General features: G+C 40.8%; 3 protein-coding genes, 1 non-coding gene and 1 pseudogene across 4 annotated transcripts; 3 read left to right on the top strand and 2 right to left on the bottom strand.

Annotated features, from left to right (window-relative positions):
- The first annotated feature begins 10492 nt into the window (after positions 1–10492).
- Positions 10493–10599, top strand: LOC130734877 (small nucleolar RNA R71). The gene has a single exon (XR_009018214.1). It is a non-coding gene; the product is annotated as a small nucleolar RNA R71 (small nucleolar RNA).
- Positions 10600–19137: 8538 nt separating this feature from the next.
- Positions 19138–20938, bottom strand: LOC130744592 (putative DUF21 domain-containing protein At3g13070, chloroplastic). The gene is made up of 2 exons (XM_057596764.1): positions 20784–20938; positions 19138–19851 (listed from the first exon to the last, which is right to left on the bottom strand). Exons 1-2 carry the CDS (start codon positions 20936–20938, stop codon positions 19425–19427), a joined length of 582 nt encoding a protein of 193 aa, XP_057452747.1. The 3' UTR covers positions 19138–19424.
- A 2856-nt stretch (positions 20939–23794) lies between these two features.
- LOC130744584 (9-cis-epoxycarotenoid dioxygenase NCED1, chloroplastic-like) lies at positions 23795–30907 on the bottom strand (annotated as a pseudogene).
- LOC130732002 (protein PELPK1-like) lies at positions 28716–29716 on the top strand. The gene is made up of 2 exons (XM_057584145.1): positions 28716–28864; positions 29111–29716. Exons 1-2 carry the CDS (start codon positions 28759–28761, stop codon positions 29647–29649), a joined length of 645 nt encoding a protein of 214 aa, XP_057440128.1. The 5' UTR covers positions 28716–28758; the 3' UTR covers positions 29650–29716.
- A 22678-nt stretch (positions 30908–53585) lies between the features above and the next one.
- On the top strand, positions 53586–54179 carry LOC130744576 (uncharacterized). Its single transcript, XM_057596752.1, has one exon. The coding sequence runs from the start codon at positions 53586–53588 to the stop codon at positions 54177–54179; it is 594 nt and encodes a 197-aa protein (XP_057452735.1).
- Positions 54180–61967: the final 7788 nt, after the last annotated feature.

Raw genomic sequence — 61967 nt, 5'->3', positions numbered from 1 at the left:
CTAAGATTTTTGATGAACAATTCTTAAACATTAAACTGAATTCACTCAGAGTTTAGAGATATAGAATAAGACTTATCCTGATGTGAATAGTTTATCTTGCTCATTCTGAATTCAAGTCACTGCTTGATTCTGAGCTTAGCTCCCCCTGAATCTAATACTTGATGAAAACGTTAGTAAAGTCTAGATTCTGAGCTAAAAAATATAAGAGTTCAGAGTGAAAAGCTTATGACATAGATGAAAAACGAATAATCAGAGCGCATAAGTGATCAGAGTCATGGACAAGGTATCAGAGTCTTGGGTATCAGAGTCAACTTAGAATCACTTCAGAAGAAGTGAAATGTATTCCTTGTATTTGCCCAGTGACACATCTATGGTCATGAAGGTGGAACTCTTAAAATCTCCAAAAGAAAAATAAGTCACACTAACACATCTTACAAATCAAAAACTGGGTTTACTCCCCCTTTTTGTCATAAGCAAAAAGCTTGGGGTGTGAAAAACTTAGCTTGAAGTACAAGGTACTCCCCCTTAGAGAAGGTCTAAGTTTAAAAGAAAATGAAAACGATGTAAGAATCAGAGTTAGGCGAAAATAAATAGAAGAGTTAATGCAAGGGATGAACGTTTACCACCGGTCAAGTGAGTAAATAGAAGGGTCAGTTACCAAGAACTTAACCTCGAGAAACTGTAAGAGCATTAACTTTCAGAGAGAAAGTGAAGCCTATAAAAAGCGTTGGAGAGAAAGGTAAGCTTCACACGCGAATAATTTTCAGTAAAAAAAAAATGGCATCATACAACGTAGCACTAGAAAAGCTGAGGAAGAAGGCCTTTGAAGAGGACTTGTTCCTGAACATCAGGCATCCAGAGGGTGCAACTACCATCGCGGAGCTGACACGGACACTGCTGGAAGAGGACCTGCGTCCAGAGTTGGAGAGAGACCTGAAGGAATTTCTTGCCTTCGTGGAGGAGGTGCAAGAACTCAGCCGGCTTGAACTCAAGCTGCTGGAAGAGAAAGAGAGTTTGGAAGAGAAGCTCAAACTTCAGAAGAGATTCTGGAGAGGGATGAGCTAAAGATCAGGCTCAGCAACATCCAGCATGTACTGGCGTCTGGAGAAGGATAGGTCAGAGCAGCGCCAGGAGTGCAGAAGAATGAGGAGAGATCCTCCATTCTAGATTATATGATGGAAAGAAATATGATGTAAACACAAAACAATTATGAATAAAACGAGTTTAGCAAACATATGTGACATAAGTATATAGTTATGCATATATAATCACAAACGAACAAAGAGAATAAATAAATAAAAAGAAACAGAGTTTAACAAAGAAAAACAAAGGTAACGAAAAAGAAGAAAAAGAAGAGATCCTAAAACTAAGGTTTGTCAGTGCGTCGCAGAAGTTCCATCATCATGTGCTTCATCTCAATCAGCATGGATTCATGAGTGTCAAGACGTTGTTCCATGATGTCGAGTCTGGATGAGCTTGTCTGAGTAGAACTGGAAGGAACATTCTGAGCAGCTTGAGGATCTGGAATGGAAGCAGAAGCAGCAGGAGTAAACACAACTGGTGCAAGTGCTTGGCATCTAAGAGCTTCAGCCTCAGCTTCAAGTCGCTCTGCCTCAAGTCTGGCTTGTTCAGCTTGAGCTGCTGCTTGACGTGCAGCTTCTTCTGCTTGTTCTTTCTTTCTCTTGGCTTCTTCAATAGCTTCAAGAAGCTTATTTCTCTGTTCTAGTTCATGAAGAGCCACCCTTCTAGCAAACCTTTGCTTTGCAGCCTCAATGCTCTGACTGCCCTCTGCATGCAGGAGCTGCATCATAATCGGAACTTGAGCCACTAGCCAAGTGCTCAGATTGTTCCACTCATCAGCCACATTTTCAGCATTCTCACTGAGATCAGTCTGACCGTGCACATTGCGGAGCCTCAAGGAGGCTTCATGATAGAAGATATTGATGCACTCAGAGAGAGATGTGGGTTGAAGGTGAGTATAGGGAATTATGGAGAGGTTGGGTGCAGGAAAGGCTGGGTGATTGCTGCTATGAGCTTCAGAGGCACCTTGTGGAGAACCAATGTTAATCATGGGAGCATTGGGTTCAGAGGTTCCAAGGTGAGGGGTCTGAAGTTTCAACCAGAGGGTGAGGTGATCTAACCGAGGATTGGTTAGACACTGATTGTTCGGGTTCAGGGTCTGGTTGAATAGGCTCTTGTTGGTCAGGGACAGGGTGAGCTTGTTGAACTAAGGGGTCTGCCTCTTGGATAGGATTGGCCAAGATAGGTTCATCTGGGTCAACTAGACGTTCAGGTCTAGGGCCAGGATATCTCCTAGGGCTTGGACAGGTAAGGTAATACTCTTCCAAGGCAGACACCTTCTCTTTTCTAACCTCCATGAATTTTCTAATTGATTCAGAGTTATTGGAGGGAGAAGAATCAACAACATTGATTGGGAAGGATACAGGTGTAAAGGCTGTTGAAGAGTCTGTATCCGTGGTTCTGGCAGCAGGACGTGCTGATGCTCTGGGAGCAGAGTGATCAGACGTTTTGGGTTGTGGTTCTGTTTGGTTGGGCTCTGGTTGGTCATGGATGATGGGTTCAGAAGATAATGGGTCGTACGGAATGGTAAGGAGAGAGGTTGGATCTTCTGACCTAGAGGTTGGGTTCTGAAGCAAATTCCAGAGAGGTGCTTCGGTAGGAGAAGGTTGAAAGAAGGAGGATCGTGGGGAATGTGGTGGAGAGTGGTTTGTGCGGCTGGTTGGGATTCAGGAATAGGAGTGAGGGGATTTGAGGAGTGTTGAAGCAAGCAGAAATAGGAAGTGCATCAAAATAAATTCAAATCATCATCAGAAGCAAGTGCAGGCTTACTTGAATGTGCTGATGATCGAGTCCACTCTGGCAGGAGGTTCAGTCCTTCTGGACCACTGCAGCAGCTGGTTCCACCCGAGTAGGCTTCACCACGATTCTGACCTTCTTCTGCTTCTTCTTTGGAGGACCATCCTCACTATCACTATCATCACCATCATCAGGCTTTCTCTTTGTCTTCTTGACCAGAGGACATCAGATTCTTCAGAGGATTCTTCCAGAACCATCTTCCTCTGAGCTTTCTTCTTGGGAGGAGAAGGAAACTCTGGAGCTGGCGGCAGTCTGCTGAAGAAATCATCAAGATCAATCTCGAATCCTTGAGCCCTGAGGTCTTCAACATAGCATCTGATGGCTTCAGGATTGTCTGCTTGAGTCCACAGTGGGTAGTCATTCAGAGGCATCCTTCTTCCTCTGATCTCAGAAGATGTGTCTTCATGAGCAGGAGCAATCTTCTTCTGGACCAAACCCATCTTCTTCAGAGAGTTGGCAGTGAAGACATCGCTGACAATTGTGCTCAAGTCCTCTGTGCAACCAGCATTGATCAGGTCTTGAATGAGGCCACTCTCAATGAAGAGATCAGACAGCAGTCTCCCAAAGGGGATATACTTGATTGCTGACTTGATTGAGGCAGTAGTCCTAGACTTCCGGATACACTCCTTCAAGTAGGAGAACAGGAAGTAGGGAAGGCAGATCTTCCTCTTGTCTTGAATGAAAAACAGCATCGCCTTCTGGTTGAAGTTGATGTAATCTGGGGAACTGCCCTTCGGTCTCTGATTGATGCAGTTAAGCAGGATCTTGTGCCAGATCCTGAGTTTGGGGTGAAGGTCCATCACCTTGTAACTTGTCTTGCCCGGTTTGAAAGTGGTGTACAGGGCCTGGTTGGTTTTGTCTTTGGTGCTGGGTTTCAGCTTCGACTCAGTGAATTGGAATCGAAACCCATAAGCAGTGTCTGCACCTAGCAGATTCACGAATGACTTCTCCGTGATGATGATCTTCCTGCCAAGAATATGAGATACCACTTGAGTATCATCGCAGTCGGCGTGCTTCCAGAATTCCTTGACCAACTTCTCATACACCGGTCCTCGAAGTCGGTTGAAGTAGTTTCCCCAACCTTGAGCTTGGACTTCAGGACGAAGATCAAACCCATTTGCAGCCAGGTTGTCGATGTCGAATCTCCATTCTGCCAGGACTTGGAGTTCCTCAGGAGCAAATACGCAGTGAACGGCACAGCCCCGTTCTGCAATTGGAACAATCTGCTCTTGAGCTTGAACTTGTTCTTGTGCCGGGTTCTCAGAACCCCTTTGACCCGTTGCCAAACCAACTACCATGTGAGGGGAACTGAGGTGCATCTGCAGTAGATCTTCTGGTTTGTCTCACCATTTTGAAGAGGTTGAAGGTTTGAGGTAGAAGATGAAGTTTGAAGGATGAAGAGAATCGAGAGAGAAATCAAGAAAAAGTGGTTTTGAAAAGCAGAGAGAGCGAGAGTGAAAACCGGAAGTGAAGAGAACGTGTGTGTAAGTGGGTTTATCAAATAACCGTTGTTGATTCAAAAGCACTTTAAGATCAACGGTTGAAAATTAAAGATAGATAGTAACAGTAAAATACACAATCACACACAGGAGATAAGCATATCTACACGCAATCATAACAGACTGTCACACGGGCACAAGGAATTATGCATCAGAAATTCTGATACACGTGTTGTTGTCTCAGCTTCAGAGTCAGTACCAGTGGGCACACACACTCTGATTGAGTTACCTTCTGGACTAGACATCTTCTGATCAAGAAGTATCATAGTCAGAGGTTCTGATCCATCTTCACTCTGGACAAAAGTCCATGTTTAGATTTTTCAGAATAAAATTAAATCTATCCTCTGCTAAGGGCTTTGTAAAGATATCTGCCCATTGATGGTCAGTATCAACAAACTTCAGAAGAAGTACGCCCTTCTGTACATAATCTCTAATAAAGTGATACTTTACCTCAATGTGCTTTGCCCTTGAATGCAAGATAGGATTCTTACTCCACATGAGATTGCAGCAGTGTTATCACAATAGATTGGGATATTGCTCTCAAGGATCTGATAATCCTCCAGCTGATGTTTCATCCAGAGCATCTGAGTGCTGCATATTGCTGCTGAGATATATTCTGCCTTTGCAGTTGATAGTGCAATGGTTGATTGCCTCTTGCTTGCCCATGAGACTAGATTGCTTCCCAGAAATTGACAATTTCCAGAAGTACTTTTTCTCTCTGTTCTATCTCCAGCATAATCAGCATCACAATAACCTGAAAGCTTATACTCTGATGTTTTCTTATACATCAAGCCAAGGTTAGTGGTGCCTTTCAGATACCTTAGGATCCTCTTAACAGCAGTTAAGTGGGTTTCCCTTGGATCTGATTGGAAACGAGCACATAAGTGAACACTAAATAATATGTCTGGCCTAGATGCAGTTAAGTATAGAAGTGAACCTATCATTCTACGATAGAGCTTCTGACATACTTTACCACTTTTATCTTCTTTCTCCAAAATGCATGTAGGATGCATTGGAGTCTTGGCCACTGTAGATTCCAGCATATTGAACTTCTTCAGAAGTTCTTTAGTGTACTTGCTCTGATGGATATATGTTCCTTCTGGTGTTTGATCAACTTGTATTCCCAGAAAGTACTTTAATTCTCCCATCATACTCATCTCAAATTCAGCCTGCATCATCTCAGAAAATTCTTTGCATAGAGATTGATTAGCAGAACCAAATATAATATCATCAACATAATTTGCACAATTAAGATATCATCTTTATAAGTCTTGCAAAAAAGAGTTGTATCTACTTTACCCTTACAAACTCATTCTCCAGAAGAAATGAGCTAAGTCTCTCATACCATGCTCTGGGAGCTTGCTTCAGACCGTAGAGTGATTTCTTCAATTTGAACACATGGTCTGGATTCTTTTCATCTTCAAAACCTGGGGGTTGATGAACATAGACTTCCTCTGAGATATAACCATTTAGGAAGGCACTCTTTACGTCCATCTGATGTAGAACTATGTTGTGATTTACTGAGAAGGAGATCAACAGTCTGATTGCCTCCAGTCTTGCTACCGGAGCAAATGTTTCAGTGTAGTCTATTCCTTCCTGCTGGCTGTAGCCTTGAGCACTAGCCTTGCCTTGTTTCTGACTACATCTCCTTTCTCATTTAGCTTGTTTCTGAATACCCATTTCGTTCCAATAACATGGACACTCTCAGGCTTCTTCACTAAGCTCCAGAACTTGCGCTCTGATACCAATTGAAGGTATGAAAACGGTAGAAAGGGGGGGGTTTGAATAACGTTTTCAGAACAAAACTTCCACCTTAAAGATTTTGACAAATCTTTCGAGAACTTAAGTGCTAAAGATAAGAGATAGAAAAGCACACAAGGATTTTATCCTGGTTCACTTGATAAATCACTCAAGCTACTCCAGTCCACCCGTTAAGGTGATTTCTTCCTTCTTAGAATGAAGGCAATCCACTAATCAGGTAAGAGTTACAACTGCACTTGAAACCTACAAGTGACTAACAATTACACTGACTTAGCTCACACTAAGATTCACTCTCTTAGTCTTCTCTAGGATCCGATCAACCTTGATCTCCTAAAGGAACTAAACAAACTGTTTATCAAAGAATTGTTTACAAGAGATTTGCTTCTAAAAAGCTAATAGTAAACACAATGAATTTCAGATGAAAGAAAGCTTAGAATATTTTGAATATGTCTTGCGCGTATAAGTGTTTCTTTCTCTAACCGCTTCTTTCAATCTTCAGCCTCTATATATACTCCAAGGATTAGGGTTGAGCGTTGCATGGGAAATGCTACCGTTGGAGGGCAGTTCTGGAAAATCCAGCTTCTGCTGTGGCTGAGAACGTTAGGTAGGTCGTCTGGAAGGTACACTTGCTTTTGTACTTGGATAGCGACTTGACCTTTTAACCTAGGAGACTTCTGATCAGGGGAATACTTCATATTGGAACTTGTGAAGCCGGTTGATCAGAGTCAGAGGGAAAGCACAGATCCTCTGACCATTGTATCTTCTGATTCTGAACTCAGAGGGAAGAACATGGCCTTCAGAGTTTCTTGCTTCTGGACTTCAGAGTTTCCACTATTCAGCTTCTGGATCTTCAGAGTCTTCTACACCATCAGAACATCTGAACCTTCAGTGTTTCTTGGTTATCAGAACTTCTGGATCTTCAGAGCTTCTAGCGACTGAGTCCACATCAGAGTTTGTATAGCTTCAGAACTTCTGAAGCTTTTCCACTGTTCATACTGAACATGGTGAATGCGAAAGCGTTGCTTGGGTTACCCTTTATACACAGTGCTTCTGATTTGTGTGAGATTGAGTTGAGGTCAGAGCCTGTAAATAGCACACTCAGAAAAACACGTTAGAGTACCACAATTGTTCATATCAAAAGGTTAACTTGTAATCATCAAAACATAGAGTTGTACTACTAGATCAAAACTTGATCTTACACAACCTTGGCTTGGAGTCCTGTTTAGCAAACAAATGCCTCAAAGCAGCATGGTCAGTATGAACAATTACTTTAAAACCCAAGATGTAAGGCCTAAACTTTTCACAAGCAAAGACTACACCCAACAACTCTTTTTCAGTTGTAGTGTAGTTCCTTTGGGCCTCATTCAACACTCTACTTGCAAATATATCACATACAACACTCTTTCTTTCTTTTGACACAAGACAGCCCCTAAAGCTAGATCACTAGCATCACACATGATTTCAAATGGTAGAGACCAATCCAGCGCAACAATTACCGGGGCTGTCACCAAACTCTCTTTAATAGACTCAAAAGCTTTCAAACAATTCTCATCAAAAGTAAAAGGTGCTTCCTTCTCAAGCAAGTTGGTCATAGGCTTAGCTAATTTGGAAAAGTCTTTAATAAACCGCCTATAAAATCCAGCATGCCCGAGGAAACTCCTAATACCCTTGATGTTAGTCGGGGGAGGGAGCTTTTCAATGACTTCAATCTTAGCTCTATCAACCTCAATCCCTTTTCGGACACTTTGTGTCCGAGAACTATGCCATCCCTAACCATGAAATGGTATTTCTCCCAATTCAAGACCAAGTTGGTCTCTTGACATCTTTTCAGAACCAAGGCTAAATTCCCTAGACAAGCATCAAAATTTGGACCAAAAACAGAGAAGTCGTCCATAAAAATCTCGATGCAAGTCTCTATCAAGTCAGAGAAAATAGCAAACATACACCTTTGGAAAGTAGCTGGGGCATTACAAAGCCCAAATGGCATTCTCTTATAGGCAAACACGTCGTAAGGGCAAGTGAATGCCGTCTTCTCTTGGTCTTCCGGTGCAACACAAATTTGGTTGTATCCGGAATAACCATCAAGAAAACAGTAGTATTGGTACCCAGCCAACTTATCAAGCATTTGATCTATGAAAGGCAAAGGAAAGTGATCCTTTCTAGTTACCGAATTCAGCCTTCGATAGTCAATACAAACCCTCCACTTCGTCACTTGACGAGTGGGAATCAACTCATTGTTCTCATTGGCAACCACAGTGATGCCTCCTTTCTTGGGAACCACTTGAACGGGACTTACCCATTCACTATCCGAAATTGGATAAATCACACCTGCATCAAGCAATTTAATTATCTCTTTCCTCACCACATCCTTCATGGAAGGGTTAAGTCTTCTTTGAGGTTGGACTATAGGTTTGTAATTTTCTTCCAACAAAATTTTATGCATGCATATCGCAGGGCTAATGCCTTTGATATCATCAATAGTCCAACCCAAAGCCGACTTATGCTCCCTCAAAACTCTGAGGAGTTTCTCCTCTTCCAAGGGGGTGAGAGCACTACTCAAAATAACAGGTTTATTCTCACCTTCCTCAAGATAAGCATATTTGAGAGAGGAAGGGAGTGGCTTGAGCTCACTCTTCTCCTCAATTGGAATATCCTCATCCCTAATTAATTCTTCTTTCCAAATGCTTTTGGTGGCAAGAGATGAGACAGATTCTAATTGAGATAGAGTAGCATTCACCTCATGGTACAAGGAGTCAAGTTCACTCTCAAGATTTTGGTCCTCCATTTCTAGCCCCTCCATGATTGTTGTTTCCAAGGGGTCCTTAATAGATATTCTAACAAACTCTTCACACACGAGCTCATCCACTACTTCACACCGGAAAACTTCCTCATCTGCTCGGTGTTTCAAAGAGTCAAAGATATTGAAGAGGACCTCCTCTTCACCCACTTTCAATGTTAGAGTTCCCTTAGCCACTTTAATCTCGGCCTCACCAGTGGCTAAGAATGGTCTCCCCAATATGAGAGGGACTTTAGAATCCTCTTCCATGTCTAAAATGACAAAATCCACTGGGAAGACAAACTTATCCACCTTAACCACAACATCTTCAATGATCCCGTAAGGGATTTTTAAGGACCTATCCGCCATTTGCAAAGAAATCATAGTTGGGGTAACCTCTCCTAAGTTCAACCTTTTAAACATACTAAGCGGCATCAAGTTGATACTCGCTCCTAAATCACACAAGGCTTCTACCACAGTTAACCCCTCTATCTCTACCGGAATAGTAAAGCTCCCGGGATCTCTCCTCTTTTTGGGCATCTTTCTTTGCAAAATGGCACTACACTCCTCGGTCATCAAGATAGTTTCATCGACCTCACTCAACTTCCTTCTCTTACTGAGGACATCTTTCATGAACTTAGCATAGATTGGCATTTGCTCCAAGACTTCAGAAAAAGGGATATTAATATGGAGTTTCTTAAAAACCTCCAAGAACTTAGAAAATTGTTTATCCAAATTTTTCTTCACCAAAGCCTTGGGAAATGGAATCTTGCGGAGCTCAGGGATGTGAGTGTTTACAACCCTAGTCCTAGTGGGCTCTCTAGCTCTTTCCTCCACAACACCCTCATCTCTTTCTACCTCAGCTTCCCCATTTTTCTCTCCCTCAACTTTTTTCTCTGGCTCTTGTAACACCCTTCCACTCCTAGTAGAAACAACAGCAGTATTTTCTTGTTCGGTTAAAGTTAAAGTTTCAGAAGAGAACTTACCTTGGTGATTTTCGGACATTTGTTTCGCTAGCTGTCCCAATTGACTCTCCAAGCTTTTTATAGCCATCTCATGGCTCTTGTAATTGCTCGCTGTATGATCAATAAATCCTTCAATCAGCTCTTCAAGACTCTTCTTTCCAACCGTCTTCACAACAATTTGCGGCTGGTCAAGAGGACCTTGTTCTGAGGTTGGAGTTTTTCCTCCTTGAGTCAATGTTCTGACCTTGCTAACATCATCATTGATAGTACACTGATTACTATAATGAGATTCACCACAAAATTTGCACTCCAAACAAGTTACTCTTGCTCCAATTGACTTGGTCTCCTTTATATGCTTTCGGATTTCCGCTACTTCCTCGGAGAGTTGCTTGTTGGAGGCTATGAGCTTGTCATAAGTTTCCACTTCAAAAGAACTTCTTCGGATTTGGCGTTCATTCTCGGAGTTCATGGCTCTCATCGCCATTTTCTCTATCAAATTATACCCCGCTTGTGGGGAAAGAGCATCGAACTCCCCACTTGAAGCCGCATCCAAGCCAAACCGTGATGAATATAGTAACCCATCATAGAACTTCGCCACACATTCCGCTTGGGTGAGATTGTGTTGAGGACATTTCCTCAAAAGCTTCTTCAAGTGCTCCCAAGCCTCATAAAGATTTTCATATGTGGATTGTGCGAAAGTCATGATGTCATTCTTCAATTTCCTCAAGAGGGACCTTGGGAAGAACCTCGTTGTGAATTTTTCTACAAGGTCTTCCCAAGTAGTGAGACTCCCTTGAGGTTGTGAGTTCAGCCAATCCTCTGCTGCGTCCTTCAAAGAGAAGGCAAATAAGCTCAACCGGATTGCTTCCGAAGGAACGTTCATCACCCGATATGTGTTGCAATTACGGATGAACCTTTCCATATGAGCATGAGGATCTTCCGAGGAACCTCCACCATATTGGCTTTGGCTCACCATGTTGATGAATGCTGGTCTCAACTCAAAGCTCCCAACTCCTTCGGGGATGACAATACTTCCGGGATAGTCAAAGCTCATGGACCCCGAAGTTAGTTCCCGAAGAGTTCGGTTGGCATTCTCAACTTCTTGTTCTCGCAAACGGAGGGTGATACCCTCTTGGATCCTTGCCTCAATGTGGGCTTGCATCTCCTCCTCTGTCATGCAGCCACCCATGGTGGTGCCTCTCTTGAGAGCAACCTACGTATGACAATCAAAAGAGAAAGATTAGTAGCACCAATTCTAGACAAGTTAAAGACTTAAAACAAAACCACCAACTTTAAACTTAAACCAAAAATCGCAAAACAATTCCTCGGCAACGGCGCCAAAAACTTGTTGGTTCTTCTGCAAGTGTACAGAATCTACCCGGTTTTAAATTATCGAACCACAGGGAATTAAATTGCAAGTCCAGTTTAAGATTCAAGTTCAAGGTTGAAAAGCAAGTAAAATTCAGTTTTAAAGGTTGTTTGTTTCTTAGGTTTGTAAAAAGACAAGTGCTCAAGGAATAAAGCGATTGAAAAACAGAGATGAAATTGCCTTGGGTTCTTGCTCAACGAATTCAGTTTTAGCAAACCTTCCTATTCAATTAATCCTGAGTCTCTCCTTGACGTTCTAGCCTAGATAGTCATCTATCGATGCCTCGTAAAGAAAACCCTTTCTAATCAAAAGATAGATTCAATTCCTTGATAACCTAAACATTTGTTAGAAGCACTAAGCATGCAATTCAGGCCAACAAACCCCAACCCTTCCTCTATTCCTAGCAGCAAGTATAGAAGAGGTAATCTCACAACAAGTCCCAATTCTATAACAAACTATCGTTATGATTATAGAAAAGTAGAAAGCTAGCATGCATACAAGCTTGAAAGATAAAGCATAGGAGTGAGATTCAAGGGTTTACTCAGAACATCATGAATAGAAAATGTTGAAAAGCTAAAACATTCAAAGTCTTACAAAGAACCCAAAGCAAAAGGGGTTTTTAGCCTAACATGGCTAAGAAATCCATGCTAGAAAATAGAGATAAAACCTGGAACATAAGGTCTAGGGAAAGCTCCTAGAGCTCCAGAACTCAAACTCTCTCTTCTAACTTATGAAAATATGATCAAATGACAAAAGGTCCCAAGAGAAATGTCTAAAAACCAATTTATACGCAAAACAGTCGAGTCTGGGCGCTCAGGCGCCAATAGCATGCAAAAACATGCTCTCTGGACCCTAATTGGCGCCTAGGCGCCAATTCCCAGCGCCTAGGCGCCCAAGCTCGCTTGGAAAAGACTTTTTGGCTTCTGTAACTCCTCTTTTGAGCCCCTTCAAGTCCTTCTTCAATTCCATGCCTCTTGGCCTTCATTCTCCTTCAGTTTCTGATCTGCAACTTAACCAACAAGACAAGGAAAGTTCCACAAGCTCAAAGAGCTTATTAGCACAAGAGGTACCTCAATTAACACAATAAAACCATGCAAGTCCTGAACTTTCTCAAAATGCATGAAAACCCCCTATAAAACTATAAAATTACCTAAACGAAGTAAAGACTCAAAGAAAGATAAAAATGCATGAGAATGCATGAAACACTACATGAGACTTAACAAAAAGACTCAAAACTAACTAAGAAATGACCCTAAAAACACTACTAAACTAGGGTCATCAGGACGCTCACAGTTGAATGATCGAGGTGATCGCTGGCAAGGCGATCGACAGCAAGGAAATCGATATAAGGGGAGTCGTCAGCAGGATGATCTCAGGCGGGACGGTCGTAAACAAACGCCAACGGCCGACAAGAAGGAGACGTTGGTGACAAGAAAGAAGGGAGCTGAAAAAACCTTCAACAAAGATCTTGATCCACCAGTTGGGACGATAAATACAATCGCAGGGGGTTTCGGTGGAGGCGGCGACACACCTTTGGCGAGACGGCGACATGTTACGGCAGTAACATCAGTGCAAGAGTATGCGACCCCATTTGGTTTTCATCACCCAGACATAGTAATATCATCAGCAGACTTCGAGGGGATCAAGACACACAAGGACGATCCTATGATGGTAATGGTAAGGATCAATAACTTTAATGTGCGAAGAGTACTTTTGGACCAGGGATGTTCTGCGGATATTATTTACGGTGATGCGTTCGAGCAGTTGGGATTAACGGATAAGGACCTGATGCTGTATACTGGGACTTTGGTAGGCTTCTTGGGAGAACAGGTCTGGGTGCGTGGCTACTTGGATTTAGACACGGTTTTTGGAATTGACGAGAACGCCAAGCTTTTGCGTGTAAGGTATTTGGTATTGCAGGTTGTGGCATCGTACAATCTCATCTTCGGGCGGAACACGCTAAATCGTATCTACGCAGTAATTTCGACGGCTCACCTAGCGGTGAAGTACCCACTAATCTGTGGTAAGGTGGGGAAAATCGCGGTCGATCAGCGGAGGGCGAGAGAATGCTATAATAATTGCCTTAGTTTGTATGGGAAGAAGAGAGCTAGTGATGGACATAGATGTCACGAGATCGAGATCTTGGAAGGTGGTCAAGGCCAGCAGGGTTTTCAGGGCCGGGGGTGAAGCGGCGCAGGGAGATTGGAGCAGATGGTTGCTTGAAAGAGTGAGAAACTAAGGAGCAACCAAGGTCAGGAAAGGTTAGATTGTAGGACGGGAAGAGATGGGCAGTTCACTGACGCCCAGGAGGAGGAACGCTGGGCGAACATAATCGAGGACTTGGAAATATACAAATTTAGCAGGGGAGTGCTGGCGATTGAGCTCAGGCTCACGGCTAGTCAAGAGAGGCGCCTAGAGAAACTGGTGGAGGACAATTTTGACCTCTTTAATTGGAGTCAGAAAGATGCGGCGCTCTGGGGATTGCCCAGGTTTAGGAAGCCGAATCTTTTAAGCACGAGCCAAGAGAAGAACAGAGGAAAAGGGGTGGTGATGCAAGATGTGGTTCGAATGAATCTAAAACAAGGTGGCGTTGAGCGAAGTGAAGGAGAACATTTGAGCAACCCAGGGGCAAACCGGAGAAGGTGGGAAAACGGGGTCGAGCACACCGCCGCGAGAGCAAGGAAAAGGGAAATGCGGGATATTGGAGGCCAGTAGGATCGGCGATTTTTAAACCTCCAGGGCTAGCTAAGCGCAACAAACAAAGGGGCGAGTTAGATGAAGATCCTCTTCACCACGGGGCGGTTTGGCGAGGTAACTGGCCTCACAAGGGCCAAGAGGGGGAAGCGAGCACATCAGGTCTGAAGGATAGGGTGTTTGGTGTGGTGCTCTGATCAAGGGCCAATGAAGGGAGCAAGGGCGCGACGAGGAAAAGCAGGGATTAGGACAAAAATAAAGATGCACTCTTTTTCTCCACCACGGGAGTTTTTTAATGAGGCATCCCTCAAAATGTAAAAACCTTTTACAAATCAAATCCAAAAGGATATTCTCAGCAATACTCCTAACTCACAAATTGAAATATCACGGTCTCCCGGTGGGAAAAATTCCCTGAAGGTGGCGATCCCAACACGACCTTGATGTCTGGGGATCGCTCCAGAAAGTCCGGCGCGAACCGCTGATCACTCGTTGGCGACGTGTGCTGGTAAGCTTCTTACCCCAAAAGCCTCCCTGAAATATGGGTGAGCATTCAAAACTAGGCTAAGTCTCGGGCAATCCACATGGCCATTGGGACCCCATCCACTGTAAGTCCTCGCCAGGACAAAACTGGCAAGGCCATACCTGATCTTACGGGAAATATGGTATGAACGAAGCCTCAGTTCAAAGCTGAGCGAAAGTCCAAGTTTTCTTTGGCACACATTTAAAATCGCTACACGAAACTCAAACTTAAATCGTAAGACAGGCGCCAAAGAATGAAACGCGGCGGGGCGATGAATAGAAGAAGGCAGAATAAAACTGCAACAAACATTCATTAATAGCTAGCTTGTAGGACAATATTACTTACAAAAGTGGTAAGGGGAAGATAATTACAAGTAGTCAGACTGCATTAATATTTTCTTCTCTCCTTGAGTTTTCAGCAGCCGAAAAGTACTCCGCATTGAAGCCGGGAGGATCATCAGGGCCGACCAAACCCTCGGGGTAACCCTCTTGAAGGCCCCCATCACGCTGAGATCCAACCCTTCGTAAAGGTGCTGGACCTGGGCCTTAGCAAGAAAGAAACCGCGACCACGCTCTTCCACGACCTCAGCAGCAGCTTCAATCTCCAACTTAGTTCTAAGGGCCCTGGCCTCAAAAGACGCTCGGGTTTCCGCCTCCGCGATAGCTTTGTCTTTTGCTTCTAGCTGGGTTCTCACCGTGGCGAGGGCCTCGTTCGATGCCGCCAAGTCACTACGCAAGGATGCAAGTTCCTCATCTTTGGCATCACGAGCTACCTTGCTCGCAGCAATCGCCTCGGCTCTCGCCTCCAATTCCTTCCGCATATTGTCCATCTCATCCTCTAGTTCATCCACCTTCCCTTCATAGGCGAGCAAATCATCCTCGCGACCGCTCATCTCGATACCCAGGTTGTTCAGTATGATTACCTGGGCCGCCACCTGGGTTAGCGGCCTGTCACGCTCGTCGTACGCCTCAAGCGTGGCAAGACGATAACTCTCCGCTTTCTGACGGAGCTCCTCAACTTCAGCAGCAGAGGCCGAATCTTGGGATAACTTGGCAAAAACGCATCCCGCGCGGAGGAGGCTCGAAATGGCTTCTTGTGCCATGCCATCGAGATCGGGATTTCCAGCTTCCTTCAAACTACTGAAGAAAGGATCGGACAACATGAAGTTGACAGGATTGGGTTGTTGGTTCAAGGGGGAGATTTCTTTTCCCTCGGTGGTCAGGCGGCTAGGAGCAGGGGAAGAGTGGTGAGGAGATGGTAGGACGACAGGAGCTTGATCCTCATCATCACGACTCATTTGATGAACGGGCGAAGCCCGGGGTGAGCCCATTACAGCTTGTTGAGTCGGATGGTCTTTTTGAGGGGCGACGGAAGCAGAATCCTTGGGCGCACCCTGGCTGTCAAAAGTCTCCTTAGGAGAGAGCGGAGTCCCTGCCCCGCCTTCAGGGTTGGCCTCGCCAACCGGTCTCCGGCGAGGAATGGCAGTCTCGTCGGTTTTGTTTCTCTTGATCTTCTTCTTCTTCTCCTTCTTTAACAAAGGAGTCGCGGCTCCGCCCCCTCCGTCCTCGCCGGTCTCAGCTTCTTTGGATTTAGTGGATTTCTTTGTGGGGGGGAGAGTAAGAGCATCATCATTGATGACACCCAACGCTGCCCAACCAGACTTAGGAAGGACGGCGGTGCCTAGTGTATTGCCTCGCCGGACCCAGGAAGAGCAATACCGCTTGTGGCTCCTGGCGCTGGCTCGACGGACGGTTTGACCCGCTTCCTAGGAAGAGGAACGGTGGCCTCGACGCCAGCACCCCCAATAGCACGTCTTCCCTTACCCCCACTAGTATTGAAAGTGGGGGGAAATTTGATCACCTTGGCAGTGAGAGCACGCTCCAATTCAGTCTTGGTACACTTCATTTCCCTTGAGAGAAGCAGGGAAAACATATGATTAATGATAAACTCCACAGGAATATAATGTTGCAGCAAAAGAGGAAAGTCTAACCTAGGAATGAATCAAGGGTGCTCTTGCGGGCGGCTTCAAGCAGTTGTGACGATTCGAGAACAGGAAGGCCGGCATGAAAGCTGAGGATGACTTTATCTTCGTCACTCAGCGACGCGTCCGACGGCTACGGAACGACGCGGGGGGTTTTGGTCCAGTAGAAGGGAAACTGGGCAGTCCCGTCCCGAAGGGTGAAGGCCTCAGGGTATGTGGGATGCACGACTATGCGGAAGTACCGGCGCTCGAGCCCCATCTTGACGTTGCTCTTGTAAGGGTGAAGGCGCTGTCGGCCCGTGCGGGATTTCAGGGAAACCCACCCTTGAGTTTTCAAGGACTTCGGATCCACGACGTAGAAGTAGAAGAAGTGTGTAACCTTTGGCTCAAGACAGACAGCGCTACACAGGATCTCAAAACACCGGGCGAAGGCCCAGGCGTTTTGGTGAAGTGGCACGGAGCCACATTGATCTCCCCCATAACTTGTCGAAGAAAAGGAGAAAAAGGTAGCTTGATTCCCAGATCGAGGAACAAGTATTCGTAGACATAAAAAAATTAGATCTCTTAACCTCGTGATCGACCGTACGGTGCTGCCAGGGCCGGCGATCGCCTGGACATTTCCCGGTGACAAGAACGTCATCGAGAAGTTTCTCGTAGCAGAGCCCGCCGGCTTGGCGGGCCGTTTCGATGACGGAATCGTCGGAGGCCTGCTCGGAAGGCTGACAAACGGCCTCCTGGGTAGGGTCTGGTCCGTGGGCTCAGGAAGGGTGGCAAATACTCTGAGCCAAAAGGCTTCGATGTCCCCATCGCCAAGGGGAAGTCCTTCGGGAGGGGAAAGCACAACCGGGCGCGGAGATGCAGGGGCAGTGCTTTGAAAGCGGGAGGATTACTTAGAGCGGCGTTGGGAAGTCATTTTCGATAAAAGCAAAGTAAGAGCGAGGAGGGGAAGGGGTTCTAGGTTGTTAGCTCTTTCGCAGGATATGAGGATTCCAAAAGTGGCGAATGATGGAGTAAGAGGGAATTTAAAGGTTAAAAGGAGTAACGGTTCGATCGTGGCCGCATGTGGTGGATTGTGGGAGATCGTGTCCCATAATGCCAAGATGAAATGATTACTTTTGAAAAGTAGTGTGAATCTTGGGGGATGGGAACCGGCACATTAAATGAAAAGCCGCAATGGCTGGCGCAGATTCAAATTGGCAGGCTTTAATATGATTTGAGGTGACGTTTCGAGGGTACCGGTTGAGATTCTGTAGATTCGCTGGCCTTTGCATTCCTTCAGTACGTTACATGTGGCCTACACGCGTCAAGCAACCATGATTCTCGGCGATCACAGCTAGGGCTGGGCGAGAGGGTCGAGCACCGTCGCCACAAGCCTACTTGTGGACTCGTGGACTCGGGAAAGCTCGTGAAGAGAGTCAGAAATTAGCTTTAGCTTTACTTACTATGTCATGTTGGCAATCATTCTAGATCACTAGGCTTTGGCGTTAGCTAGTTTGATTATTAAGACACTCTCAGTTCTCATACTTCGAACTCGGTGTTTTGTGGACTGGGCGAGACCCCGGGGGCCCTCGCCCAGGGGCGCTTGCCTTAGGGCGGTGAGTGAACCAGGAAGTTTGAGCCTCCCCTGAGGGTCCCAACTAGCCCATTAAGGACGATTAGGAGCGCTAGGCCCAACCCCAAGCCTATAAATAGAGGGCGGTTACCAATTGTAAGAGACTCTTATCTCATTTCAGAAATAACAAACTTGAAATTCAGTTATATTCTCTCTCTAAGCGGTTACACGCTCTCTTCTTACTAAATTCTCACATTGCAATCCCTTTCGCTCTAGGTACCATACCTCACCTCTATGTTCTTAGATAGAACACTATATCTATACAGAGGCGGATGCACCGCCCGGCCACCATGGGCCTATGCCCTAGCTTTGGCCAAAAAATAAATTTTTTCTTTGGCCCTGATCATATTTTGGGCACAAGAATAAAAAAGAAAAAGGGCAAAAAACTGAGGCAGAAGAGTTGAGCAGAAACATAGAAGAGGAAAGGGAAGAAGCAGAAGCACAGTGCTTGCCAGGGACAGCCGCAGAAACGCAGAAAAGAAAACAGGGAAGAAGCAAAATAGGGACAACGCAGTACATGGGCCGGGGTTTGACGTTGGAGTCTTGGTCCTCTTCGAGATTATAAAATCAATGAATCCGATTATGTTAAGAGAAGAACTATTGTGGATATACTTGAAAGTAAATCACAAAATAAGAATGCAGAGTTGTATCTGACCAAAAGAAAAGTAAAGAATGGAAAATTGACATTCTGGAAACCCACTTAGCTAGTAACATGCACCTGATGAATTCTGAATTCAGTTTTTGCTGTACTGCACCTTCTTTTGACACGTTTAATGCCAGCACTTCATTTTTCTGTTTTGTTTTAATAAACACATAGGATAGGGCTCACTCACTCACCTTTTACAAGTTATACAATTTAAAAAACCTATCATTTCCAGAAGGGAACAAAAGTCGAGAAACAAATAAAAGAAGGGAAAAAAGAAGGTAGAGAGAAGAAAACGTTTTGGTTATTTTCTATCTTGTTTTTTTTTTTTGGTATCCTTTGTAATTATTCCATTGGTTGAATACCCATTTATTCAAATATTTTTTTTTGCAAAAAAATCAAATCACTGCGATCTTTATTACACTTTCACAACCCTTCTAGCATGTTTGGACTGGTGAAGACCAAATCATGGTGAGTCAAGAAGCTACACTTTGTAACTTCTTCTCATAAGTGATTATGTGGCTTTCTGCTGCACAACCAAACACGCTAGAAGACTTTCATCGACATAGAAGCCTTTTTGTTTGAAAGGTTCTACATGTTAACTAACTGGTCCTCATTTTGTACACGTATCTCAATTTTGCCATTATGTATGTTGTGGCAAAAAAAATGGCACAAAAGCATGCCAAACAGAGAGAAAGAAAGGAGAAAAAATAAATGAAGAAAGAACTCAACTTTTTGTATGAGAACTTTCCTGATCAACTACAAATTCACTAGAAATTGCATCATCATGTAGTCTCTTTGCCGATGCAGCTTCTCCATCATATTCTGCATCATCCTCTGAGTCCTCATCACTGCTCCATTTTCTTCTTTTCATGATTTTCGGGACCAAGCGAGTGACTTCTTTAGTCTCCGACATTTCATCCCCATTATTTACCCTTTCAAACCGAACAACGCTCACTTTTCTGGCATTTCCTGCTAGTATCTCAAGTTTGAAAATCTGGTTCTTCTCTTTCTGATCCTGGCGGTCACCATCAGATTCTTCGTTATCATCTTCATCTTCCCTTTCAAGTACAACTTTGATGGGATCGCCTGTCCTTAGGATGTATCCAAATGCTTCACACACAAAGCCTGATACTGTCTCATATTGAATATAACTTTTTAATGTGATAAAACTCTTTTGGACATTACTATGTTATACACAACCTTTGAATTTTTAAAGTAAAGTTTAAGTTTAAATCAAATTATATATACAATCGATTATGTATTCTTCGCGTACAACGTACTCGTACCATGTACCGAGAATGATAGCTTAAGTGGTAAAAACTAAAGATATAAGAGTCTGGTGAGATGAAGGGTGAAGGGTGAAGGGTTCGAACCTGAAGGAGGGTGATTAATTTACTAACATTTCTAACGACTAACATTCGCTTATAAAAAAACCTATATGTTTGGGTTGAGTGTTTAATTGAGAATTGCAACAGGCTATTCACACCACAACACCGCAACACCTGCAACTGCGACCACTACCGCAATTTAAAACCTTGAGTACGACGTCAAGTGTGGGTAGTTAAGCTTAGGCTTAACCTTGCCCAGACTGTATAAAAATTTTGGCTCCGCCACTGTATCTATATCTATATCTATATCTATATCTATATCTATATCTATATCTATATTTATCTATCTATATCTATCTATATATATATATATATATATCTATATCTATCTATATCTATATCTATCTATCTATCTATCTATTATATAAAAGAGAATATTTTGCAACTTTGAGATTAAAATAGTAATTCAATAAATCAATGCACATGAGTGAACTTTTTCCATGGGCATATATGTAAATTTGTGAACAATTAATTAAGAAATCAATTTTTACCGTTTATTGCTTCTAATCATAACCGTGCATTTTTTTTTACAAACCCCTTTAAACAACCTTTTCACATTCTTGGTTGTTCTGTAACTCTTGATTATGGTTACAAAAATACCCATATATGAAACGTCTTTCCGTTCTCCTTTCAAATTATTTTATTCTTTCTCATCTTGATCTCTAAAACTTCTATTTGTTTGCAAGAAATCTCACTCATCTAGATTCTCCAACAACATCATCCTTGCACAAGAAAATCTTCCATCAGGTTGGAAAAAATTCTTCTTAATCTCTTCTTCTTCATCAATCATTTCTTCTTCATCAATTTTCATTCCTAGGGCTTGATGTTCTTCTACATCATCATCGTCCATCTGGTAAGAGCCCCCTTTTTCTTTTTCTTTTTTCTCCCTTTTGATTATTTATTATGATTTCACTATCATTTCTTCTAGACATCAGAGTTGGAAGTACTTGGTATTCAGAGCCAGCTTACTCTTGGACTTCAGAATCTTTACTTCTCAGCTTCTAGACCTTCAGAACTTCTGGACCTTCAGAGCCTCTGGACTTTCAGAGTCTCTGGACCTTCAGAGCTTCTGGTCTTCAGAACTTTAAGTAATCTGAATCCACATCAGAGCTTATCATCTTCAGAACTTCTGAAGCATATACTACTGTTCAATCAGAACATACTGAGTGCGAAAATGTTGCGTTGGTTACTCTTTTTGACTTAGTGCTTCTAAGAAAGTGTCTTTTGACCAGAGTCAGAGCCTGTCATTTAAACACTTAGAAAACAACGTTAGAGTATCATAATTGTTCATACACAATAGTTAACATGTAATCATCAAAACATAGAGTTATACTACATGACCAAATCTTGGTCTTAGAGAAAATTGCTTGAATAAATACAAATAGGTCAGACCTTTTCACAATCATTTCACACTTTTTTTAATCTTCCTCTGTATTAAGATTTCTGTTTTCATCCTCATAGAATAAGAAAATGTTACGCAAGTTTGGTTTGGGTAAATATTTTCTCTTTTTATTTTCCATTTTATTTTCTAAAAATAGTTTATATTTTTAAAAAATTAAAATTTAGAAACATGTTTGTTTTGATTTTTTGTTTTTATTTTCGTCATCGTCCTCACCATTACAACCACTACTATTGCTGTCGTTGCCACCACTGCCACTCTTGCCACCACCACCACCCCAACCCCACAAACACCATGACCAACCTTCACAATTACCGCTTTTCATCTCATTGGTTGGTGGTGGTGACGACGGAGACGGTGGTGACAATAATGACGACGGTATCGACGACAACAGCGGTGGTAGTGGTAATAATGGTGATGGTCGTAATAGTGATGATGGCGACAACTCACTTTCATTTTCAACGTTTTTTTTTGTTTTCCATATTGATCATATTTTAGAAATATTTTTGAATATAACATTTTTTAAAAATCAACCAAACATGTTTTCAGCTTTAATTTTTGTTTTTTTTTAAATGAAAACAGGAAATGGGCAAACCAAACATGTCATTATATGCTTCTATGCAAATTTAATACTCTCTACATTCCAAATCGGTTGTTGTTTAAGGTAATGCACACAGTTTAAAAGCTCATTAATTGATATAAAGTTGACTAAAACACCCCTATTTAAAGTTGAGTTATATTAAAGAGAGAGAATGATAATTATTGGCTAAGTGATTTGTGAGAATTATGATAGGTTAAAATTGAAGATGATAGGTGAGGGGTATACTATTTGAAATTCGTATTCACCTAGGACAGATGTGATACACAATGTTGCAACAATGTGTACACAACAAAACCCAATCAGAGTATCAAAAATAAACAAACAGTTAAACAAACGAACACAAGGAGTTGTTAACCCAGTTCGGTGAACATCACCTACGTCTGGAGGGCTACAGCCCGAGAAAGATAATTCACTCTAATAGTCAAGCACGTACAAAAGGTTCACCAAGAACAACCACAGTTCTAACCTTTCTACCTATTGCTACTAGTGGCTTAATACTTAAGTCTCCCCCTAAGTATGAGAACCCCTTATCTCTTTCTCTCAATCACTGCCTCAGTGATCACACTTGTCAAAAGCAATAACAAGTTTGCTGAGACTTAGTACTTGGAATAGCACAGGAAGCACTAAGTTGCTACAATACTCACAACAGGACTCATAAAATAATAAACCCTAAACTCAATATTTTACGCTCAGAATCCCCATTTTGCTAGGGTTTATAAACTCCTTTATATAGACGTTCATGTGAGGCTTGGATCTTCAATGGGCCGAATGACATAGAGTCCACAACAGCACTTCTGGAAGAAATCTTCAAGGAATCAAATCTTACTAGAATAAAATAACAGAACCAAGTAAAACGGAATTCAAACTTTGAGATAGACTTGGTTCACACGTTATCAATCTTGTTACTTCATCCAAGATTAAAAACAAACAATCCTTCAGAAGATCAAAAACATAAAACGCACATCATAGGATAAATCTTCTGAATCCCCATACAGTCAGCAGCCCAACAAACAACTTGATTTCAGCGATTGAACTACCAACATATGTAAACGCAACATGTTGCTCCAGATGTTGGAACATATGGTTGCACATCATGTTTTGAGCAAAATGCAGCCAATCAAAAGAACTACACTATTATATGAGAGTATATATGTAGGATGTGACAAATAGTCTTAAATTTCTAAAAGAACAACCATTTTGAAAAGTATGTAAAAAACTAAAACAACAACCATTTTGGAACGGATTGAGTAGTAGTTATTTACCACTCTCATCTGTTTCTTATTAACTGTCGACTTACAATTTCAAGGAGCATTTACTGATTTTCACTAATACCCTCATCCAGCTACGGATCTTCTTTTTTAATCTTAATATTCTTATATTATATTTAAATGTATCATTTTGATTAAAATTAACTTTATATATTCTTTTTTCTCTAACCAAGGGAGGGGATCAGAGAGAGATCCACATTATTATTTCTTCTCTATTTCTATTATATCAAACAATATATATATAATCTACTCTTTTCTCATTACTTTCTCTCTACTCATCTTCCTTCTTCACACTTCCTCTTTTATCAACTTCTCTCATAGACCAAATACATTGTTAGTGCTAATGCATGTTTGGACGCACCGGGCTCACCCACCGAAATGCAACATTTTGATGCAAAGCTGGATCTGAACAAAACTATTTGCACAAGGGACTAATAATCGTAACAGTAGTGAAATATGTATTATTTCAGATATTTACAACAGAAAACTGTGCTGAACAAAAGTTTACAGTAGTACTGACCACAAACACATATCATCATATCATATCACATCCTATACTGTGATTAATACTTTCATGCACATCAAGTGAAAGTAACAAGCAGAGACCAGCTGAGCTTCAATACTAACTACAGCCAAAAGCTTCAAGTTGGTCCCAAAAAAAAACAAAAATTGATAAAAAAAAGAATGCAGAAATAAAAATCTTATGCAGTAAAAAACAGAGGAGAAGATTTCGGGGACATATCTGCAGCATCCCTCAGATAAATCTCTCCTTTCACAAACCATCAAGTAAAAAAGGAACTCAGTTGAAGAGAAGCTCTAATCATCAAGTTCGCTTCTTCAAGTCCTCTGATTCAATGAAGTTTCCATGGAAACCATAGGGAACCCTGGATGGAAGCTGAATGGTAGCCTCCAACTTCAAATTCATTGCGTTCACAATCTGCAACTCTGATTTCCATTCCTTTTCATCATGTACAAATGTCAAAATATACCCATCATCTTCATTCTCAGAATTGATGTCTCTAGGGAGGAATAGAGGTTCGCCACCAAACCTCTGATCCTCGTAGAGGTACTTCTTTACCTCGCCTGTGGACAGGTCCACTTTTGCGAACCCGGACACTTTAGGCCACGGCTCCGCGAGAGCGAGGTAAGCAAATTGGGTCTTCGTCCCTAGCATGTTCTTGTTAACCATGCCAGCTTCCAATTAACTTGCTCAGATTCTTCAATAATGGGTCTACGAGTTGACTTTCCTGTTTTCAAATTGAGCCTAATTTCTGACAACACGCTCTTCAAATTCTCGTCACACTCGTTGAAAATGGAGTCAGCAGGGGTCATGCAGGAACCAATTACAACAACCTCATCATTCTCGGGCTCCTCCCACGCGTTTCAGGGATGGAAACAGAAGCACTCGGGTGCTTCTATCCATCTCATGGCTTTCGAATCCTTGGCATTCTTGTCAAGGATTCCGAATTTCGAGACTTTCTCCTTGTCATAGACAACGGGGGACCCACCGCGAATCATTTCACCTAATTTGAACACCACCTGCTGGTAAGGAACCACCACAAAATTCTCCGTGATCGCGAAATCATGGATCATGGTGGGATCTTTGAGGGAAATCTCCACGTCGGGGGATTTGACGCCGTTTTCGGAGAAACGGAAGTACCAGAGGTAAGGCTTTTGAACCACGTCGTAGCTCCGCACGTGGAGGGTGCCATCAACTAGATCAACTTTGGGATGGGCAATCATTGTAGTTTTGAGCTGGTTGTTGAAGTTGTAACGACCAACCGTGGTTAGTCGCTGTTAGGGGAGACACAGATGTGGTAAGGTAAATCGTCTTTGGACATGGCGAGGAGGAGGTTGTTGAAGTAGACTAGTCCGGCGTTGGCTACACCCATGTCGTGGCTGTCGTCGATGAGGCCTAGCGCGGCGCGGGCGTAGAACAACGCGAGGCGGGCGATGCCAGAGTGGCTGTGGAGTTCACTGATTGCTTTGGGATAAATGTGGCAGCCGAGTGATTTCTCCTGGACGAACCGCTCGGTCTGGGTGAACCGGCAGGCGTAGCTGGCGTAGCCGTTGTTGAATTTCACGGCGTGGACCATGCCATCGCCGTCAAAGAAGTGGTGCCCGGTGACGGGGTCATGGAGGGGGTTGGCGCCGTTGCGGAGGTACACACCGTCAATGCATTTAGGGATTTTGCCAGTGACGGGGAGGAAGTGGGTAACAGCGTGCTCCGGGACCGGGGCGAAGTTCTCGGCGATTTGGACTCGCGGGTCGGCGGTTTTGGGAAGCGGGGTCTAGCATCACACGGGATTTATACTAGATAAACATGGTAGTCCCGATTTTTTTTTTTCATTCTAACATTGTTGTTTATGACATTAAGTATGAAGTCTTCACGTTGCGACTATTTATGAAATTCTCCTACATAGTGTTCTCAATTTTCACATTAGTTTCATGAAAAAACCTTCATTATACCTTCATGCATTTAACTTTGATTATATAATTGTGATATGATAATACCCCTCTACATGAATGTTTCGCGTGCTTAGTTGCTATAAATTTTGGTTAGTCATAAAGAAAAAATTAGGGATGAAAACCCTTGTGCATCGCACGGGTACCATCCTAGTATTACAATCATGGAGGGTTTTGGTTTTTGGTACTGCTACAAGCTAGTGGGGTTTGGTTTGCTTTTTTTAAGGCTTTGTTTTAGAGGCAATATAGAGTTTGTTGTACTCTTTTTCCTTCACTAGATTTTTATCTCATTGAGTTTTTCCTAATAAAGTTTTAATGAGGCACACTCTTTATGGTTGGCCTTTTAAGGGGGTGTGAAATGGAACTTTGTATGGCTTTGCCCTTATATGGGTTAGTACTTATCCCCTTCATTAGATTTTAATAAATTCATTTTCGCTTTAAAAAAAAACTATATTACTTTATTTTTTTTTATGGTTCTAGCGTTACTAAATACCATATTAGCCTAGTTTTTGATTGATTCAAATGGTGTAATGTGGTCGAGCTAAAAATAATAGTTTATAGTATTGCTTATTACTTTTATTGTATTTTTTTACCATACTAGATATAATACGTGTCCGTTACACGAGTTTATTTACAATATTTTTTCATATTTTATAAAATTTAATATAGTGTAATTAAATTACTAAATATTAGAAATATTTTTTTACTATAAATATAATAAAATAATTTTGTTGAGACATCTAAATAATAATTTTGACGTATTAATTTCCTGGTAATAGAGTTTTCATTGTACAAATTATTAATATTACTCAAATTTATTCAAAAAAAAATTGAAAGGAAATTTAGTTATTTTTATAGTTATTGATATTTAATGATTAGCATTGAATTATTTTTAAAAACTTTGTATGGAGCATATTTATTTATTTTGGGTTCTTTGCATTGGCGTTTATTGTTGTGGTTTCGGTTGAAGATGGATTGGTTTACCATGTATCCGGTTGTAAACATTGATACTCATTTGGGAGAATATTGTCCTTAAGATGTTATTCTGTTTTTTAATCATAACTTCTCCTTTAAAAAATATTCATAATTTATTTATTTAATAATTTGAAAAATCATTAGTGAGTATAAAATATTTTAAATCAAGTAGCAAGCTTTTAATATAAGTCATAATAAGATATTTTTTTATACTTTTTATCAACAATGAAATAATTTTAACTTTAAAAATTATAATATCCTAAATTTTTTTATAAAATTTAAATTTTTTCAAATTTTATATATTTATTTTTCTCTAGTATGCTTCCTGAAGTTATCTTTACTTCTATATAACAAATCAAAAAACATATTTAAAGAATCTTTTTTCGATAATACACACATTCGATATAGTTAATGATGAGTACCTTATAGAGACATTTTTTTTATTTTAAAACTAATTTTCAAAATTATTTATTACTTAATAGTTTTTTTATTATTAATTAATTTAAATTCTTAATACTATTTACATATAACTATATTTATTATTTTAATTTTAAAATTTTTAATTTTTCTTCAATTTATGAATAATAATTAAGATTATAACTATTTTAATTAATAAATTAATTTTTTTGTTTAAGAAATGAAAAATTTGACAATTTATAGTTAATAAAATTAATAACATAAAATAGGTGTCAAAAAAACAATTATTACTATTTTGATTAAGATAAAGCTGAAAAAAATTAAAATTATTTTCTACAGTTACACGAAACAACATTATAACAATTTCATGTTTTTTTACAAGCATAAAAAAAATCATGTTTTTTACTATAGTTTTTATAAGTAAATATAAGTTTAATTTATTTGTTAATACTTAATATAATTACAAAAGGCACTTAACTATTGATTAATATAAGTTTTCATGATTTTTCAATATATTTGTTAATGCCATTTGTAAATAATTTTTAATACTTAATATGGTTGTTATAAGTAAAAATAGTAATAAGCTTTATTTGTTATTTTTTAAAAATTACTTAAAGTACGATTAATAATTTAAATTAAAATAATTTTAATTAGTAAGAAACTATAAACTTTTACAATTAGTAATGAATAGAAATACTATTATTAACTACCTATTATTGTTATTAATGTAAATGTAGTCAATTTCATTTATGATTATAATTTAAAAATTCACTTCAAGATGTAATTAATAATTAAAATTTATAATTTAATTTGAAATTTGATTAACTAAAAAGTTGTAAATTTTGATATTTAATTTGAAATATGAGAAATTAAAAGGTTTAACCATTAATCATGAATATAATGAATAATAAGGTGGATGTATTTTTGTTTTTAATTTTTTATTTATTTAATATAAAAGAAATTTATTATTGCTTTTGTATTTAATGTTATTGTTCAAGTGTGCTTTAATATTAATATATGTATATATATATATATATATATATATAAAAATTATAGATTACTTAATAATTTGACAATTAATGTATTAATCATTATTTATTTTAAAATATTTTCTTCTTATTTAGTTGAAATGCCTGAACGACACATTTAAAGTAAAATATACATTACTCTTCTAAGTTAACTTTTGTTCTAGACGTATGCATATTATTGTATTTCTTAATGAATTATAAATAATGGAGCCCGTATCATTATCGTATCAAATTCATTCAATATTTAATATAATTTTGTTGTATTCCTTTTTAACCCCAATAATTAATAAATGCTACTTCAATTTCTTAGCATAAAGAACTTTTTGACAATAAGTTTTTTCTTTTTTAAGGAATATTGCTTTGTTTAATTTATTCTTAATATCATGTTGTGATCTCATCCACTATCTTGCTCTTTCTCCTATATATAAGAGAAAACTTCCCAGTAAATTTCACATCTTTCATCATCAAACATTTAATTGATTCTAGTTTTTATTTTACTTTTGAAAAGTGGTTTCTATGGAAAACTCACTACTCATCATAGGCCTCTTGGCCATGGTTGTTTTGATCTCATCATCACATGCAGCTAGAGACTTGGTTAAGCCTTCCTCAATCTCTAGAATAAGTGAGTTTGCATTTTTTTTCAATTCTCATGTAGATATGCCTCTAATCTTTTCATATACTTATTAGCCTTAATCCTACACTCATCTAGCCTTTGTATAGACAAGATTGCATAAATATTCGACATCCAACAAAAACACTTGACTATAAATTAATATATATATATATATATAATCATTCATTAATTAAAATTTTATGTCAATTTGATGATGAACAACATTTGATTTATTTCATGCTTCATTGTTTGTAGTTGGTGAGGATGTTGAAAAGCAAAATGACATAGCTGAAGCACTTTCACCTGGAGTTCCTGAAGTACCCTCACCAAATATTCCTGGATTTCCCTTCCCCTTCCCTTTCCCCTTACCTAAAATTCCAGGATTTCCCTTCCCCTTTCCCTTTCCATTACCTAAAATTCCTGGATTTCCCTTCCCTTTCCCTTTCCCCTTCCCTAAAATTCCCGAATTTCCTTGCCCTCCAACTGGAGCTCCTGAAGCTCCTGGACTTCCCTTTCCCTTTCCTTTCCCCTTACCTAAAATCCCAGGATTTCCCTTTCCCTTTCCCTTTCCTAAAATTCCAGGATTTCCATTTCCCTTACCTGGACCTCCTGGATCTCCTGGACTCCCCTTTCCATTTCCCTTTCCCTTACCTAAAATTCCCGGATTTCCTTTTCCCATCCCTGGAGTGCCTAGAGTAGACGGTGGCGTCCCTCGAGTAGATGGAGCTGGTGTGGCTAGCATCGGTGGCACTACTGGACCTAATGCAAAGGATCAACTTGAAATCCACAACTAGAGTTATTTTCTAGAAATAAATGTTAATCATGTCATATGTTATACTCACTTGAAAAAATAGAGGTATTTCCACCTTATAAGATTGTATTATAAAAGAAATTTGACTTCATCCTTAAGAATTGTATTCCTAATAAAGTTATTACTATGATTATTATTATTATCATCATAATCATTATCATCACAATTAATATATTTATTATTATTAATATTATTATTATGTCTTGTTAGTTTAATATTACTACAATAAAACTTTAGCATCTGTGATCCAGTGCCCATACCTATATTATTTGTGTAAACTTGTATGTCATTTTTGTAAAAAAAAATTATACTTGCATTGAACAATATGATACTAAAAGTCCATGATAAGAGTTGGTTGGTTTGATGCCGCATTTAATTTCATATGGGCAAATTGTAATTTATAGAGCTTATTATCGATCTAACAAATGCTCTGTTAACTTAATGTTATCTTTAGTTGAGTCAACACTACATAAATACTAGAAATTATACCCGTGCGTTGCACGGGTTTATTTATAATATTTTAAAAATTATATATGATTATTATAGTTTTAATAAATATATAAATATGTTTAATTATAAAATATAATAATTTAAATAACAATGGAGGTGAGACATTTCATTGAGTAGAATTAGAGTTCTCTAAATCTAAATAATTAATATTACTCAAATTTGATAATTGACATCTTTTAAAAAAGAAAACCTTATTGAAACGCAATAAAAATGAGAAAAACCTTCTCATTTAGATAATTACATTGGATCACAACAGACCCATATCTGTTGTTCCCTACCACATCCTTGATTTGCCAAAAAGTTTGTCATAGTGTTTTTCTGACTCAATACATGCACCACACCAACACACTGAATTATAGACATCAGATGATCTATATGATTAAATACATGTTCCAATTTCCATGACCTCCTATCTTTTTTTTTGATAAGCCCAATGAGCTCCTATCTACCATAGACGTACTCACCCAACCACTGAGGAGGAATCACTCTCAACTACCACATTTGAAAATTTAAATTGCTGGAAAAATAACAAAGCATGTAACACTGCTTGAACCTTCGTCAAAAGCCCACAACATTCCAGTTCCTTTTGCAAAGGAACCTAACAAATCCCCTCCTTGATCCATCAAAATCCCGCCAATACCACTCACCACTAGGTTCCCTTTCGACGCCTCATCTACATTAAACTTCAAAACAGTTTCTGACGGTGGCTCCCAATATACTGTTCGTGACATCTTTTGTTTTCATGGCCATTTAATACGCTCAAAGCCTCTAGCAAACTGTTCCAAATCATATGAACAATCATTCCACTTCCCCTTGACTCACCAAAACACACAAACCAAGCAATAGTCTCATATATGTTCAAGAGAAACAACATTGTTATTAAACACGCATGCATTTCTCTCTAGTAATTGATATTAAATAATTAGCACTGAAGTAGTCTTAATATTTTATTCATTTAAAAATATAGAAATCATTATGTGAATTTGAAATATATTAAATCAAATAATAAGTTTTTAATATCATAAATAATTTATAATTACATATTTTTTTACACTTTATATCCACAATAAAGTAATTTTAACTTTTTAAATTACAATATGAAATGATTTTATCAGTGTAAAGAATTATTTATTAAATTTAAATTTATTCAACTCTGGTTATAGTTATTTTACTCTGTTATTCTTTCTCAAGTCATTTCTACTAATATATAATAGATCAAAAATTATATTTGAAGAATTTTTTCAACGAATACACACATATTATAGTTAATGGTAAATACTCATAGAGTGACATTTTATTTAAAGACTAATTTTTCTTAATTATTTTTAATAAATATTATTTTATTATAATTAATTTTAACTCTCAGTATTTTTTGTATAAAAAATATTACTTAGTTCTATTTTAATTTTCTTTCCTTGAATCTATGATTGATAATTAATATTCTAACATTTTTTAATTAATATTGAATAAACCATTTTTTTATAAGTAACTGCAATTTATAATTAATTGTTAATACTGAAGGTGTGAAAAACGACTAGAAGGGGGGGGGGGGTTGAATGGCGTTTTCAATATAAAAACTTTCCCCTTAAGATTTAAAGTAAATATTTTCGGTTTCTCTAAGATAGATGGTGCAGCGGATAAAGATAGAGAGAAGAGAAAAGCACACAAGTATTTTATCCTGGTTCACTTGATAAATCCCTCAAGCTAATCCAGTCCACCCGTTAAGGTGATTTCTTCCTTCTTAGAATGAAGGCAATCCACTAATCAGATAATTGTTACAACTGCACTTGAAACCTACAAGTGACTAACAATACACTGACTTAGCTATCACTAAGATTCACTCTCTTAGTCTTCTCTAGGATCCGATCAACCTTGATCTCCTAAAGGAATCACCACTAAGATTCACTCTCTTAGTCTTCTTAAGGATACTGACCTACCCGGTCCCTTAAGGAAAATCAAACAACTGTTTGAGGTTGGTGTTTACAAAGGTTTGCTTCTAAATAAGCTGAGTGTAAACTAAATAAGAACAGATGAAGAAAGTAGAGGCTGAATCTTTTCTTGTATTGCAGCTCTTGATTTTTCTCTTCTTTTTTTTTCTTTCTTCTTTTCTTCAGTCTTTTATAGTCCAAGGTGCAAAGGATATTTCTGTTGAGAGAATATGACCGTTGGAGGGCATTTCTGGAACTTCCAGAACCTGCTGTGGCTGAACCTTGGTAGGTAGGCTTTTCAGAATAGTACACTGCTCTTGTACTTCTTGATAGAGACATTTTCCTTTAACCAATGACTTCTGATCAGAGGAATGCTTCGTGTTGGAACTTGTGAAGCTTGGTGATCAGAGTCAGAGGGATGCTTGGATCCTCTGACCTTCGTAACTTCTGCTTCTGGACCTTCAGAGCTTCTGAACCTTCAGAGCCTCTGGTCCCTCAGAGCTTCTGGTCTTCAGATCTTCTGATCCTCAGATCTTCTGATCCTCAGATCCTCTGATCTTCAGATCCTCTGATCTTTTGATCCTCTGATCCTCAGATCTTCTGATCTTCAGATCCTCTGATCTTCTGATCCTCTGATCCTCAGATCTTCTGATCCTCAGATCTTCTGATCTTCAGACGAATATATCTTCTGGTGTCAGAATCAGAACCTGTTTGTCAAAACACTCAAGACAAACATTAGAGTATCATAGTTGTTCATCCACAAATAAATACTTGTTGTCATCAAAACATAGAGTTGTACCACATGACCAAATCTTGATCTTACAATCTCCCCCTTTTTGATGATGACAAAACCATGTATTTTGATGAACAACTCTAAACAAATAAACTGAATACACTCAGAGGATAGGGTATCAGAGTTAAAACTTATCCTGATGTGTATAGTTTATCTTGCTCCTTCTGAATCCAAGACTCGTGCTTGATTCTGAGCTAAGCTCCCCCTGAATCTAATACTTAATATCAATGTTAGTAATATCTAGATTCTGAGCTAAATAAAATAGGAGTTGTCAAGATACTATTAGTTCTCCCCCTTTTTGTCATAAGCAAAAAGAATGAAGGTGGGAAAAAAAATAGTAAGAGCATAAGACGAAATACTCCCCCTCAGAAGGAATACCAAGGGATACTTGGCTTCTGATTAGCATATCTTCTGATGAGAGCAGAAGTGTGGTTCTGGTGACATCTCCGTTCTGGAAAAAATTCCATCTTCAGATGCTTCAGAATGACAAGCTATGAAACTACTCTTCTTCTGATGACGCAAGTCAGAAGTTGTAGTAGCATCTTCTGATGTTGTTGCTTCTGGTTTGACAAGTTCTGAGTCTTTGTCTCTTTCTGAAACGGTCATGCTCATCTCTGCAAGCTTTTTCAGCTAGCTTTGACTTGACCAAATCTTACTCTACTGATGCCTCCAAGATCAACTTCACCTTCAGGTTCAAGTATTGGATCTTGGGACATATGCCTTTCTCCCGTCATGTGTTGCTTGCATCCACTGTCCAAGTTCCATGGTTGGAGTTTCGATGGACCTACTGAAGATATCTGCAACATATATAATCTTATCCCTAGGTACCCACTTTCTGGGTCCTTTCTTGTTAGTTAGCCCAGAAGTTCTGACAACTTTGGGTCTTTCAACAGGATAATATACAGGAATTTTTGCATGATATTTAGACATGGAGAAAGATCCCTTTATAAGAGGAGGTTTAGCAGCTTCAGCAGGTACAGGGTCAGGCAATATGGTACCAGAGGGAACAAAGCATTCATACAAAAATTTAGCTTTAGGCACAGAGGGCTCATTTCTAATTGGTTTAGAATACCCAATGCCACGCATTCCATTTCTGCTCACGCCATAGATCAATGAAGCCATCAAGCTTCTATCTACGCTTTTAGCCAGGAATCTTTGAAAAGATTTTTCATACTTAGATTCATGCTTACTATCAGAGGCATCGCAGGCAATAACTTCTTCTAACTTAGCAATTTGATTCTTAAGCACAGAGTTAGAATTAACTAAAGCATGGTTATCATTTTTCAAATCAGAAATAATTTTCTCATGTTCAGAAGAAGTTTCAGAGGCAACAGAGAAATTCTTTTTCAACCTTTTATGCTTAGTCAAGAGAGAGTTATATTTATCCATAATTTCAGACAAAGCATCTTTAAGTTCAGAAGTTGAGAAAGAATCAAATACCTCATTTTCATCGTCAGAGTCTGGATCTCCTTCTGATTCTGAGTCAGAGTCAACAGCTTCCTTTGATTCTGCTCCTTTGTCTTTGACAATAGCCATGAGTCCTTGGACTTCACCATCAGAGTCAACATCCTCTGACTCTGATTCATCAAAAGTCACCATCAGACTCTTCTTGGTCTTGAAATGCTTCTTTGACTTTTTGTCCTTTGATGAGCCTTTGAATTTGCTCTGCCTGTGCTTCCAGATGCAGTTGAGCTTTCTGGATATCAGAGTCAGCTCATCTTCATCAGAATCTTCAGAGGCTTCTTCAGATTCTTCTGCTTCTGCTTGGAGAGCCTTAGCCTTTTCAGATTTGGATTTCAAGGCTATAGACTTCTTCTTCTGATCCTGATGTTCAGCACGCTTTAGTTCATGACACTTCAGTATGCTTATGAGTTCTTCCAAACTCATCTGCTCAACATCTCTAGTTAGCTCCAAGGAAGTTATCAAAGGCATCCAGCTTTCAGGAAGACCTCTAAGGATCCTCATGACATGATCCACAGTGGTGTAGCTATTGCTGAGGGGTCTTATTCCAGCAATAATCAACTGGAATCTGGAAAACATATCTTCAATGGATTCGTCGGTTTCCATTTGGAAGGATTCATATTTCTGGATCAAGGACAGTGCCTTTGATTCTTTCACTTTCTTGTTTCCTTCATGAGACATCTTCAAGGATTCAAAGATGCCCTTGGCGGAATCACGATCAGTAATTTTCTCATATTCTTCATATGAAATAGCACTTTGCAGAATAGCTCTTGATCGGTGATGATCTCTGAACTCCTTCTTTTGATCTTCACTCATCTTCTCCCTTGGGATCTTTACACCATGTTCATCGACAGGAGGGGTGTAGCCATCAACAACAAAATCCCAAAGATCAGGATCAAAGCCAAGAAAGAAGCTTTTGATTCTGTCTTTCCAGAAATCAAATCTCTGACCATCAAAGATAGGTGGTCTTGCACTGTATTGATATTTGCTTGTAGTAGTGGTGGAATCCATGAGTTTTTCACACTGGCCCGGATCTACTGAACACTGTTAAGTGTGGTAATCAGAACTTGCGCTCTGATACCAATTGAAGGTGTGAAAAACGACTAGAAGGGGGGGGAGGGTTGAATGGCGTTTTCAATATAAAAACTTTCCCCTTAAGATTTAAAGTAAATCTTTTCGGTTTCTCTAAGATAGATGGTGCAGCGGATAAAGATAGAGAGAAGAGAAAAGCACACAAGTATTTTATCCTGGTTCACTTGATAAATCCCTCAAGCTAATCCAGTCCACCCGTTAAGGTGATTTCTTCCTTCTTAGAATGAAGGCAATCCACTAATCAGATAATTGTTACAACTGCACTTGAAACCTACAAGTGACTAACAATACACTGACTTAGCTATCACTAAGATTCACTCTCTTAGTCTTCTCTAGGATCCGATCAACCTTGATCTCCTAAAGGAATCACCACTAAGATTCACTCTCTTAGTCTTCTTAAGGATACTGACCTACCCGGTCCCTTAAGGAAAATCAAACAACTGTTTGAGGTTGGTGTTTACAAAGGTTTGCTTCTAAATAAGCTGAGTGTAAACTAAATAAGAACAGATGAAGAAAGTAGAGGCTGAATCTTTTCTTGTATTGCAGCTCTTGATTTTTCTCTTCTTTTTTTTTCTTTCTTCTTTTCTTCAGCCTTTTATAGTCCAAGGTGCAAAGGATATTTCTGTTGAGAGAATATGACCGTTGGAGGGCATTTCTGGAACTTTCAGAACCTGCTGTGGCTGAACCTTGGTAGGTAGGCTTTTCAGAATAGTACACTGCTCTTGTACTTCTTGATAGAGACATTTGCCTTTAACCAATGACTTCTGATCAGAGGAATGCTTCGTGTTGGAACTTGTGAAGCTTGGTGATCAGAGTCAGAGGGATGCTTGGATCCTCTGACCTTCGTAACTTCTGCTTCTGGACCTTCAGAGCTTCTGAACCTTCAGAGCCTCTGGTCCCTCAGAGCTTCTGGTCTTCAGATCTCCTGATCCTCAGATCTTCTGATCCTCAGATCCTCTGATCTTCAGATCCTCTGATCTTTTGATCCTCTGATCCTCAGATCTTCTGATCTTCAGATCCTCTGATCTTCTGATCCTCTGATCCTCAGAAATTCTGATCCTCTGATCTTCTGATCTTCAGACGAATATATCTTCTGGTGTCAGAATCAGAACCTGTTTGTCAAAACACTCAAGACAAACATTAGAGTATCATAGTTGTTCATCCACAAATAAATACTTGTTATCATCAAAACATAGAGTTGTACCACATGACCAAATCTTGATCTTACAAATACAATTAATACAAACATGGGTTTTTTATTATCTAATGTATATTATATTTTTACTATTTAATATATAATACTTTCATATGATTTAATGTAGTATTTTTATAGTTGATGAATTTGTTTTTTGAAATAAAGAAATAATAAATGAGTAATGTAAAAAACAAATTCAAAATTTAGTTTATAATTTTATTATTTAGTATAGGTAGTTAAATAGTCTCTAGTTAATTTCTTTCAGTTTTCAATATTTATATTTAATGTATTTAATAAAAATATTATTACATAACTTAATCAAAGGTTACATCATATTGGCATGTGTAAAGACAAAAATCATAAAAATTGAAATGTTTCAAAAGTTACATTATATTGAAAGTTGAATAGAAATTTAATTTGTTTAACTTCATTGTTTAATGCATTTAATATTTATAGCTCAAGTGAGCTTTACATATATATATATATATATAGAAGATTAAACATAAAATCTAGATTATCTTTAGTTGAGTCGACACTAGATTAATTTTAAAAATAGATTGATATTATAAACCATTTTCTTCATGAAAATAATCCTAAGCTTCACCTAATTAATAATATTTTTAAAAGGCTTAATAGCATTTTTGGTCCCTCACTTATCACGATTTGACAGTTCTTGTCCCTCAAGCAATTTATAAGCCTACAATGTCCCTCACATTTACTAATTGTTGCAGTTTTGGTTTTCCTTCAACTTCCATCTAATACTTAACGGTTTTTTAAATCAAAAAAATCAATTAAAAAAAACAGAAACCATAAAATTGTTAATCAGAAAACATAAAACTGTTCTTCAAGCCTTATTTTTAATAAAAAACCGTTAATTATTGGATGAAAGTTGACAAATAACTAAAACTGCAACAGTTAGTAAACGTGAGGGTTGTTGTAGGCTAATAAGTTCCTTGAGGGACTAGAACTGTCAAATCATGATAAGTGAGAGACAAAAAATGCTATTAAGCCTTTTTAAAATGTAGAAAATATTTCATGAACAAAATAATTTATAATGTCAATCTATTTAAATAATTGACTAAATTTTTCTTAATTTGCAATTTTTTTTGCATGTACTTAAATTTTTTTATATACAAAGTTGAATTAATTAAAATATTTAAAAAAGTATAAATATTATATTTTAAATTACTTTGTTAAAAGTAGGGTGGATATATAGGTTAATCCACTTTTTCTTGAACACACAAAAGGGGCAGATGAGTTCCCCTCGTTTTTGAAATATGTATTAGGTAAGTTATACCGCCCCATATTTGGTTGGTTAATGGATTGATCTACCAAATGGAAAAGTAAAAAAAAAAAAAACACTTTATCTGGTATGTGAGAGTTATCCCTCTTAAGTCTTGAAGATGTAGTATGCTATTATTATCTTAGGTTGCAATAATACTCCCTCCGATCTTTTTTATTTGGAACACTTGGATATTTTTTTTTGGTGCATTTTATAAGAAACACTCTTATAAAATTAAGTCAAATAATTCATTCCAATGCAAAGAGGTCTATTCCCCATGCAAAAATTTGGAGGGAAATTGTACACACCCAATAGGTATTGTCAACATTTATGGTAATTAGCATGATTGTTCTTGTGAAAAGGAAAATATATCATTGAAATTAAGCATAATAGTTTATTTACTACTAATTCGTTTCTAATTATAAGACCTAGTTTCAAAATTTTCATGTTCCTAAATATAAGACCTCTTACAATAATCTAGCAAAAGGTTTTGTATTCTTCCATATTTACCCCCTCACATTAATTGTATGTTTTCAATTCTAAAGTTACCACCTACCATTAATTACTACTAATCCAACTAACTATGACTTTTGATATAAATGCAATGATAGTGAGAGAAAATGACAAAGGGTAAATAGGGAAGAATGTATGCATTTTTAAAAAATCAATACACTAATTAGTCACATTAAGTGTTTTCTTAATAAGCGCAATTTTTTGGAATAGGTCTTATATTTAGGAACGGAGGGAGTAAAAAATATTAGTTTTCTTGTTTTGTGTGATTTTGTCAAATTTTTTTTTTTTTATAAAAAGGATCGGAGGAAGTAAAAAATAGGCTTAAAAGCATTTGTTCCCCCTGATGTTTCATGTTTGTGCAACTAACACTCCCCATATATTTCCGTTCATGTTTGTACCCTCAATGATACTGAAAAGTGTAGTGAGTACTCATCCGTCACTTTGATGTTAAAAAATTAACGGAAGGGGCTGGCGTGACCCTGTAAGTGGCAAAACTACCACTTAACCAGCTGAGCTACATAAATAATTTCTAAATTTAGCAACACAATTTTATTTATACCATTTACGCTCCTCTAAACGTATACCCAAATCTTCTTCCCACTAAGCTTTTTATCTTCGATAAAATTGTTCCCAACCCAGATTTTTTCTCCAAGTAATATCTTGCTGGAATTGGTCCCAACCCAGATTTGACTTTCATCTTCTCAAATCATCTTTGTAAAATGTTAAATTCAGATTTCACCTACTTGTTCCCAACCCAGATTAACAAAAGGAAAAAACATTACTATGAATACAATATTCAAATTACGGTGACACCGAAGAAGTAATTTGTTAAACAAAATCTTCATCATCATTCTCTTCATCATCCACCATCAATGGAACCAAACCCAGAAAAAGTTCACATTCTTTTATTTTAATAATTATAAAAACTGAGTTTATTATAACATGATTAGGCAAATAAAAAAACATTCCTAAAGCAATGCAACCCAATTAGTGGAAACTCAATTACAAAGATGAAAATCATATCTTTCTTTAAACAAAACAAGCACACACGTATACACTCACTCACAACAAGAATATGATAAAACTCACTTTTGTTGGGAAACTTAGTCAGTTAATTTCACTCCTACACTAGATCATCTCGTCCAGCAAGCACAACATTGCAATCAAGAGCATATTTTCTGGCAATCATGATGGCTACATTTCTTTCTTTCTCTGATTCAAACGTTAACACAAATGATAGCCCCTTTCTAGCTTGCCAAAACAGTGCCTTCGCTGGATTGCTGGCATCACCTCTAACTCCACATAGCTGCTAAACCCTTGAAACTTGAAAATCAAGATCAACCTTCCTCCCAAACCCAGAAAAATAACCCACAAATTAACCATTTTCAGAACAACAACAACAACAACCAACCCAGATGTGCAAATGAGGTGTTGTGGAAATCGAAGTGTGAAGCTTGACGATTCATCCTCAACCTCGCAACTTCCCTTGCGGCGGCATACATCACTTCCCAGAGGTCAGCGAACGAGTCGTTTGAGGGGAAGGAACGCGGGATTCGCTGCTGCTTCCGAGCTTCGTACAGCGACAACTGGCTTAGTCGGCGGGTCAGGCTAGCGAGGAAGTCCTCTTCCTCCTCGTCGCTGCTGCTCTCGGTCTCCGTCGACCCGGCCACCGACTCCACCGTCGGCGAGGACACGCAGGACTCGTAAGGGAAATCTGGAGTGAAGCAGAAAGCAACTCAGAGATGGCAGTGTGAAGATGAAGCCCCTGTTTGGTTCAAAGGAGGGGAGGGGAGGGGTGGGATTTTAATGGAGGGGAGGGGAGAGATTTTAATACTCATTACGTTTGGTTCATAAGAGGGAAGGGGAGGGAAAATAACTTTTTTTTTTTTTTTGGTATATTAAGGTAGGGAAGAGATTTATGATTAAAATTACTTTTATACCTTTTTACATATTTACTTGAATTTAACAATACAATATAACATCCTTTCTTCGTCAACAACTTCACAAATCATAATTTTCCAGACCTTACACAGTGACAAAAAGGAGAACGCAGATGCACTATTCAGTTCACAAAAGTAAGGTAATGACAATTGCAATTAAAGATAAAACGAACACTGGTTGCCTACCACAAGACCTGTAAATGGGCCACAAAGCCAAATAAATGAAGAAAATGCATATGCTATTCCCAACGTCTGTAGCAAAAGGCAGGAGTACATATATAGTTATTTGCAAAGCTTGAATATAATGGTGGACATATACGAAATTGAGGCCTATAAAAAAAAACGAAATTGAGTTCGATCCGATGGTCAGGTTCGTCAACGCCGACGCCGGCGACGAGAGAGATCAAAGATGGGGGCTGGTGTTGGTATGAAGAAAGGAAACCCTAGGATAAAAAATTGGAATTTTTAAATTTGTGCAGGGTTATTTTTGTCCGAAATTTATTTCCCTTTCTAATTCCCCCACTTTTGGGGGAACAAAAAGTTGAGGTTGGAGGGATTTTGCTCCCCTCCATTTCCCTCCCCTCCCCTCCTAAAGTTTGAAGCAAACAAAATCAGGTTTTAAAAATCCCTCCCCTCCCCTCCCCTCCATTCTCCTCCAACCAAACAATCCCGAAAGGGGGACGAGAGATGGCAGTGTGAAAAGGAAAAGGGGGAGAATAAATTTGTGACGAAAACCCTAAGTGGGAAGAAGATCTGGGTATAGGTTTAGAGGAGAGTATATGATATAAATAAATCTTTGTTGCTTAATATAACAATTCTCTATGTAGCGTAGCTGGTTAAGTGTTGGTTTTGCCACTTACTGGGCCTGGGTTCGAATGTTCCTCACCTTTTTTTTCCAATTTCAAAAGTAATTTCCACGTGGCAGGTGTTCGAATGTTCCTCACCTTTTTTTTCCAATTTCAAAAGTAATTTCCACGTGGCAGGTGAAAAAAAAGTCTTCCGTTAGATAGGGGTGTCAGTTGAACAAACATGAAACATCAAGGGAAACAAATGTTTTTAAGCCTAAAAAATAATGTGACTGAAACACTAAAACTCAAACAAAGGTGAAGGTGAAAAAATAAAGCCGAGAGGGGTGATTTAGAAAAGCATAAAAAATATGTCACTTCCACCGTCTTCACCATCGTCATTGTCGCCACCATCAACACCATTTTCCATTGCCACCACCAACATGTCGCTACCATCACTGCCACTACCATCACCGCCACTCCACCACCACCTCCACCATAACCACTACCTTCCATCACCACTACCGCCACCACCACCTGTCATGGCCACTACCGCCACCACTGCCTCCACTACCACATCCTCCACCACCACCTCCACCATCACCACTGTAAGATCAAGTTTTGATCTAGTAGTACAACTCTATGTTTTGATGATTACAAGTTAACTATTAAGTATGAACAATTATGGTACTCTAACGTTGTTTTCTGAGTGTTCTAATGACAGGGTATGACTCTGGTCTTATTTCACATAATTCAGAAGCACAATGCTCAAAGAGTAACCTCTGCAACGCTTTCACACGTACTATGTTCAATCTCAACAGTAGATCAAGCTTCAGAAGATCTGAAGATTATAAAGCTCTGATATGGATTCAGCTCACTAGAAGCTCTGAAGGATCAGAAGCTCTGAAAGTCCAGAAGCTGAGTAGTGAAGACTCTGAAGTCCAAGAGTAAGCTGGCTCTGAAGACCAAGTACTTCTCCTCTGAGTCCAGAAGCAGAAAGAACAAAGGTCAGATGATCCAAGCTTCCCTCTTACTCTGATCACCAAGCTTCACAAGTTCCAAGATGAAGCATCACTCTGATCAGAAGTCAACAAGGATAAAGGTCATGTCGCTATCCAAAGTACAAAAGCAATTGTACCATTCCTGACGACCTTACCTAACTGATTCAGCCACAGCAGAACCTGGAAATTCCAGATCTGCCCTCCAACGGTAGCATCTCCATGCAACGTTCAAACCCTAATCCTTGGAGTATATAAAGAGGCTGAAGATTGAAAGATGTTGCCTAAGAAACTTGTTCACGCGAAGCAATATTCAGATATCTTCTTAGCAATCTTTCTTCAAATAGAACTAAGTGTGTTTACTATTAGCTTTCTAAGAAGCATTTCTCTGTAAACCCAAAACCTTCAAACAGTTGTTTGATTTACCTTTAGGAGATCAAGGTTGATCGGATCCTAGAGAAGACTAAGAGAGTGAATCTTAGTGATAGCTAAGTCAGTGTAGTGTTAGTCACTTTGCAGGTAGCAAGTGCACTTGTAACAAAACTCTGATTAGTGGATTGCCTTCATTCTAAGAAGGAAGAAATCACCATAACGGGTGGACTGGATTAGCTTGAGGGGTTTATCAAGTGAACCAGGATAAAATCATTTGTGTGCTTTCCTTATCTCTTATCTCAGCACTTTTATCTTTGGTGATTGAAGAGATTTATTTAAATCTCAAGTGGGTCGAGTTTTTAGTTTTAAAACGCTATTCAAACCCCCCTTTCTATCGTTTTTCATACCTTCAACCACTCCTTGCAACCACCACACCACCACCTCAAACACCATTACGGGAACCATCCTCTTCCACTACCATCGTCGCCACTGCCACCACCTCTATCATTACTATAGTGTAACAACTGCTTCCACCCTCACCACCACTAATGCGACCACTGCTACCAACACTGCCACTACCAAGACCATTATTGCCACCAGGTAACACTCACCTCCACCACCACCACTAGCGCATCACCCACTGATAAGGGTTATTTTGCCTTGTTTGTATTACTCTTTCGATCCCGTGAGAGGTGTGATACTTATGTCTGTCAATAGTTAAAAAAATTAAATGATGATTTCTCTAGAGATTGTTTAATTTTTTATACATGGAAATAAATATGAAAATAAGTAAAATGACGGAGAAATAACAAGTATGAGATTTTGCTAGGATAAGACTTCATTGAAAGACATTTGTGCACTCTAGTGATTCAAATTCATAAAATGTTAAAGCATTTGATTCATCTACATCAGTTCAACAACATGTCATCGATGTCTTGCCTGAGTGGATAGCAACAACTCTATAATCCTAAACATTGATGTCAGACATGATTAAGAAATAAAGGGATCATGAAGTTTAGGTGTTTAAAGTTTTGTTATAAGTTTCAACTAACAAAACTAACTCAGTGTCTAGTAATTAGGATTATTATGTGATTAACTATAGTTCAGACTCAAGCATTGCAGTTGTAGCTTCCACTTACAAGTTAAATCAAGCATGCTTTTGTATTGAACAAAATCACATAGAAAACATAAGTATCATACAACTATATCAAATCTCAACAAAAGAAAGATTAGCTATCCATTTTCATGGATAACTTTACAATCATGAAGAAGAAGAAGAAATAGCAATGAAGACTTCGCGATGTCTCGTCGTCAAATTCGGTATTGAATCCTCCTCTCCAAGTGCTCCTAGCTTTCTCCATGTTTTCTGTTTATTTAAGGTGCAAAGAACTAAAAATCACAAAGACAATTGAAAGTATTTATTTTACTCCCCGATTTTTATAGGATCCCCACCTAGAATGACGTGTTGGTCGCTCAACGACCTCTGATTTATGCCCAGTTCTACTTTTTCCTTCAATAAGAGGTTTTCTTAATTGTCTTGGCTGCCAAACAGCCTCTAAAGCTCACCCAACTCTTTTTTGTAAAGTCCAAACGATTCATTCATAAAATCTCTAATCCTAAGTGTACCGTCATGGACTTTGGAATAGATGGTCAGGTCCCTACCGAAAGGCCAGACTGCCATCCAAAGCTTGGGCTGGGAGGTGAAGTATGGACTTACATGCTAGAAGACTAATGTAAAATCACACTCAACTACGAAGACATCCAGCCGTTGATGAGGAAGTAGACCGACCGTTGATCACGCGCTTGGTCAAAGGTCATGACTGTTGCTGACCAACAGAGCCTGGCCCCAAGTCAGCCGACAAGGTGATGAAGGGCTTCCTTGATGAACGAGATTGATTCAAATGTCAACCGACACAATAGTGATTACGCCCCATGAACAGGCATGATTGGTCAGTTGTAATAAATATGTTGATTAGGGTTCAGAGGTCGACCTGCTATATAAGGAAGACTTCCCCCTCCTATGTACATAATCTGATAGACACTGAAATAATACTATATACCTTTTCATAGTCTTTTATGCTTCCGACCCCTTTGGAAACCCTTGTCAGAACACTAAGTTTAAGAAGTTTTGAATAATAACAACATTCTTAACTGTCTCATCTTGAGGTATACAAATTTCTTTAAAAAGATCCTTTGTTTTGACATTTCACGGAAAACAACGTTTATGCTTTGTGTAGTTCGAAGGATTAGTGAAAATGAAAGAGGAATCGTCATTCACATATCTCATCTTCCCTTGAAAACCAACGTAGTCGGAAGCCTACAACCTCCAACTACATAAACGGCGACAAGTCACTCAAAGGGAACGTTGCACTTTATTGAAGCAATAAAAGTATATCTGTTAGAGCAACTAAGTCAGAGCTCGAGGAAAGAGAATTAATCACGCGAGCTACAAAGAAATAAGAAGAAAAAGGTGAAAGCGCAAAGTTGTCACATCAAGTCATCAAGTCAAATCGGACAGCCACCGATCAACCCTAGACTTTCATCCAAAGGGTAGAAGATCCATTGCTCGAGAAATCCTACCTAACACTCGGATCACCTTCTAAAAGATCTTCTCTGAAACAAGTACAACAATGGGCAAAAACATTTAATGCAAGACATATGACCGTTGTACTCTGTAGAAGTATGGACGATCAAGTATCGAGGATCTTCAGCGTTCAAACCATTCATATGGAGCAGTATATAAAGAAGACTTCACAACTGGACAAGTCAAGAACTTCATCTATCCTATAAGCATTCAAACCAAAAATCAAAGCAAGTTGTTCAGTTAGATTCAGAGCATCTAATCATCAAATCCTCTCTGAAATACTCTTGAACCTATTAGTGTCACATTCATACACATTTATAAGAGTAACCCGATCTTAAACACTCTACATCACTCTTGAAGAAGAGATTCAAAGTAGAACAAAAATCATGTTGGACTTGGGAAAAGTTCTGTCTAACACTAGGAGGAGCCTTGTTGAATACTTGTTGGGAGAAGTCTTGTCGAATACTGGAAGGAGTCCTGTTGAATACTTGTTGGAAGAAGTCTTTTCGAATACTTGTAGGGAGAAGTATTGTCTAATATTGGGAGAAGTCTTGTTTAATACTTGTTTCGTGAAAATGTTGGTGGAAGGCAAGGCCTATACGTAGCTCGCCGATATTAGGTGAACTAGGATAAAAATCTCTTGAGCTTATCTCGCATATTGTTGTTCTTTATCGTTGAAAATCACTTTAATCACAAAATTCTTTTCTCAAAATATGATATAACAACTTATATCTTTACAAGAAAATTTTAAAAAGCTGCTTTAACAAGACACAATTCAAACCCCCATTCCTTGTGTCATTCTTATTTTTATCACTTTTCTGTTAAGTTCAAACGTTCAATCACATTGTTTGTCATGTTTTGTGCAATAACAATTTTAAGGGCATAAGTGGAATACTAAAATTTTCATATTTCATGAGCACTTTGACTTATCTTCTATGTCTATGATGTGTTGTCCCAATCTAAACAACTTACGACAGTTCAAGATCGTCTAACAAGGGAAGATCGTCTGAAGAATGAGCGCCATCTTTGAATCACAAAAAGATCTCAGCCAAACATGGAGAAGAAGTTAGAAGAGTAGAAGAGCACGTGATCTGACAAAGCTCAATGGCCAAAGTTCAAGTACAACATTGTCACCATCAAAGTGCCACTTTTTCTCCTCAACAGATAGATGCAAAGACTAATGCTACCCACCAACTTACATACTACTTCTTTTTGGCAAAATGTCTTGTAAAAGATCTTGGAAAAGATCTTAGGAGAAGTGTTGGCAAATCCGCAAGTGTACGAATCAACTCGGTTTTAATTATCGAACCACAGGGATTGTGAGTGAATGAATTTGGTTCAAGCCTTGAGTATGAAGGTTTGTTTTATTAAGATAAAGTTATGTCGATGTAGCAAAGATAAAATATAAGAAAAACAGATATGGAAATGCTTTGGGTTCTTGTTCAACTAGTCAATTTAAGCACATCATTCTATGCACATGAACTCATGAATCTCTCCTTCTTGTTCTAGCCTAAGAAACTACCTATCGATGCCTCAAATAGATAATTCTTTCAAACCAAAAGATAAGCCCAATTCCTTGTGTACTTAAACATTTGTTTGAAGCATAAAGATTATAAATTTCAGGCCAACAAACCCCAACCCTTCCTCTATTCCTAGTAGCAAGCATAGAAGGGGTAATCCCAAATCGGTGCCCTAATCTATAACAAACTTCCATTCTGATTATAGAAAAGCATAAAGCAAGCATGCATACAAGCTTAGATTGACATTCAGAAAATGGGATTCAAGGAAAGAATAAGATCATGTGGGAAAGAACTTAAGATTATAACTCAAATATTAAAAGTCTTACATGAAAACCAAAGCATAAGAAGAGAGATTAGTCAAGCATGGCACTAAGAACTTGAATTACAAGCTTGGAAGCCTTCTCTCACTCTCCTAGATGATCCTCTACCTCTGAATTTTACAAAGTATGAAAATATACAAGAGAAAATGACTAGAATCCTATCTATAGACAAAAATCACGAGTTTGGGCTGTTTCGGGCGCTCAGGCGCCAATTCAGCACGCCTGAGCACCAATTCAAGCTGAAAATGTGCCTCTGGAAGGCAATTGGCGCCTAGGCGCCAATTAAGCATGCCTAGGCGCCAATTCCAAAAACCCTGGAAACAGCAATTGGCGCCAATGGAGCACGCCTAGGCGCTCCAAGCTCGCTGGAAAACCTTTTTAACTTCCTCTTTACTCCTCTTCAAGCCTCTTTAAGCCTCCCTTCAATTCACCAAGCTTCTTGACCTTCCTTCTCCTTCAGTTTCAGACCTGATTAATTAAACTCAAAGCCAGGGAAATATCTAGGAGCTCCAAGAGTCTATTAGCAAAGAGAACCCTCAAATAAAATAGGAAAATTATGCAAGTCCTAAACTTACTTAAAATGCAAGAAAAGTCCCTATAAAACTATGAAATTACCAAAACAAAGTAAAAACACAAAGAAAGGCAAAAATGCATGAGAATGCATGAAACACTACATGCGACACAAGAAAAAGACTCAAAACCTACAAAGAAATGACCCTAAAAACAAGACTAAATCCGGGTCATCAAGAAGTCTTGTAAAATACTTGGTGAAGGAGAAGTCCTTGATAATACTTGTTTGGGAGGAGTGTCCTATCTAATACTTGTTTGTGGGAGAAATCATGTTGAATACTTGTTGTAGGAGAAGTCTTTGAAACTTGATAGTGAAAATCTTGGATAAGTCAAAGATTGGACATCCCCATGGTTTATGGGTGAACCATGATATTGTTGTGTTCTTATCGATTACTATCTTATACTCTTATATCCGCTGCACTAAATGATTGCCAAAACGTCTTATAAACTTATAATCGTTCGTAATCTCAAGTTTTACTGGAACACAATTCAAACTCCCCATTTCTTGTGCCTCTTCATTACATTTCATTTTCTACATCATCCCTCATGTGGGATGAACTTTAAGTTTGATATTTTTTGATCTTCTTTATGCTTTTATCCTGAATCATAATTGAGGGATTAAACATAATTTCTACACAATATCTATACTTAAACTAGGCGTTCAACAAACCAATCATTTGAGAGATTAAATGATCAATAGTTCAAGCATACATGTCAAATATGTGTCACAATTATATCCAAATATACGAAAAAATGATAATTATCACCACCACCCTCCACCACTACCACTATCGTCACCGCCCTCCACCACCATTGCTACTTGACCTGTCCACCATCGACTCTTCGCGAATTAATGACAAATTACTTTTAAATTAAAATTAGCTTTTAAGATATAAACAAGTCTGACAAAAATATCTTTTAGTTTTTTTCTAAAGTTTGTTATTTTGATCAATAAGTTAAAAGTAGTTTTTAAGGTAAAAAAATACGAGTCAAAGGATATCTTAGCTTTTAAGAGTGCTTATTTACGTTACCTCGGTAGCATCAGTTTCTGTTAAGTACAAACGTTTATTCATATCGTTTGTCATGTTTTGTACGATAACAATTTTAAGGGCATAAGTGAAACGCTAAAATTTCATATTTCAGGAACACTTTGACTTATCATCTATGCCTACCTTGTTCTGTCCAAGCCAATCGTCTTACACAAAAGGACAGTTCAGTCCCAAAGAAGAAGTTGCATTCTACTGCTCAAAGCATATCGTCTCACTCAAATGATCAATGGAAGGAAGAAGACCATCTATAGAGCAAAGATCGTCTGAAGAATGAGCGTCATATCTCAGACAAACTTGGAGAATAAGTCTTGTTGGAAGAGCATGTGATCCAACAAAGCACAATAGGCAAAGCTGAAGTACAACATTGTCGCCATTAAGTGGTCATATTTGCTCATCAGCGGATAAAAGCAAAGACCAATGCTACCTACCAGCTAACATAATACATCTTTTATGCTAAAGGTCTTCATCAATAAGTGTCATGCGTTTAATGCAACTGACATCAAGTACACAAAAGCATTGTTTGATCCAATGGCTAGAATCTTTGTGAAGAACAAGCTCCAACATCTAGAATCACTCTCCTAGAAGATCAAGGAGTATATAAGAAAGACTTGAAGATTTCTGCTATCAACTATCCAACCTCTATTGAATCCCCTTCAACGATCAAAGTCTACCAGAAGCTAGAAATCAAGACAAGCCGAAGAGTCAAATCTTCAAGAAGGAGAGTGGACTGGGCGAGACCCTAGGGTCCCTCGCCCAGGCGCGCTAGCCCAGGGCGACGTGCAAGCCAGGAAATTGGGCTTTCTCCCGAGAGGCCCAACTGGCCCATTAAGAGAAGTTAGGGGCGCCAAGCCCAACCCCCAAACCTATAATTAGGGGACGGTTACCAATTGTAAGGGACTCTTAGCTCATTTGAGAAATAACAAGATTGAAATTAGTTACTTTCTCTCTCTAAGCGATTACGCTCTTACTCTCTCTAGATTCTCACATCACGATCCTTTCACTATAGGTACCGTACCTCATCTCTATGTTCTTTGATAGAATATTTGTCGCCGTCCGTGGGGATCGGTAGATTTCAATTCTCGGACTACGTGGATTGTGATTTGGTTGAGAGAAGTTCGATTTTCCGTGCAATTCTCTTCAGTTTTTTGATTTTTGGTTGAATTCCTAGTTCATTGGTGGAGCTTGATGGAGACACATCGTCGACGAAGTGGAGGAAGGCTGGAACACGCGTGCGGTCCGCCATCGCGTCGCGTATGTGGAAGGCAGCGCGGTGAGGGAAAGGAGTCCTCAGTCCCCTCGGTGGAAGTCTCGGGAGGTGAACTGCTATCAACTCAGGCGTTGGACGCTCACAGAGATTGGAGATGGTTAATTCGCGACGTTAATAGCCGCCTGGAGCAGCAGGATAGGGAGATTCGAAGGGCAGAGGTAGTGGCGGAGCTTAAAACGTCACAGGGGAAAAATTACCGGAAATCGTCACGGGAGTGGCGACTTTTCTCTCGAAAGGAAAAGCCGGTGTACGCGAATATATCTTGCCTGACAGAAAATTTCCAGGAAACGCGGGCAACACGAATGGCTGGCGAGCCAAGGGGCGAATGGTGCGCTTACCACCGGGCAATGGGCCACGTTACAGAGGAATGTCATGCTTTGCAGCGCGCGGTTGAGAAGCTGATAGCGGTGGGGAAACCTATTAGAGCTCAGGGCGATAAGGCCTCAACGTCTAAAGAAGTAAGCACGATCGCCGGAGGGTTTGGCGGAGGTGGAGTCACTAGTGCAGCAAGAAAGTGATACGCTAGGGCGGTGAACGCGGTCACGGAGGTTCCTTTCGGTTTTTCGCACCCAGACATTACATTTTCGTCCACTGACTTCTTCAGAATAAAGCCGCACCTAGACGACCCGATTGTAGTCCTACTCTATGTCAACCAGATCAATGTACAACGAGTGCTTCTAGATCAAGGGAGTTCGGCGGACATCATTTACGATAATGCGTTTGATCGGTTCGGTTTGAACGAGGGAGACCTCACTCCCTACGCAGGGACTCTTGTGGGGTTTTCGGGCGAACAAGTGTGGGTAAAGGGCGTCCTCGACCTTGATACTATATTTGGCGAGTTTGAGAACGCTAAGACGCTGAAGGTAAGATATTTAATCCTAGGAGCGGCGGGGTCTTACAACATGATAATCGGCCGGAATACCTTGAACCGACTGTGCGCTGTGATCTCAACAGCACATTTGGCGGTCAAGTATCCGTTACCAGATGGGCGTATCGGGAGAGTTGTTGTGGATCAGAAGAGTGCAAGAGAATTCTATTGCAACGCAGGGGAACGATATGGGAAAAAGAATGCCTCGACAGGACACCGATGCAACGAGGTCGATGTGCCAGAAGAAAACCTAGATCCGAGAGGCGAGGGACGCGTCAACAGGCCCACACCAATCGAAGAAACTAAGGAACTGAAATTTGGCGAGAAAGTCCTCAAAATCGAGAGCAGGCTGACTGAGAATCAAGAACAGAGGTTATCGAAGCTATTGGGCGAAAATCTGGATCTTTTTGCTTGGAGTCACAAAGACATGTCGGGAATAGACCCAAACTTCATTTGCCATAGGCTGGCACTAAATCCCGGAATCAAACCAGTAACCCAGACACGCCTGCGAATGGGTGACGAAAAGGAAAAAGCGATTCAACAAGAGATAAACAAACTGCTAGCGGCGGACTTTATTCGAGAAATCAAATATCCAACATGGTTGGCGAACGTGGTAATGGTGAAAAAGGCAAATGGGAAATGGCGCATGTGTGTGGACTACACGGATCTGAACAAAGCATGTCCGAAGGATTCTTACCCGTTGCCGAGCATAGACAAACTGGTGGATGAAGCGTCCGGAAATGAGCTGCTGAGTCTGATGGATGCCTATTCAGGGTATCACCAAATCAAGATGCACCCGTCAGATGAAGACAAGACAACTTTCATGACCGCCAGAGTGAATTACTGCTATCAAACAATGCATTTTAGATTGAAGAATGTCGGAGCGACATACCAACGACTGATGGATATGGTTTTTGAAGATCAAGTGGGGAGGAACATGGAGTTCTACGTCGATGACATGATCGTAAAGTCCGTTTTGGGAACGAATCATCATGAGGACTTGTCAGAAGCTTTTGGCAAGCTCCGAAAGCACAACATGAGACTCAATCCGGAAAAATGTTCTTTTGGATACAAGGTGGGAAGTTCTTAGGCTTCATGATAACATCGAGGGGAATTGAAATCAATCCAGATAAGTGTAAAGCAATTCAGGAAATGAAGAGCCCAAGCAGTGTGAAAGAGGTGCAGCGCCTGACGGGGCGGATTGCGGCCCTTTCCAGGTTTCTCCCTCATTCGGGCGACAAGTCAGCTCCGTTCTTCAAGTGCCTTAAGAAAAACACAACTTTTGAGTGGGGTCCAGAATGCGAGGAAGCCTTCAAACGCCTTAAGGAGATGTTGTCTGCACCGCCTATTCTATCGAAACCTGTCCAAGGCCTTCCTTTACATTTGTATTTCTCTGTCAGCGACCACGCAATCAGCTCAGTAATTCTCCAAGAAGTAGATGGCGAGTAAAAAATATTTTACTTTGTAAGCCATACACTCCAGGGGGCGGAAATCAGGTACTATAAGATAGAGAAGGCGGCGCTCGCCGTACTCGTTACCGCCAGAAGCCTAAGGCCTTACTTCCAGAGCTTTCAGGTAAAAGTAAAACCTGACCTACCTTTGAGACAGGTGTTGCAGAAGTCGGACTTATCAGGAAGGCTCATCGTGTGGTCGGTGGAGCTGTCGGAATAAAGTTTGCAGTATGACAAGGGGGAAAGGTCGGAGCGCAGGCTTTAGCTGATTTTGTGGTGGAATTAACACCGGAAGTCGGCGAGAGAGTAAATACGCAATGGACGATGTTCTTTGATGGGTCATCGAATGAGAATGGAAGTGGAGCAGGGGTCACACTGCAAGGACCTGGGGAGTTAGTACTAGAGCAGTCTCTAAGATTTCAGTTTAAAGCTAGCAATAATCAGGCAGAATATGAAGCTTTGATCGCAGGTTTGAAGTTGGCCATCGAGGTTCAGATTGATAGTCTGCTGGTTAGGACAGATTCGCTGTTGGTGGCGAATCAAGTGAAAATGAAGTATTCCAGGTGAAGGAGCCGGCTTTGATAAAGTATTTGGAGCGTGCACGGCTCCTGATGGGTCGATTGCGGGAGGTAGTGGTTGAGTTCGTGCCGAGAACGAAGAATCAAAGGGCGGATGCCCTGGCAAAACTGGCAAGCACCCGGAAGCCTGGAAATAATCTGAGTGTGATTCAGGAGACACTTGCCAATCCAAGTATAGAGGGAGAGCTGGTAGCCTCTGTTGACCGCCAAGAGACTTGGATGGACCCCATCGTGGACATCTTGGCAGGAGAGCCGAGTGGGGTAGTGAAATACACAAATGAGCAAAGGCGAGAAGCGGGGCATTACACACTGCTTGACAGAATGCTTTTCCGAAGGGGATTTAGCTCGCCCCTCCTAAGGTGTCTCCCGCCCGGGAAGTATGAGACCGTTATGGCAGAGGTTCACGGGGGGGTTTGCGCCAGCCACATAGGAGGAAGATCTCTGGCAAGCAAGGTCCTCAGGGCGGGATCTTACTGGCCCACGATAAGAAAAGATTGTGCGGAATTTGTAAAGAAATGCGAAAAGTGTCAAATGTTCGCAAACTTACCCAAAGCCCCGCCAGAGCAGCTGGCCACGATCAGCTCGCCATGGCCCTTCGCCATGTGGGGAGTTGACCTTGTCGGACCTTTCCCTACCGCCAGGTCGCAGATGAAGTTCATCCTCGTGGCGGTGGACTACTTTACCAAGTGGGTAGAGGCCGAGCCCCTGGCAAGTATTACCGCAGGCAAGATCGTAAACTTCTACTGGAAAAGAATTGTGTGCCGGTTTGGCGTCCCAAGGGTGATTGTCTCAGATAATGGAGCGCAATTTGCGAGTAATCAAGCAAGGGAATTCTGTGAGGAAATGAGTATCCAGAGAAGATTCTCTTCAGTGGAGCACCCTCAGACCAATGGGCAAGCAGAATCAGCAAATAAGGTAATCTTGCGGGGTTTGAAGCGCCGACTATTTGAGGCAAAGGGAGCTTGGTTGGACGAACTCCCGGTTGTGATTTGGTCCTATAAGACAACACAACATTCAACCACAGGGGAGACTCCTTTCAGGATGACCTACGGGGCGGACGCCATGCTGCCCGTGGAGATAAACAACAGCTCTTGGAGGACAGCGCCGCAGTTCGAGGGCCAGAATCCTTCCAACATGGCAGTGGAGCTAGACTTGTTATCTGAAACGCGAGACGAGGCTCGTATCAGAAAATCCGCGATGAAGCAGCGAGCCGCAGCGAAATATGACACGAAGGTCCGCCCGAGGGCGATGCAGGAGGGGGACTTGGTGCTTAAGAAACGAACCGGGAACACAGGGAACAAGTTGGACTCAATCTGGGAGGGCCCTTACAGGATTTTGAAGGTATCAGGAAAGGGGGGCTATCACCTCGAGAGCTTAGATGGGAGGCGAGTTCCGCGGTCTTGGAATGCGGCAAGCTTGAGGTACTATTACAGTTGAAGATTGAGGAAGAACCCGGCTTGGCACGAGGGCGAGCAACTGAGCGCGACTCATGAAGATTGTCGGATTAAAAACGAAGAAACACATTCTTGTTCTCCACCTCGGGCGTTTGTTGGCAAAAACGCCTAAATAGTAAAAACAAAGACACGTTTAAGTTCTCCATCTCGGGAGTTTGTTGACTACAACGTCTGATTGAAAATACAAAAATTGTATCAAGTCATTTCAATCACACTAAATTGCGGTAAGAGCTAGGTGGGAAAAATTTCCTAAAGGTGGCGATCCCAACACGACCTTGATGTCTGGGGATCACTCCGGAAAAGCCGACGCAACTTGCCGTCACTCCTCGGCGATGTGTGCGGATAAGCTTCTTATCCATACAGCCTCCCCGAAACATGGGCGAGCAAACCTAACTAGGCTAAGTCTCGGGCAACCCATATGGCCATTGGGACCCGAGCAACTGTAAGTCCTCGCCAAGCAAAGCTGGCCAGGCCACACCTGATCTTACGGGAAACATGGTGTGAACAAAGCCTCAGTTCAAAAACTGAGTAAAAGTCCTAGTTAAACCCAGCACACCACCAATGTCGTCGAACGTAATTCAGGGACAAGGAAACTAAAGGGGGTGCGAGAGAAAGCGAGAGAAAACTTCGAGAAGCGTTAAAATAGACATAGGAAATAAAACTGAATTGATTAATTTAAAGTCGAAAATACAACGATCAAACAAAGTAAAAGAAGTAGCATTACAATTATTCAAAATAAGTTAACATCATATCTCTTTCTCTTGTTCCACAGCGTCCCCGAGATCAACATCAGCAACCTCCGGTGGGTCTTCTAGACCCTCCAACCCAGCGGGGGTAACCCTTTTAAAGTTTCCCAAGGAGTCAAGGTTGATAGTAGGATGGAGGTGCTTGACTTGAGCTTTGGCGATAAGGAAGCCGCAGACACGCTCCTGGGCCGCCGCATGGGCAGCCTCCTTCCTTATTTTCTCTTCCAGGACGGTGGCTTGGGCCTCCTTGTCAGCCAAAAGTTTACACTTGGATGCCAAATCCGACTGAGCCTCGGAAAGTGTCTCACTCTTGCCAGCTAGTTCCTCACGCAAGACAGCGATCTCCTTGTCTTTAACGGCAAGGATTTCCTCCTGAGAAGCAGCAGTGACCTCCTTGGCGTCAAGGTCCCGTCGGAGCCCCTCGATCTGGGCCTCAAGTTTTTCCTTCTTCTCGTTCGCCCTTATCAACGCAAGTTTCGCCTCCTTGAGTTTCTGCCGCATCTTCTTTGCCTTACCCTCCTCCGCCGCCAACTGGTTGGACAGCTTGGAGCAGGTGTCATTAGCCTGAAGGTTATCAGAGCGCAGCTTTTCCACCTCCTGGCGAAGCCTAGCAATTCCGGTAAGAGGCCACGCCTGCCAGGCCACTTGGGCGAATAGACAGCCGGCACGGAGAAGATTTGACACAGCTTCCTGGGCGACGTCTTGCGGGTTCCGGCAGTGAGCCCCCCTCAATTTCTCAAGATAAGGGTGAGAAAGGAGGAAGGAAAAAGGATCTGGGGAAGAGCTGTTGGAAGGACCCTTCGGGCGGGCCGTAGAGAGATTCTCTCCTTCGCCACCAACCCCAGGATAACTAGGGGCTGATGGAAGAGGGTGATTGTTGACCTTCCATTGAGGTCACGAGGCGAGGGGCACCTGGAGTCTGGGAAGCACCCGTCTCGCCATGACGATCGGACACCATGGGATCGCGAGCGCTATCCGCAACAACAAGATCAGGCGCGATGGGCCCTTCGCCTGCGCCAGTCAAAGGAGTAGCTTGAGGGATTGGCTCGCCTAGTTTGCTCCTCTTGGGCGAACAAGCGCTCACCGGCGAGCTTTGTCTTTTTTCTCCAACCTGGGCCGAGGAGGGCGCCTTAACGTTCCCAGAGGTGAAGGCCTTCAGCAGATCAGCGGTAGAAAACTTCATACTTCCTGAAAAGCAAAAAGAAAAAGTCGTCAGCAACAGAAAGACTAAGAGGTAGGCTTGAAGGAGACGTTTAGAAGGGAAACCTAATCGAGGGAATAGTTTGGAGCCTGGAGGAGCGCCGAGTAATTCAGCACAACTAAGGCGGGGAAGCCGGGATAGGACCCCAAAGGAAAAATTTCTCCGGAAAAGGGAAACGCCTTAGGGGGGTCGGCCATGGACTTAGGACACTGGGTCTAGTAAAACGGGAAGAAGGCTTTCCCTTCTTTCCGCGTGAATGTCGAGGGGTAAGTGGGGTGAACGACGACCCGGAAGTACCGGCGGGCTAAATGGGGTTCGGAACCAACTTGGTATGGAACAAACCGTTCTCGACCCGGTCGGGGCGCCAGAACAACCCAGCCGTAGGACCCCAGGGATCAGGAATCCACTTCAAAGAAAAAAGAAAAAAGGGCAAGGGAAGGCGCTACATCGACACTGCTACAAAGAATTTCAAAACACCTCAGATAGGTCCAGGCGTGGGGCTGAAGTTGGCAAGGAGAAACGTTGACATCACGCAGCACTTGGGTGAGAAATGGGGAGAAAAGGAGTTTAATGCCAAGATCAAGAAACAAATACTCGTGTAGGAAGAAGAAATGGGAGTACTTGGGGTTATTGAACGCGCGGTGTTGCCAGGGGCGGTCTTGGTCCCGACATCCGGTGGTACGAAGGAGGTTCTCTAACAACGGGGTGCTACAGAGACCGCCAGCCCTGCGGGCAAGGTTGGAAATAGAGTCGCTGGTGGAAAGCTCCGATGGCTGGTCAAGGATTCCTTGGTTAGGAGCATCCTGGACAGGGGAAAGGAGAGTGGCGAAGGTTTCCAAGCGATGAGCTTTGATTTCCTCCATGGAGGAAACGGCTCCTGTTGAGGGCATCGTTAAAAAAAAGGATGAAGAGAGAAGGGATGAAGAACTAACCGGAAAAAGGCTGTGTGAAGGAGAGCAAGAAGGGCCGGAGTTTGCAGGGTCGTTGAAGGAAGACGGTACAAGAGCCAGGAACGGGTATGAGGGCAGTTGGCAATAAGTGGTGAATGATAGGGTAAGGGGGAATTTAAAAGTTAGGATGAGTAGCGGTTGGGAAATCGTGTCCCATCGAGGCAAGATGAAATGATTACTCAGGGGAGCGTGACGCGGATTTTGGGGAACGGGAGCAGCACATTAAATAAAAAGTTACAACGACTGAAGCTCATTGGTTTGAATTCAAATTGACAGGCTTTATTATGATTTGAAGGGACATATTGGAGATAGCGGTTGAGATTCTACAGATTCGTTGACCTTTGTATTATTTCAGTACATTACATGTGGCTTACACGCGTCAAGCCATCATGGTCCATGGCGATCACTGCTGAAGCGGGGCGAGGGAGCCAAGCACTGTCGCCACAATCCCACTTGTGGACTCGTGGGACCGAAGGAACTTGCTAGGGAAACCAAAAAATTAGTCTTAGGCTTTAGTTACCGAGCCATGTTGGCAATTGTCTGAGTCATTAGGCTTTAGCGTTAGTTAGTTTTCTCATAATCGTCGCTTCAGGTTTCTTCTTAAAGACACACTCAGCTCTCATGCTTCGAGCTCGGTGTCTTGTGGACTTGTGGACTGGGCGAGACCCTAGGGTCCCTCGCCCAGGGGGACGTGCAAGCCAAGAAATTGGGCTTTCTCCCGAGAGGCCCAACTGGCCCATTAAGAGAAGTTAGGGGCGCCAAGCCCAACCCCCAAACCTATAAATAGGGGACGGTTACCAATTGTAAGAGACACTTAGCTCATTTGAGAAATAACAATATTGCAATTCAGTTACTTTCTTTCTCTAAGAGGTTACGCTCTTACTCTCTCTAGATTCTCACATCACGATCATTTCACTATAGGTACCGTACCTCATCTCTATGTTCTTGGATAGAACAAACAGAACCATACCGAAGAGTCAAATCATATTACCTAACTCTCTCTAGGTGTAGAACATATAGTAAACCATCAAAGTCAAACCTTTTTCATACTTTATAGTTCATGAGCTTGAAAGTCTCTACTATCCCTCTTGTGAGAAGAGAACCTTGTAGAACCAAACGATCTTGAAAAAGATCTTTGGAGAAGTCCTGAACAATACTTGGTGAAGGAGAAATTCTTAGAATACTTGTTAGGAGAAGTCATGTAGAATACTTGGTTGGGAAAAGTCCTAGTGATGAATACTTGGAGGAGAATTCTTTGATACATGGATAGTGAAATCTTGATTTAGCTAGAGACTGGACGTAGCCCCATCGTTTGAGGGTGAACCAGAGTATATTGTCGTGTTTCTATCATTTGCCATCTTACTCAATTATCCGCTGCACTAAACGTTTGCGAAAAGTTTTCTAAAACTAATAATCCTTGAAAAACCAAAGTCTTAGAACAACACGATTCAAACCTCCCCTTTCTTGTGTTCTAATTTTTACATTTCACTTTCATTGCCGCTAAAACCTTCACCATCGTTGCCGCAAACACTACCACCACCACCACCAAGCCTACCATTATTGCCACCACCACTATCTTCACCCCTTGTGACCACTGCCTCTCACTCTGACTACCACCACCACCGCCAGCAATACCACCCCTGCCACCACCATTATTCACGCCACTTGTTCTCTCAATTAATTTTAATCTTCTATCCCCAACGTCATTCCATAATGAATTTCGGGGTTATTACAAACAGAGTTACATAATTTTTGGGTCCTAGACTTATAGATCTGAATCTAGAATGGTCATTGTAATTTTTTTCCAATTTTTTTATGCATGTCATATTTTGTTTGGCTCAAAATAGTTTTATGACGTTATAAATCATTTTTGAAATATTGTTTTACCCACTCAGCATGTCACGTAACAAATCTAGCCAAATAGAACTTGTCATGTGTAACTTTTACATAAGTTTTAATCCTTTAAAATTCTTTTTAATCATTTTTTGTCATTCTCTTTTCCTCTTTCCTTTCCGACCACCACCCTACCTCCATCACAACCTGCTTCCCCACCTCACAATATCAATGACCCAAGATACCATTTCAACCACTTCATTTTGTTTGTGTGTGTCACCACCTACTCGCCCACGTTTATTTTCATTCCACTCTTTGATTTTACTAAGAGCAATCTATCACTTGCTCACTAAAGAATCCCTTAGGTTATATCGTGTTGTGTTGGGTTATTTGGAAGAGAGATAGCTAGCTAATATTAATGGAGAGAAGAAGAGAAAAAAGAAGACACAAATGGTTACATAAATTTTTTACGCGCGATCATTTGTGTCTGACTAGAATTATCATGGGGACAAATGACTGAGTAAAAAATATTTCAGAAATGATTTAACATAATAAAGACTATTTCAACTCGAACAGAATTTGTCACGGACAAAATAACGATCCGGATCCTCTCCTGCCAACATTTTTGTCCAGCCCCTCCAGCAGAAATTTAGACCGTTTGATGCATCTAATGGTTCAGATAATTCCAGCATTAAAATTATAATAATTATATTTTGAAAACCAATCTCAGCTGTAAGATTAATCCAAGGGTGAAATTAAATAGGATTGAATCCAATGTTGTCTGTCTTCGTTCTTGCTCCCTCTCACCGCTAGCCTCCACCGCCAAAGACCCCTCATCCTCCACCGCCAGAGACCCTTCGTTGCACGAAAGCAAGAGTTTCCTTCTTTCTCTGTATAACATCTCTGCTAAAATACCCAAATTCTTTTTCTTTTCTATGGTGCCTACTTCCAAATTTGCTTCCTTTACTGCAAAATATTGGTCACTAGGACATAATAGCACTATATCAGCAAGAAAAGGAGAAAAGGGTCAAGGCACTACAATCATAGCAAGAGTGTTCTGGAAATGAACATTGAGGAAAGGTATAGTACCTAAGGGTAGAGAGATTGTGCTAGAGAGAGAGAGTAAGAGAGAGAATGCTGAATTTTATGTGTTACTTCATCAAATGAGCCAAAAAGTCCCTTACAATTGATAACTACCTCCTATTTATAGAGCTTGGGTACTACCTATTGGGCCAATTGGGCCTCCGAGATCAAGGCCCATCTGAAGGCCAGGGCCCCGCCTCAGGGCGGGATACATGCTGGGCGTTGCCCCTCTAGGGGCTCGCCCAGTCCACTAGTCCACAAGACACCGAGCTCGAGGTACGAGAGCTAAGGGTGTCTTTTAAATGCTGTTACATGTCTTATTGTACACCGGAATCTACACTGCCAACATGGCTTGAGGAAAGAGAAGTTAACTATATCGCCAACATGGCGTGAGCAAAAGGAAACTAGCATTTTCAGTTACCCAGTCCACCGACTTGACGAGCAAACCAAGCTGGCAAGTCCACAAGTCCGCAAGCGGCGAGAACGACTACTTTGTATTGGTGATAAGTTGGAGCAGGTGTATGATCGCTCGCCGGCGGGAAAGGTGGCAGGCATGGGTCATGTGCCGATCATTCAATCATTGACTGGCGGTGACCCCGGCGAGCGGCTGAACTTCGTTGTTGGTGTCAATCGTCAGGCGATGGCGTTTGATCCTTATAGTGGCGAGGCTTTTCGCGCTTTCCCTTATTTTAAAACCCTTTCAAATTTCTATCTGCCTCACGTGGCTGCCCCACGTGATGTGTTGGTTACATCAATTTCCCTCTTTCTCCGGAACCGTCACTTCACCTTTCATAATCGTCCCATCATGCGCAGTAACTCCCCTTTGCACGCGACCCACCTCCCCAAAACCATCATGACTTCCAACCTTCCACACGCGTCCAACACGCGTCACCCTTCCAGCTTCTCCCCTTCTCCTATAAAAACCCTTCTTCCCCACTGTCATCCCTTTCCGAGACCCCTCTTCACTTCCCTAATCGCTTACCAAACTCCTTCTGCCCACTTCCGCTCCGGAGCCGTCGCTTATCACCCTTTCCGCTACCCACTCTTCACATCCTACTCCGGTGAGTCCCACTGTCCTTATCTTTACATCGCACACATACTGATCTTTTCCTTTCTTTCACTTCACTGTCTTCTAAAAATGGCTTCAAACCCTACCTCCCCTAATCACTCTTCTTCCTCCTCCGAAAGCGACCCTGACTCCACCGCTGCCGGCGGCCTCCGTTTAGAGGTTCCGGAGATCCCAGCTCACCGACTAAAAACCTACGCCACTCTGCCCCTTCCAGTCCAAGTAGCCCCCAAACACGAGGCTATAGATCAACCTTCCATCTTCCAAGATAGCGATCCCATTGTGCAATTCGTGAACTCCCTGGGTGGCTTGTCCAATGACGATGAGTTTAACGCCAAACTCAGGATCTGGGTTTGCAGTCCCGGGGATCGCCCCTGGCTTCACAAGCCAGACGGCGACGTAAAGAGATCCCATTTTTTCTTTGCGTACGAATAAATGTTTAGCGAGCTTGGAATCAGACTTCCTTTCTCGCCCTTTGTCCAAACCGTCCTCCGCGACATCAACGCGGCTCCCTGTCAACTCCACCCTAACGCCTGGGCCTTCATTCGATGTTTTGAAATCCTAAGCGCCGTTGTCGGCATCGCCCCATCCCCCACCAGTTTCTTCTACCTTTACGACGTCGACCCCAAGTCCATCAAAAACAAAGGATGGATTTCCTTGAAGGCCCGAGCCGGCCGGAAGTGTTTGCATCCCCACAAAAGTAACGCGAAGTCCTCCTTCGCACGAAAGTACTTCCGTGTGGCGGTTCATCCCGCCTACCCAGAGGCATTCACCCTCAGAGACGGGACCGCCCTCTTTCCTCTTTACTGGACAGAGAAGCCCAACGGGATCACCGATCCTTCAGAGGATTCCTTGTCCGCCAACGATAAAGCCTTTCTTAATCTCCTTGCCC

The sequence above is a fragment of the Lotus japonicus genome, chromosome 1 (assembly GCF_012489685.1).
Source record: "Lotus japonicus ecotype B-129 chromosome 1, LjGifu_v1.2".
Lineage (NCBI taxonomy): Eukaryota > Viridiplantae > Streptophyta > Magnoliopsida > Fabales > Fabaceae > Lotus > Lotus japonicus.
Note: the sequence above shows the minus strand (reverse complement) of the source record. Positions and strands in the feature narration are given on the sequence as shown.

Excerpts from the sequence above, each read along its gene's own strand:
- LOC130744592 (XM_057596764.1), bottom strand. The coding sequence starts at position 20,938 with ATGGACGATGATGATGTAGAAGAACATCAAGCCCTAGGAATGAAAATT. Across the intron at positions 19,852-20,783 it reads TTGTTGGAGAATCTAGATGA|TTATATTCAATATGAGACAG; the intron begins GTGAGATTTCTT and ends CACATTAAAAAG.
- LOC130732002 (XM_057584145.1), top strand. The coding sequence starts at position 28,759 with ATGGAAAACTCACTACTCATCATAGGCCTCTTGGCCATGGTTGTTTTG. Across the intron at positions 28,865-29,110 it reads TTCCTCAATCTCTAGAATAA|TTGGTGAGGATGTTGAAAAG; the intron begins GTGAGTTTGCAT and ends CATTGTTTGTAG.
- LOC130744576 (XM_057596752.1), top strand. The coding sequence starts at position 53,586 with ATGAGTATCCAGAGAAGATTCTCTTCAGTGGAGCACCCTCAGACCAAT.